Genomic DNA, 72,089 nt, shown 5'->3' with positions numbered 1-72,089 from the left:
CCGTCATTAGATCTTCTCGACATGCTTGTAGTTGAGGTAAATATTCAACGTTAGCTTGCTAGCTACGCTAGTTAGCTAGGTTAGTTGATAGCTCCGCATGTGCTGGCTTGGGGCTAGCTATACTGTTACATTTGTACCAGGGATGTTATATTAAATAGATTCTGAGAGGAGGCAGGTAAGCAAAACAATAAAACTCAACTCATTTTAAAGAGGTGGGTAAACTGAGTTTACCTGGGTTTACTCATCACTACACGCCTGCTTTGTAATGTTGCATTTTAGCTCTACAGATAATGACATCTATCTATTATCGTAAAGACAAGCATATGCCATAAGCACAAATGAGTTAATGTTTGCCCTAAAAATATTCCCCCTGTAGGCTCGCTTGGAAGACAGAGGTCCTTACACCCAAGTCAACCTCCACATCCCTGCTGAGGACCTATTTTGACGGCGCGGGCACAAGGAGGGACTTCAGATTGTCAAAATCGACACCGAGGAACCTCATTGATACCCTTGGTGATGGTCAGGGAGGATGGGGCAAGACCATGGAGGTGCTAATAATACCAATAACAATAATAATAATTAATTGCATTTAGAGTTTTTCTCAGTACTCACCCTTTACAATGGTCTTGTCATTCACACACAGGTGCTAGTCATTACATCAGTCATTAAGCAGACACTTTTGTCCAACATTACCTCAGTCATTTATTTAGCAGACACTTTTGTGTGTCTGCTAAGCGACTTACAAGTAGGGCTAATTGCATTTAATCATTTAAAGGATGAATACCTTAATGGTGGCCATGGTCCTGCTACTGCAGATCATCCCAACCCTGGAGATGGCCTCAGAAAGTGTCTCGCAGCGGCAGCATCAGCACAAGCTGCCTGGGTCCCAGCTCTTGGTGAGCACGACTACCCCCATCCTGCCATAAGTAGTCAGTCAGTCAGTCTATCAGGTTATGAGTGTGCTTTGCCTTGTTCCTTATAGACAGCCTTGAGGCTTTAAACACCAATCAGTTGGTTATAGCCAGCCTTGAGGCATTTGTTTAAATGTATGTTTCATTTAGCACTGTATATAGTAATCAGTTCTTTATTAAGTTTTTTGGGGGGAGACAACAGATCAGCGTTCTCGTCGCGTCTCCTGTCAGTACCTTTTGCAAGGAAAGCTAATGATCTAACCAAATATAAACAAGTCAAAAGTATATTTGAAGACCATTGTGTAATAAAAAATATCCAAGAAATGTTTATGGTTGTGTTTCTTCCATTATACATGTAAAGGTTACTTCTTGATGTATTAACATTTCAACAAAGTGTAACTACACATCAGACACATTGTTTGTCTAGATATGTCTACATGTCATGATCAGTAACTTGGAAGGTCTTAACACTCAACACGTAGAGAGCTTTGGACATGTAACTCCCTTATCAAGTAGTCGTTAGTCAGACACATTTGAAAAACAGTGATGCTTTCATAACCGTCTCTGAATAATTCCAATGAAGCATTGTGAACCAACATGTGTTCCGTCTTTTATGCCTTATTGCAAACTACAATGTCCATAAGGAATGTTCTTTACTCTAATGACTGGTTTTAGGTATAGTGACATTTGTTCTTTGACTGGGAATACATTACAAGGAATGACACACAAACACCAATTTAATTCAAGAAAATACATTGTATAACAAAAACAATAATGGAACAAGATTAAACAGTTTACTTTTTGACTGAGGCTTCTAGAAGCAACATCAGCCGGTCCTCCCTCTCCTTAAACAACCCCCTTTCCTCCCTCCACTCAGCCTTCATCTCTGCCTTCTCTCTCCCCCATTCAACATCAGCCGGTCCTCCCTCTGGAGGACAGCCAACTCTTACCCGTTTACGGGGAAGAGAAACGCCACGCTGAAAGGCTTGGAGTAAGTTAACTAACGTATGCATTGTTGTTCAGAAGCAGATCCAGCGGTCTGTTACTTTGGATATTGATTTATGTAGGACCTACATCTTAGAAGCTGGGCTGCAGGGGAAGACGGAGGCAGCCTGGATAAAGCACACGTGGGAGAACCTTGTAGCCATGTACAAGGTGATTTTGATCTACAGGCTACATGATGATCATTAGCTAAGTAGTTTGGAAGTCCTTCACGGCGGAAGTAGTCTAAGTTTGCTGCGCTCGCTAGCTCTCCCAAAGTGTATTGTTTTATCCAGTTTTTTCCACTTGTATACCATATATCCGCATTTTAATCGCGCACTAACATTGGCGGTATCCAATAATTCGATCTTTGGATCCGACGTTTGGACCTCGAGCCCCAAGTCTAGATTGAACAGCTACGTTGCTGCGGCTAGCCGCGGATAGCCAGCCCTAGCCAGCTCCCGACTGGGATCCCTACTAACACACGCAGGTTGCGCAAACGTTCGACATACGGCCGCTATAGGTGACGATTCGTGTGCACCGCGTGCGGAAATTACGCGGCCATTTACGGAAACGCGAGATCTGCCGTTTAGTAGACGCTACGTAAGAACGACACGTCATTCCGAAGTTGCGGCCGCGTGCAAAGAACGCACGTGATCACGTGGGCAGGAACCTCCGTCATAAACTCACCTGGCTGACACTAGATTAACAGGTATTTATATGACTTGGTCTGCACGTCTTTTTCGCACGGTGCAAATACGGTGCGGCCGCGTGCAAAAAACGTGGGCAGGAACCTCCGTCATAAACTCACCTGGCTGACACTAGATTTACAGGTATTTATATGACTTGGTCTGCACGTCTTTTTCGCACGGTGCCAATATGGTCACTTACTTACTAAACCCTGACCACTGGCTATATTTAGCATTTGCAGTACCACTGGCTATATTTAGCATTTACCAGTACAAAAACGAATTAATGCTATATGGGGATATAGCAGCAAGCATTATGCTACAAACCAATATAAGACTGAACACCATTAACAGTTTAGAACATTTTATTTCACAAAGTACATTACAAATTAAAAGTATACATATTTACAAGGATAAGGTTTACGGTCTGTCACATTACTCCTAGCCAGAAAAGCAAAAAAAAGTATGTACAAGCTCTGGCTAGCTACCCATTATCTGCAAAAGTTCTAAAAACAAAAATTAAACAAAGTGCACATTCTGTGGCAGGCAGACCGGGAACAGACCGTTGTATCCCTCAAAAAAAAAGAGTTAAAATTTACAAAAACTTTTTTACAAAAAAGGCATCCATCCTGGCAGGCTGGAAAGGCAGGTTTAGGGAGACGAGCTGTGCTGGAGGTCAACCACATCTGAATCGAGGGTCTGGGCTGAAGAGGTCATCCTCATCTGAATACTCCATTGTGGTCAGGGCTGGAGCTGCGGTCAGGGGCTGGGCTGGGGAGGTCAGCTGGGCTAAAGCAGATGCCTAAGGACATAATGAAATGGCTGTAAAAGCAAGTCGCATACGTTCAGTGGAAGCGTGCCATGTCACTGGATACGAGAAAATTAACTGCCTGACATCACATACCTTTTTGCATCGAGCAGGGGCATGTTTCAGCATGTCCTGCAGCTGGGCAGACACCTCCGTCACAGTGGTGCTTGGCTTACAGGCCATAACTGCACCTTTTTACCAAAAAGGGAATGGTTTCAATGCACATGGCATGAAGCAAAGACAATGTTTTATTTTGCGAAAATATGAACAATCCCTTACGTAATATGACATTGTAGAGGGTCATATTCTTCAGAGGCTTCTTCCCCCTCTTCCCATGGACGCTGTAGACACACCACACTCTGTGTATGGCAATGGCTGACAGCACCCGCCGGACCACATCTGGCAGATCTTTGGAACTCAGATATCGTGTCTGCAAAACATAAAGACAATCATTTACTTTTACATTTCCTTAACACTTCTCTGCAAAAATAAGGAACAAAGTTCTGCCTTGAAGTTACTCACCATCTTCCTTTGATGATCCTTGTCCTTCAGCTGCTCCTCCAAGACCAGCAGCTCCTCCTCCGTTTTAGCAGGGTGCAGGTCATCCAGTACTGCTCCCCGATAGCTGTCTGCAGACTCGCCGGACAGTCTCTGCTCCAGTCTCTGCTCCAGCCTCATCATTGTCTGTGCCATCTCCCTCAGACTCTGCATGACGCTGGAGAACTGCTGACACATCATCCTCTGGAAGTCTGGATATTAAACACAGATGTGGCTATAAGTAATTGTACGGTCCCATAATGGATATTCAGCTCAAAGTATATCCCTACATGCAGCATGAAGTAGTTCACAAAATTCAGCGTACCAGCATCTGCAGAGCTTGATGGCAACCCTGCTGGAGCTGTTGGTCTCACAGGCGATGGCATCAGAGAACTACCTGAAAACCAGAGGATAAAGGGATGAGCAGGAAACTATGGTGCTGGCGGCGTAGTGATTCTGGCATAAGGGGAAGAATCAACTCGACATGAGACATGTCAAACCCTGACCTGGTCTGGCCGGGGTGCTAATCGCTGATGCATGCTGCTCGTGCCTGGACGTCTGAAGGGCTGAAGGGCCTGGGCTCACAGCGCCTTGGCTCAAAGGACCCGGGCGATGAACATCTACTGCCGAGTAGTGAGATGTGAGATGAGCGAATTAGTGAACTGAGTACATGAGTTAACTGTAAGTGTGCAAATATGCATAGACATTTCACCAACACAAACATGCATGGATACCTGCATTGATAACTGGCAGAGCAGGCCTTCCGGCTCTGGCACCTGGCATAGCTGGTCTGGTCTGAGTTCTGCCGACCGGCTGCCTGGGCACTGGAACATATAGTAGAGGTAAATTAGCTCAGATTAGTCAACTCAAGTAGTACTCTTTTGGGACTGTTGAATGCACTTTATTATATTACCTTCGTCACTGGAGTCATAGCGTGTGTTGCGCTGTCTCTTCCTTGTGTCTTGGGAGTTAATCCATTGATGACTGCTGCTCAAACACCTTCGCCAAGGCACTGGCTACTTCATAATGCTCTGTGTGTTCCTCAGCAGAGACAGAGGTTGTCATGGCTCCTCTTGATGTGCTTGTGGAGGTAGATCTGGGAGGTATAGGAGAATGGGCACTCAGAGCAGGAGAACACCCAAGTCTTGCACAGCAATGAGAGAGACCATTAAAAAGGATTATCTCACCTGTAGTACAAGTTCAAATATAGAGTGATTATACGTCATTGTAAATGAGAGCTTACTCTCAATTGATTCACGAGGTTAAATAAAGATTGAATGAATATGTAGCTAGTGGGGGGTTACAACCACACAACTGTGGAGAGAGAATGAGACACTTGGTTCCCTCCTCTACTGGTGTTCATGGCCATGGCCACACACCTGGAATACTCCAACCCTGATTTAAAGGCATAAAAGTGGGGAACACATTCTTGAGACGGTTCCTAAAACTGGAGGGAAAAAAAACGGGAAAATGATCTTCCCTCTCCTCATCACTCACTTCTGCATGGGGCTGAGCTCTACCCTGTCAGCAGTGGCAATACATGGGATAGCGGCTCAGCACACAGGAGAACTGCACAGAGAGGAAGGAGGAGAGAGAAAACCAACAACAAAAAAGGCAAGAAGGGTTAATAACTGAGCGAATCTTGCAAGTTTGCACTACAGGGAAGCAATTGCTCAATTTCCCTGATATTGTGGCGTCACTGGCGTCAGTGATGCGTCTTATGAATCTCACATGTCTACCGCTAACTCAATATCAATATTCCCATTTGTTTATCCCGTCTATGAAAACGTATGTGCATTTGTACTTACGTGTGCCTGCCTATATTGATGATCAGGTGTTTCTCCACCTAAGGGCTGGCCAGACAGAACCATCAGAGACCATTGGGCTGAGCTGAGGAGAGAGCGACATGTTAGAGTGTATGTGTGCATATGTATATGGTGCTCTTCTGTTAATACTCATGAGGGCATTCAACTGAACAAGACTCACAGAGCCTGTGGTGCTGTCCCAGGACTGCCCCTGGCCACGCCTGTCCCCGTCTTAGCGCCTCTTCCTGCCCCGCTCACCTGCTTCTTGCTCAGTTCAAACAAGAACTGGGAGGTTGGCAACTGAGAGCATGGGAGGGGAGAGAGGGGGAGAGAGAGAGAAAGTGGGTGGGTGACCCTCTCGTTGGCTGACATGCACACTCCACAGGACCACGTGCCAAAAGCCAAGATGGCTGCTATAACAAATCCTGCTAGCTAGCCTAGCTCCGTTGTTGGGGCTTCTAGTATTGTTAACGTTAAAATCGGAAAAATGAATGCCTAAAAACAAACACATACTAACGGTGTCGTGGGTTAATGCGAAATCAATGAGTAAGCTAATTATCGCATTTTATTCCAAGCGATGAAACAGTACGAACGTGCAGGAGCTCGCGCGAGCCCGTAATTAGGAAACAATGGCCCACAACAACACTTCATAAAAGTTATAGTGTACACAACTGAAATATTCTCACGTTGCCAAGCCAACATTATAATTTAAGCTACAATTACACAAAAGCGAACGTTTTAACAATAATTGCGAGAGTAATTTTACGTAGGCTACTTAGCTAGCCATGTACAGAAAAAGGCTAATCACGTTAGCTGGCTAGCTAGTTAGCCAACATTGGAAAGAGAGCATCTGCAGATAGAGAATCATTACAAAAGGGTAGCTTGCACATAACGTTGGTGTTTTATCTGGGACGATACCAAAATACATAGTATGTATGTATACATTGAAATTGAGATACTTACATGATCTGTGTTGTCGCGGGCGTGTTGGTCTTTCTCAATCATTTCTGTTTGAAAACGGAGCGGAAGTTTAGTTCTTCTTCTTCGCTGGGTTTAGTGGCGGATCGCAAACAACTTTAATGTGCATACCGCCACCTACTGGCACAGAGTGTGTAACTTGTTTGTCTAGTTCTTCAATATTGTCACCTAAAGTAGCCCAATGCCTTGCATTCTACGTTCACTGCTCAGCGTTCATTGCTCACATTTAGGTTGCAAAATTAGGAGTTTATTCATAGGCATATTTTTTATAATTATTTTTATTAGGCCTAGACTGCAAATCTTTAGTGTTAATATTTACTGTAAATGAGAAATTACACACAAAACAGACATGCAGGATTTCTCCTCATTATTACAATTCTGTAACTGTATGACTTCAAAATTTATTTTAAAACCTAAGTAATTTACAAATGTTCTGACCCACTGTGACACATTTCCAATAAAGTCAGATTGGGACTGTGATCTAACCACATTGTCACGTTATTTAATTACATCGTAGTTACGGATTTAAGCAGCAGTGGCGGCTACGTTCCCTTACAGTGTACTGGAGGACGGCTATTTTGGTTATTTTGCGACTGAAAAGGCAAGTGTCAGCTAGGTGTCAGCTAGGTCCGCTGCTGGTGACGTCGCAAAATTACCACAATTACACCAATGTGTCCCGTCAGTTTTACGTACTGTGTTAGTAGGGATAGCCCATTAGCCAACAGGGGACAGCCGTCCCCTGCCTTTCCAGTACCAACCCAACACACCGGAGGCCTTGCCTTGCTCCCAGTAGTTCACGTGAGTATTACCAGCACTACTAGGTAAGTAGCCCCCACTCTCCCGGCTAGCACTGCTAGGTAAGCAGCCCCCACCCCCCTGCTAGCACTGCTAAGTAGCCCTACCTCCCCGTTAGCATTACTATGTAAATAGCACTCCCTCTCCCTGCTAGCATCGCAGGTTCATTGCTCTTTTCCAGTTTTATCCACTTGCATACCATACCTCCGTGATCAAAGTCGCGCATAAACATTGGTGGTACCTGAGAGTCTGAGAGTCTGGATCTCGAGGTCTGTTGTCTTTGGTTTTTGTTTGTTTTACAGTTTGCTGAGCGGGATTTACAAGCCAGCAGCTGAGCCTTGCTTTTAGCAAGTAGATTGGGTTGGTTGTCTTCTGGTTTTCGTTTGTCTTACAGCTTGCTGAACATTGTTTTGCTCAAGCCAGCAGCTGAGCCTTGCTTTTAGCAAATAGATTGGCGGTTCTTATCCTCTTATTTTAATTCCGCAATTATTTTAACGATCGGATGCCCTTTTACCGTAAGGGGAAGCTCTATATGCATGTCCTGAGCTAGCTAGAGATAGCTACAGCTAGCCAACAGCCACCGGGCTTTCTCCCTCTTCGGCTCTGGGATTATTACATCTACACGCAAACAGAGGGCTGTTCCTGCAGTTTGAGGCATTTTCTCACCTGCGTGGACCAGTCTTGCAATGGCTCCACACCCTGCCGCCCCAAACTGCTCGGGTTGCCTCCAGCGCAGCCAAATAATCTCAGAGTTGGAAGGTAGGATCTCTACTCTACACTCTATTCACCAAGCCAAACATTTCCTGGACTCACTGGTACCCGACCCAGACGTCGGCGTCCTGCCTCCCACTGCTCCACCGTCGGCGGCGTCCGGGGGTGGGGATGTGGATTTTGGCACTCGGAGCCAGACCCAAGCATTCAAGCTCCACTCCTTGGACCACTGTTAGGAGGAAACGAGGAAGGGAAACCTCCAGGGTCGTCTCCCAACCCTCCGACGACGACACCCTCCAGCTGAGGAATAGCTTTGCTCCGCTGGCCGAGCCTGTATCCAAGAGGTCCAAGGATACTAGCAGCATCAGCTCCTCGGTCCGGCTCCCTGCTGTTGGGGCTCATTTCACACCCTGCTCTACTTAGTACCTTACCAGTCCTCCGCAGCCCATCCACACCTCTCTGGTTGGCGAGCGGCATAACAGCCAGGCTAATCAGCCTGCTCCCCGGCCTGAGCACAGTCCAGTCCACCGAGGGGACCCCCGGCCCCCACCCTCTGCCACTTGGCCTTCAGGTGTGAGGCAGCCAAGGAGGCCCCCTAAGCCCAGTGGGCCCGCCACTGATCCCGCCCCCCCATCCGTGCTCGTCATCGGATCATCCATGGTGCGCCATGTAGTGGTCCCGAAAGCCCGGACCTGCTGCTTCCCAGGAGCTAAGGTCTTGAACATATGACATTTTATCCATTGTTAATGACTCCCTATCTACAGGTGTCTTCCCACCACTACTTAAAACTGCTTTGGTGAGACCCGTACTGAAGAAAAACAACTTAGACACTTCAGTTCTTAGCAATTTTAGACCAATCTCCAACCTTCCCTTTTTGAGTAAAATTCTGGAAAAGATAGTTTTCAAACAGATTAATGATTTCCTAGCTACAAGTTGTACACTTGACCTTTTCCAGTCCGGCTTTCGTGCCCATCATAGCACAGAGACGGCATTAGTCAAAGTTGTAAATGACCTCAGAATTAATGCTGACTCCAAAGAGCTCTCTGTTCTCGTCCTCCTGGACCTGAGTGCAGCCTTTGATACTATAGATCATGCAATCCTCATCGAAAGACTGGAGAAGTGGGTTGGCCTCTCTGGTCCAGTCCTTAATTGTCTTAGGACCTATCTAACCGGTCGCGATTTCTTTGTTGCCCTCGGTGAACATAGCTCAGGAAAGATCCCTATGACCTGTAGGGTGCCCCAAGGATCGATCCTAGGACCTCTACTCTTCAGCCTGTACATGCTGCCCCTTGGCAGTGTTATCAGGAGGCACAATATTAGCTACCATAGCTACGCAGATGATACCCAACTCTATATTTCCGTAACACCCAGTAACTACAGCTTGGTTGACTGCCTTGTCAAGTGTATTACAGATATAAATGTATGGATGTCACATAATTTCCTCCAACTAAACCAGGACAAAACAGAATTACTGATCATTGGAGAAAAAGCTGAAAGAGAGAAACTAGCTGCGCACTTAAAAACTCTGGAAATTGACACCAATTGCCAAGCTCAAAACCTAGGTGTCATACTTGACTCAGATCTTAATTTCGAAAACCACATCAAGAATATTACAAAGACATCCTTTTACCACCTAAGGAACATTGCCAAGATGCAACCCTTTCTCTCTCAGGCTGACACCGAAAGATAAATGCATGCTTTCATCACAAGCAGGCTGGACTACTGCAATACTCTACTATCAGGCCTACCAAAGAAAGCAATCTCTAAGCTACAAATGATACAGAATGCTGCAGCACGAGTCCTCACTAAGACTAGACGAAGGGCACACATCACACCAGCGTTAAAATCACTACACTGGTTACCAGTCAACTCTAGAATAGACTTTAAAATACTATTACTAGTCTATAAATCTCTCTACAGTCACTCACCAGAATATATTTCAGACATGCTTGTTAAGTACATGCCCAACAGACCACTTAGATCCTCAGGCACTGAACTTTTAACAGTTCCAAAAGCCAGGACCAAGAAACACGGAGAGGAAGCTTTTAGTTTCTATGCCCCCAACCTCTGGAACACCCTTCCCGGAGTGCCTAAGAAGGGCCGAAACAACGGAGGTCTTCAAGCGAGACCTCAAGACGTACCTTTTCGACCTAGCCTACAATCACTAGCTAGGACCTTGAGACACAGAAAGGCAGCCTCAAACCTACCTGTGAATCCTCTGTATACATTGGTATTTATCCTGCTATGCAATGTATGTATATCAAGTAGTGTACAGAAGCTGGTTATCCTGAAACAGGCTTGTTCTGTTCTGACTGCTGTGTTGCTTCAATGACTCAGTGTGCTACTAACCGTTTTCTGTCTCCCCTAGTGCCTCTCTCTCTCCCTCCTATCCTCTAACCAGGTCCAGTGTCAGCTGCGGAGCTGTGGATATCGTAGTATTTAGTACACACACACACACACACGTACACACAGACACACATCAGTCCACATCCGGCTTAGGCCTGGACCTGATGCTCTTAGCCTTTCTTGCTCCGAAAATTTAATTTAATGTTATTTATTGTTCTTTAAATGTTCTTAGCCATTAGACAAATATATTCCAGGAGCTTGCCCCAGGTTGCCTGTTTCAATATCTGTGTGGTCTGTATGGCTCTATGTGCTATTAACCCTGTTCTGCCTTCCCTCTGCCTTCCCTCTCCCTAGTGCCTCTCTCTCTCCCTCCTATCTTCTAACCAGGTCCAGTGGATGCCCCACTGTCACCAGCAGACCTCCCGAAGTCCGATAGATACCCATGTCCGTAGAATATTCTCTCTCCTATGATGCTTTTAGCCTCACTCACTTTGAAATGTAATTTAATATTATGTATTGCTTTATAAATGTTCTTAGCCGGTAGACAAACATACTCCTAGAGCTTGCTCGATCGCCTTGTTGAGAGGGGTCAGGGAAGAATTTTTACAGCTCACTTATCTGGCCCCCGGGTGATTACTGTTTTTTTGCTTCCCTCTGGAATATGTAGGGGTGGGTCGTATGCCCACCTCCCTTGTTCTCTGTAAAGCGCATTGTGTTGCCTCTGGGTATGAAATGTGCTATACAAATAAAGCTTTGATTGATTGATTGATTGTGATCCTCGTGCCGTTACTGGCGAACTACCTCTCCAGACTGTTAGCTTCTGTTAGCAAACGTTTGCGGTGAACACAAAGCTAACGGAAAATAGTTCGCTAACGCTTATCTTTCACGCATCCCACTCCTCCCTCATCTGTGACCTCATTGTGTCCCAGGCCACACAGCTGTTTTTTTACTCCCAGCATGTCACACAGGGAATCTCTTATTTAATAACTATGTCCTCATAACAATACATATCAAGACAAGTATGGGATGATTAAAAGGTTTGATATGTTGTAACTTCCGTGAGGTGTTATATAGAACGTGAGGTGTTGTATAGAACGTAAGGTGTTATATAGAACGTGAGGTGTTATATAGAACGTGAGGTATTATATAGAACGTGAGGTGTTATATAGAATGTGGTATTATATACCTGTAGAACGTGAGGTGTTATATAGAACGTGAGGTGTTATATAGAATGTGAGGTGTTATATACCTGTAGAACGTGAGGTGTTATATAGAATGTGGTATTATATACCTGTAGAACGTGAGGTGTTATATAGAACGTGAGGTGTTATATAGAATGTGAGGTGTTATATACCTGTAGAATGTGAGGTGTTATATAGAATGTGGTATTATATACCTGTAGAACATGAGGTGTTATATAGAACGTGAGGTGTTATATAGAATGTGAGGTGTTATATACCTGTAGAACGTGAGGTGTTATATAGAATGTGATTTGTTATATAGAACGTGAGGTGTTATATAGAACGTGAGGTGTTATATAGAATGTGGTGTTATATACCTGTAGAACGTGAGGTGTTATATAGAATGTGATTTGTTATATAGAACGCGATTTGTTATATAGAACGTGAGGTGTTATATAGAACGTGAGGTGTTATATAGAATGTGGTGTTATATAGAATGTGATTTGTTATATAGAACGCATACCTGGGTTGATACTGTGTGAAACCCGTTGGCTTTTGCTTGTGTTTGCTTAGTGTGTCTGGAGGGTCAGGTGGGTGGACAGCCCATAGGTTCCATTGAGCTGGACAAACACAAGTCATTTATATTATTAGGGGCCAGGCAGCGTAGCTGCCGGAACCCTATTGTATTTGCCTATATTATTATTATTCTCCATCTTCCACTGAAGTCTAACTTCCCGTGGACAAAAAATCACCAAAATTTGCACATAGCTCCAGTACTATACCCAAAGTCCTCACCCTGCATTGTAGGTCAATAAACCTCAAGGTGGCGCTACAGCAACAGTCTAAAGTTTAAAACTTTAAAAAATCATAACAAATCAGCCATAGGTGCTATCACTGTAAAACCACCACGGGAATGTAGTCCCAATTGAGACAAAACTGTCATATGCTTTGACCTTGCAGGAATTTTGAAGTCCATCACTCTGATTTCTTCCTAAACTGTAAAACCTATCAAACCTATCTCCTCCCACATTTTTTGTTCAATTGACACCAAAATTGATCTACTGTATCTTCAGACTGTCCTTACCAAACGATCCTCACAGATTTTTGAAATATGAAAAATTGAGCCCACAGCACATCAAAAAGTTTTACTGTTAACAGTTCTGTATACAGTTCCTATTAAATCTCGCCAAATCAATGTCTGATCATCCTCATAAAAAGTGACAACATTGGCCACATATCCAAGATGTAGTATGATTTTTCTCAGAATTTTATCTCAAAAATTGAATTTTTTAAAATATGTTTAATTCTGTCCTCTGAAACCAACACTTCATACAAAGAAAACTGCGTTACCCACAATCCAACGCAAGCTCCACGAATCTGAGACATCGCTGTTGGCAACCCTACCCAACCCCCGCCGAGGATTACAATGACTAAATCGATTGATTGGCTACTGACTGAGCACACAGCTGCTGAAGTCAATGTTCAAATATGAAGAAAAGCAAACAAAACCTGTAAAGATTAATAAACATATCTCATCCCACATTTTTCAATCAATTAACACCAAACTTGCTACACTGGATCTTCAGACTGTAATTCACAAACTCATTGACCAGATTATTGAATTATCAAAATCGAGCTTACAATGCATCAAAAGGTTTTACAAATGTTTTACTATACCATATGAATGTACAAAATGAACATTGGAATGTCAACTTTCTTGTTGTCTTCCTATTCTCTCGCTTATTGCTCCTAAACTTGTCGGAAATTGCCTGGCCCCGCCTCATCGCTGCGTAGCAGCTTTAATTATTATTATTATTTCAAATAGTATTTCGACCCAGATCTGATAAACACACACACACACACACACACACACACACATAATGTCATATGTGTATCTGAGAGCATTTTCAGTAGTATGTGAGACAGGCCCGCATCAAGGCACCCATAGGCCCCGGGGCTATTGCATTTTCCAAGGCCCCCCATCATCATCCCGGTAAAAGTAGGCTACCATCACCACCACTGATGATTTCACGATATTGTAACAAACTCTGCAACTTAACAGGCTAGTTCAAAGCAAATGACGGTGAAAAGGAAATATCATTTCAGAATATTTATTCATTATGCAAAGGAAAATCATGCGTCAGTCACATTAGTGAACAGTGAGTAAAAAACGAAATACAAAAAGTTAGGGCATTTTCAAAGCACAATATTGGCATTCAAGTCATTTATCTACAATATGCCAAAGGAGAAGCAGTCTTTATGGCAATCTTTTTACAGGAGGAGATATTGGTAATGTTTTATTTCATTTACAAAGCAATAGATGGTAATTGGTTATCCAGGTAATATTATATTATTAATTGGTTTTTACATTATCCAAATTTCAAGTCAAGATTTAGCCTACTAATTTAACTTCTAGGCCTACTCCTCAGCGAGGCTTACAGCCCTATAGGCACACTCCACTCTAGTGCACGACTCAATAAGCACCAACATTACATTAGCCTACTCTGAACACAGACATCACTTGCCCCCCCTCCCTCACCAACACAAGTCCTTATAATGAAACAGCTCACAAGCTGACATAGCTAGCCAGTATTGATCATTAAAAACGCATACAAATAAAATAGGCTTATGATGCCTTAGCCTACTTTGATCTGAAGTTTCTTACCTTTAAAAAGGTTTCTTCCTGGCTTTACGCATAGAAAAGTCTTTAATTAGATCGGAAAAGTCCAAGGCTCTAAGAATATCACTTTCCAATGACATCAATGTCAAGTGATTTAGTCTTTGCTGTCCCATTGTAGAACGCAGTCTATTTTTGACCAGACCAAGTTTAGAAAAGGAGCGCTCGCCAGAGGCGTTTGATACAGGAAGAGTTAAATAAATCCTAAGAGCAATATCCGTGTTTGGAAAAACTGATGACAAGTCCATCTTCTTAATGATTTGAAGCAAGGCCCGCGCACATGTATATTCTTTGTTTGATATAAATTCTTGGAACTGTACAATTTCTTCAATAAAGTCATCCTGCAAATCCGCATTATATTTCTTCTGGAGCACTGTTGCAGCTGAGCGAATTTCTTGAGGCGAGAGAATGCTTATTTTATTTAAAAATCCAAATGTTTTATTCAACGATTCATATGATTCATACCTGCGGTCAAGTTCAGCCACCAGTTTGTCAATTATCAATGTAAAAACGTCAACTTTGAACTTTTCTCGGCCGATCATTGCTGTATCTGGTTCAGCTGATTCATCAAATTGTTTTTTACGTCGTCTCTGTCTGTCTGTGTCTGTTTTATATGTGTCGGTGACACTGGGTGACAGCTCTGTTGCAGCGGACTCGAACCTGTCAAACTCATCCCGTAGCCCAGCGATAAAATCCCTGAGAGACCGTACCAATTACACAGCACTAGAAAGGTCAAGTTCAACTTCTTGGAGTTTGGTGCCACGGTGACACGGTGGAGTACAGTGTTCCATAGATTGCATAGGAATGCGATTTCTAGCCTCTCCATCTGTCTGCATAGAGCCAGGGCTTCGTTGCGTGTGGTCACGTTTTGATTTAAATCCTCAGCAATTTTAGTAAGCGAGTTGTGGATGTTGTTATAGTTCAGGCATAAGGCATGGGTAGCCTGGGCATGCGCACACCATCGTGTGTCAGAGAGTGACTTGAGAGTCTGAACTCTTTTGTTGTCGTTTGGTTCAAGGCCCGAAGTGACAGTCTGCCACCGCGATGTAGAGCTCGAACAAAAGTTGAATACACCTTGAATAAATGTGAAACACTCGTCTGTCTGTAGGCAGCAGTTCACACTATTTACGCCAACTAGATTTAACGTATGGGCAGCACAAGGTACCCATTCAGCCAGCGGGTTCACTTGTCTTATTCTCGACTGAACGCCTTTATAAGCTCCTGACATATTGCTGGCATTATCATAGCACTGTCCCCTGCAATTGTCAATATTAATGCCCAGCTCCGCCAGGACAGAGAGCACCGAGTCAGCAATGGATTCGCCCGTGTGACTGTTGATGGGCAAGAACTTCACGAAACGCTCATGAATGGATCCCTCGGGAGAAACATAGCGCAGAATAAGCTGATCCGTGTGGGACACATCTGGAGTAGAATCTACACTAATGGAAAAATATTTTGCTATTTGAATGCTACATATAATTTCTGATAGGACCTTTTCCCCCATTAACTGCACAAACTCGTCACATATAGTTGAGGAAAGATATGAAGGTGTTCCCTTTCCTGCATTCCCATAACGCGCTATGTGCTCTTTCAGAAACGGGTCGAATTGACTGATCAACTCTTAACACCCCAGATAGTTACCGTTATTGAGCGAGCCTTCGTGCTCCGCAACACGCTCTCTCGCATGTTTCCAGTCGTTAAAGCCACAAGTGGCAAACTTTTTACCATTGTCATCCCCAAATAAATAGCAAACAAAGCAAAATGAACACCCTTTGGAAGGAGAATACAGTAGCCAATCCCGTGGCACAGTTTCACCGTTTACAAGTTTGCGTGAGAATAGGCTTTTAGAAAAGCATCGGTTCTGATGTTTGTATATCTGTTCAGACGCTGAAAAGTCAGCCGTTCTGTTCTGGCAAGGGATCGGCCCCTTGCTCAGCCAGTATTCCCTTGCCTCCTCGCCTATTTTCCCCCAGTCTCCTGTGTCTGTGCTCGTGTGCGAGGGTGGATGTGGCTTGTCCGCTGCCGCTGGGGGAGGGACGTTGGGTTCAGCTGATATGGTCCAAGTGCTGGATTCCTCTGTATAACATGACAAAAGCACCACCTTAAATTAAAAATGCCAATTTGCATTTTGCAAATGCTGGTTAGGCCTACATCTGATGATGCTAGAATAGCTGCGCTATGCAGCTGATACTAACACTAAAGTTACCTAGCCTGCTAACGTTAGCTAGCTAACCTGCTGGGGCTGTGGCAACAGGTGTCATCGTCAACTCGTCCTCTGGGGGGCTCCAGTAGAATCATCTTCTGGTGCGGGATTTGATAAAAGCACCACAATTTAGACATGCTAATTTATAGAGCCTTGCCCGGTTGCACAGCCAGCTAGTTAGCTAGCCGAGTGGTGGCTAGCTAGCTGGCGTGCAGCCGGGCTAGGTTAGCTAACGTAGCAGTTAGCTAGCTAACATTACTCGTATTTGAGTATAGCCCTGTTAACATTACAATTCTTGTTCAGAAACTCAAAATAGCTGACGTGCAAAAGGCTGCTCGCTAACTTAGCCTGCTAACGTTAACTTAGCTGACCTGTGGCTGATGTCTCCTCAGGAGCAACGTTATTAACTGCAGCCGACTGATCGGTCGATGTAGTCGCAGCAGGGGTGTCAGGCCCAGCCCCAGCTACTCTGAAATACCCAGTTAATTTGGGTATTTTTTCAAGTAATTGTGTTTCTCTTTCAATTCTTTTTGCAGATTTTTTGCGTTTCGTGGACCCGCTCTCACGTTTATATGCAGACATGGCTGCTATCTCTCAAATCGAAGACGCTCGTAAAATTCCCTCAAGCTGCAGCTCGAACGTTAGTCAAATAAACCAGCTAATCAAATCACTCTTATGCAAATATCCCAGTCGCAGACCCAATCATATCGCGCTTAGCTGAGCTTTGAACTTGAGCTCGCTCGAAACACGGACGTCGTTCGCGCCCCCCGCAGTAAAACAGATTTTTATTTTTTATGAAGCCCTGGACCCAGGGCATTTTTTCCTCCAGGCTCTGGGCCCTTTACACCTCGGGCCCCGGTAAGCCCGTGCATTAAATCGGGCTTGATGTGAGAGCATACTCAGAAGTGCATGTGAGGGTATTTCACGTGTGGGTGAGAGCACTTCACATGTCCGTTTACACTGAAATTACTCTTACATACATGTGAAATACCCTCACATACACTTCTGAATATGCTCTCACATACCTATTGAAAATGCTCTCACATGAAATACTCTCACATACTACTGAAAAAATCCTCCCAATCATCCATTCTATACATCCATGATCCGCACGCGACTATGAACGGAATGCAGCTCGCCACCAAGGCTGTTTTCATGATTAACTAACGTTAGGAACACGGACCGTTTCCAGAAAGATGGACACAGTATTTTTGTGGAGTTCAATCGAAATTCTACCTGCCTGATATACAAAAAGTTGCCGTTCTAAAGGAATATAATGTCGAGAGCTATTCATTACTACACATGGAGAACAGTGTGAGTCGTAGGGAGACAAGAGGAAAAAAACGAGCCACACAGCTGAGAGGGTTAACGCCTCAGCAGTCTTTCAATATAAGTGTCTTGCAAGAAATAGAATAGTAGCCTACAAATGTATTCAAGTGTCTGGCAAGAAATGTAAACAAACTTGAACTTAAATAAATGCAAGTACAGGTCCAGGGCAGGCTTACAGTAGTGATGCATCTTGCAGCTAAAATAGAATAAACTACAAATGTAGGCTATTCAAGATAAAAATCAAAGTAAGGATAAAAGATTTGCACTAACTGTTAAAATATATTAAAATGTATAGAAACCGGTTTGAATTTGTATGATGAAAATGGTAGTTATGGAATAGTCTCACAACATTTAGAGACTGACTTATCCGTCTCTAAATGTTGACATTGAAGTGGCCCTCCTATGAGTTGACGATACCAGCAGTGGCCCCAAGCCAATTTGAGTTTGAGACCCCTGCTCTATACAGTAGATTACCCCTTCAACATTTTAAAAGTACTCAGGTCGATTGACAACAGAATTTTATAAAAACAAATGATAGAAAATGAAGGTGTTAGGACCCAGGCGCACAGCAATGGAGGAGTCGGATGAACAGTTCAAGCCTGGAGGGGTGATTTAATAGAACCAAGGAGGGGAGCCACAAAAGGTTGCCACCAAAATATCAGCTATCACTTCCTCTATCACTTTCAGATCATTCGACCCCCTCCAGTTTTCCACCTCATGTTGTGCCGGTCTTGATTTATTTTCTTCCCTCATCCGGGCCTCCTCCTCCCATCTCTTCTCACACTCTCTCATTTTCTCCTCCAATCTCCTAATTCTCTCACCATCTGTGATCTCATTAGGCTGGGCCACCCTCTTCTCCTTCATCTCTTTCTGTTCCTTCTCATTTCTTTTCTCCATCCTCTTTCTCTCCGTCTCACTTAATCTCTCCATCTCTTTTTGTCCGGCGTCCATGACTGTGTAACTGAGCGTTGTCATCCTCTGTCTCTCTCTTCTATGTCTGCCTTCTCTCAGTCTCTCCTCCCTCTCTCTCTCTGCCACCCCACCTCTCTCTCTTTTTAGCTCTTCCTCACGTCCACTTCCCATCTCTCTTTCCATTTCTTTCTGTCTCTCCCGTCTCTCTTTTTCTTCCATCTTATGCTCAATGTCTCTCTTTCTCTCAGTCTCTTTCAGCTGCTGACTTTCCAACCTCGTTTTCTCCTCTTTTCTGTCCTGTTCTAGCTGTTTAACCTTCTCTCGGAGATGTTCAATTTCCAACCTCGTTTTCTCCTCTTTTCTTTCCTGTTGTAGTTGTTTAACCTTCTCTCGGAGATGTTCAATTTCCAATCTCATTTCCACCATTTTCTTCTCTACCTCCTTTTGTCTCTGGTGGTGAAGGAGACTTACCAGTGTTGGGATGACATGTAGGCCTTTTGCCCAAATCTGAAACAGCACCCCCACAAAAGAGTCAAGTCAGAGCAGTGTTAGTGCCGTTCTCAAGCAATCCCTATGAGAATCCTTTTAACACCTCGGACTGCATTATCCTGCTTATAACATGGCCACTTGCCAAAGACCAAAAAACATGTGCCATTTACTCACATTTTCTACATTAAAATATAAAGAAATGTTATTTATGCTTTGCACACTTTCATTATAGTCCCTCTGCACTAAATCGGTATGGAATTACAAATGGCATATCATATTCCCTAGAGGAACAGCGACGACATCCAATAGTTAACATGGGTTTGGAACCATAAGTTAAATGGAATGGGTCCATTACCTTTTAAACAGCAATGTCTCCCCTGAGTATGATCTATCAACCCAAATAATGAAAACCAAACTAGCTAACTAGCATGTACCTGCTATAGCTAGCTAGCCATGAGCGAAGTGTAGGCCTAGCCTACTGCATATTTGCTGTGCAACATATCATTGTCCGATAGTCAAATCTAATTAGGAACAAACTATCTATGATAGCCTGACACCTCATCAATCAATAACTTTTTTCCACATCGTGGTATAGGCTATCACTGTCAGTCGCTTCAAGGACATTCAGTGCGAGTTGTATTACGAGGACGGGGTGTTATTATAAGGGAAGGGACAAGGTATTAATACCAATATGCACTGCTTTGTCTTGGAAGAACAATCGCCATGAGGCTCTATGTGCATTTCTCCAGCCAATCAGAATCGAGTATTTACCCAGGCCATGGTATAAATTGGAGGTGGGGTCGTCACGGTCCACCTTTACAACCCTCACGTGCCGGACAGCGCCATATCCAGCTTCCTGGGGCACTGGAGGTGCTGTCCAGGGCCCGGTATGTGAGGGGGGCCGGGGGGTTGGGCTTCTGGAACGGGCGGCGGCAGTTCCAGGTCCTCCTTGGGGAGGCGGTGGCAGTGGACGGCGAGGTGGCGAGGGGCAGCGGTGTGCCAGCCGCGGCAGCGGCGGCAGCGCGACGGGGGGAGGATCTCCGTCCCCTGGAGGTCGTGCTGGAGGAGTTGAGGGAGGACATGCGGGTCACGGGGGGCGAGGCGGCGGAGCCGGCGAGAACTGTCGGCGGCCCCGGTGCAGGGCGGGCCATCGGGAGTGGGGGGGAACGACCACGGCCGAGGGCTCGACCGCCTGCAGGAGGCCATGGATGCGGTGCAGGTGGGCCCGGGGGCCCCCACAGCGAGGACCCCTCGCCGCAAGGCGGGGAGTTTGGACGGCGGAGAGGGAGAGGAGGAGTCCCAGGGGGAGGGACACTCGAAGCGGGCGAAGGGCGTGGTGGGGCAGGGTCCGGTGGGGGCCGAGGCCTGGTCGCTCCCGGGCTCCCTGACCCGCACACCGGAGGAGCTGGCCCGGATCGAGGTGGAGAGCATTGCCCCGCCCACGCAGATGGTCCCGAATCCGGTGCCGGCCTCCTGGGGGGACATCATGGACGTGGGTGAGGAGTCGCCCTCGGGGGAGTCAGAGGGGGACTTGTACACGTAGGGTGTGTTTGGGTTGAATGTATGGGTGTGTGTTGAGTTTTTTTGGGCTGGTAACGTCATGATGGGTTCTTTTTCTGTTATTATTGTATGTAATGTCGATCACTGTGGGCACTTTTAATGTACGGGGGTTGAGGGACACGGTGAAGAGGTTGGCGTTTTTTGAGTTTTTGGGGGGTCTGGATTTTACGTTTTGTTTTCTGCAGGTGCATTTAAGGGATGGGGGGGATGTCGGGAGGGAGTGGGTGAAGGGCGGGTCGCTATGGAGTGTTGGGGGGGTGCATTCTTCAGGGGTGGGCATTTTGTTTGGGAGTAGGGAAGTGCGGGTGGAGGTTTTTTTTGTTGTGGTGCAAGGCAGGGTGATGGGGGCGGATGTGAGGGTGGGGTTGGTGAGGGTGAGGGTGATGTGTGTACGGGCCACAGGGGGCGGCGGACAGGAAGGACATGGTCGGTCTGTTGGCGCCTCACTGCGCCACGGACCGGCCGGTCATCATTGGGGGGGATTTCAATGTGGAGTTTGGGGGCACGGGTGATGAGAGTGTAGGGGCTTTAGAGGGTTTTTTTTAGCGGGTCATGGTTTGGTGGATGGGGGCGGGCGCACTACCCCGCGATTGGTCGGTCCCACGTGGCGTAATTCCCGTGGGGTCCAGAAGCGTTTAGACTACGTCTTCTTGTCAAGGTCCTTGGGTCTGGTGTCGGGGCAGGTGCTCCCCGTCTTCTTCTCGGACCATGATGGGGTCCTCATGACGGTCCGGGCGCGGGTGCCGGTCTTTGGCCGCTCCTACTGGCGCCTCAACTTGGGGGTCCTGGGGGAGCAGGATTTCTGCTCCTCACTGGCCCACTTCTACCAGGGCCTGGTGGGCCTTAAGCCCATGTGTGCGGGAGTGGTCGAGTGGTGGGAGATTGCTAAGGTCCGCTTGCGGGACTTTATCCAGGGGCACTGCCGGAGGAGGGCGAGGGCCCTGAGGGGGGAGACCGCATGGCTGCAGCGACAGCTAGAACTGGAGCATTCCTGGGAGAACCATGGAATGCCCCCGACGTGCAGCTGTGCGCCTACCTCAGGGCCCAGTTGCGAACCATCTATGGGCGCCGGGCGCGCGCCTTCCTTCAGGGGGCACGTCGGCAGTTCTTGGGAGTGGAACGAGACGTGCTCAGCCTCCTTCTTCGCCGGGGTCAAGGCGGCGAGGGAGAGGTCAGTGTTCACGGGGGTGAAGGACTCGCGCGGCCGCATAGCAACGGAGCCGGCCCGTATGGTGGAGGCCGCCACCGAGCACTTCCGTGCTTTCTTTAGCGCTAGGGAGGTGGACGAGGGCTATGGTGGGGTCTTCCTGGATCGGTTGACCCGGCGGGCGCCTCCCGATGTGGCTAAGGCCATGGAGGCCCCGTTATCCCTGGGGGAGCTGGAGGGGGCTCTCCGGCGCATGGGCCGGCGGAGGGTGCCGGGCCTCGACGGGCTGCCGGCCGAGTTCTACCTCAGGTTCTGGGGAGTGCTCGGGGACACGACCGACCTGGGCAACTGGCGGACGCTGACCATGGCCAAGGTGCTGGCTGACCGTCTGCGCACGGCACTCCCATACGTCGTGCACGAGGACCAGACCTGTGGTGTGGGCGGTCGGTCTGTGCGCTGGAACCTCCAGCTGATCCGGGATGCCATAGCTTATGTCGAGGACCACGGGCTGCCTCTGATGGTGGCCGGCCTCGACCAGGTAAAGGCATTCGATAGGGTCCACAGGGGTTTTCTGTTCCGGGTGTTAGAGAGGCTAGGAATAGGGCACGTTTTCAAGGGGTGGCTGAGTACTTTGTGGGTGGCGAGGGCCCGCATGCTGGCCCCAGTGGATTGCGGGGGGGCGATGTGCCCCATTTTCCTTTGAGGCTGGATTGTGTGTTTGTGTCTTTTCTTTTGGGAGAGCTGTCCAGACCGGTGCTTCACCCTTCTGGGCACTTCCTGCGTTTTTTCTTTTCGTATCCAGCTAGGCATCTGGTGGAGTAGTCGAACCTGGACTGTCCTTTCGCTGGGTTAGTGTGGGCGAGGGCGGGAGTTTTGCTGGGAACGGCGGATAGCAGGTTTGTTTTGTTGTGGGCACGGGTGGAGCGGGGTGTGAGTGGGGCCGTGAGGGGTGCTAGGGCGAGGGCCGTGGTGTGGCTGGTGGTCAGCCTGATCAAGAAGGGGTTGTGGGAGGGCAGGCAGGAGCTGGTCAGGAGCGGGAGGGATGTGGGGGTTGAGGGGATAGTACGGAGGGTGGAGGGGGAGTTGAGGGAGAGGATCCGGTGGGATCAGAGGAGGTGGGGCCACCATGCCGCCCGCGAGAGGTGGAAGGGGGGGCTCGGATTGCTCTGAGGGAGTTTGGGGTGTTTTTGCTGGGGTTTTGGGGTGTGGGGATTTGGTTATGTGTGTATTGTGTTTGTGATGTTGCTGTGATGTGTTGTGTTTGTGGTGGGTTGTGGCAGGGGCCAATGTCCCCTGTCGGGTATGGACTGTTATAATAAACTTCGTTAAAATAAATAAATAAATCCAATTTAAAAAAAATAAAAAAAGTGCCCTGTTTTAGCATAGCATATTGTTTTTTAGCTAGCTGGTTTTAGCTGTAGGTGCCGGCTGGCCATGCCGGCATGCGGAGGCACCACAGCGTACATTTTAAGTTAAGAGAAAAAGATGGAAAGCTCCTGGAGATGTCCAGATTGGACTTCTCCAGGAGGCTGGTCCAGAAAGCTCTCGGTTTTACGGCAAACAACCTGAATTGTATCTTGGCACTTCCCTTCAGCAAAGGTTTTGACGTTAGCTTTGTTTCTGCCACTGTGCTGAGCAATTTCTGGACAAGATATGAAAATGCTCCCAGCTTGTTGCATTCGATGTGGAAAAACTGACTGACAATGCCTCGAAAGTGGTCATTGTCAGGATGTTCAATGAAACGGTGAATGCAGCAGACATCTGTGTGTGGCTGGGTAGATATTGCACTGTTAAGGGCCAGGCTACCAAAGTGAGAGATGAGGATGGCATCTGGAATTGTGCCTGGAGGGTCCCAATACAAATGTGGCAGGACCCCCAGGGTTTCCAAGGGCTGAAACATCTGCCATCCATGATAGTCCTGGGAGAAAACAGGGGCTACATTCAGTACCAGGGTCAGCCCAAGCTCTGCCGCAAGTGTGGTGAGCTTGGGCACCTGGCTGAAGCTTGCCAGAAAATTGTCTGTGGGACGTGTAGAGAAATTGGACATGCTTTTGAAGAGTGTACCAATGGCAGAAAATGCAATCTCTGTGGAGACAAACCACCTCTTCAGGGATTGTCCAAAATAATTTGCCAACAAGCTGAAGGGGAAAAGAGATGTAGGGCCGGTTTTAAATCTGAATGTTAATGTTGAAAATGTTGAGGAGCAACAAAATGATTGTCAGGAGACAGTTGGAAAGTTAATTGTGAGGCGGGGCTGGGGAATTCAAATCTCCCGCCAAAAGCGGTGGTTGGAGGAGAGGGACCTGGTGAGGCGGGAGAGGGGGAGGGGCCTGTGCTTGCAAACTCCAATGAGAGGGAGGAGATGGAGGAGGGGGAGGTAGCAGCACAGGCAGAGGGCGGAGCTGGACCCAACACCGAGACTGACTCCACCCCCAGCAGCCTGGTCACAGTGGGGGAAGTGCAGTCATCAGGGCCCAGCAGTGAAGCCTCCCTGCCAAATGCCCAGCCCCAGCCGAAAAAGAGGTCTGCGTCAGAATTGTCCTGAGACTCCTGGAGCCTCAGACAAGAAGGGAAAACCTGAATGCTCCTCAGACAACCCATCTGTGGAGGAGACCAGAGTTTTCCCTCCCAATTCACCAAACGAGATCTCTTTTTTACAGCATGCTCTAAAATCAACCCCTAAGCAAGGGACTAAAGCTCGTAACCCTCGCTGCTCTACCAAGATCTTTGAGGCAGAGCTACAGTCACATGACTTGAGTTCATAACTGCTTTGTTTTATTGTTTTAACCCCCTTTAGTCGTTTAAAATGTCTTACCTGTTGTTTTTAACCATTATACTCATGGCCCTCCACATTTCCACCCTCAATGTGAGAAGTGTGAGGTCGGGAGTTAGAGCTACAACAGTTTTATCCTTTCTTAGTGCTTTCAATGCAGATGTGTTTTTAATCCAGGAATGCGGCATACCGTTTTTAACCACCTACAAGTCATGGGAAGACAAATGGCCACACCCGTCCATTTGGAGCGGTTCAAATGAAAACAAAAACGACGGAGTGGCCATTTTAATAAAAAATCCCTCCATATTGGTGAAAGGCAGCACGGTGGTGAGGAACGGGCGGGCGCTTTTAGCACACCTGACCTACATGGGAAAGGATTTTAACTTGCTGAATGTTTATGGTTTTAATGACAAAAACGACAGGTATGACCTTCTAGAGAATCTGCAGTCCCACTTGCTAGGTAGGGCACCTTTAGTTGTAGGAGGAGATTTTAACACTGTTTTATCAAGTAGGGACAGAAAAAATGCAGGGGAAGTTTTTAAAGTAGACAAGACATCTAGGTCGTTGCAGGGTTTAGTTAGGGACTTTAAACTCACTGACTGTTTTAAAACCATGCATCCCAGAGAGGAGGACTTCACCTGGTTCAGTGGTGATGGCACCAGAGCCTCTCGCATTGATTATATTTTTACAAGGGATTGCCCGCCAACTGATGCTAGACTTACCCCTGTCTTCTTCTCCGATCACGCCATGCTCTCCTGCACCCCGTCACTTCCCTCAGGTGTGACTAGAGGAAGAGGTCTGTGGAAGCTGAACTGCTCCCTCTTAGAGGATAGGGAGTTAGTTGGTCAGTACAGGGAGCAGTTCAAACGTTGGCAGACCCTTCAAGACTTTTACGATACACGCGCACAATGGTGGGAAATGGTGAAGGCGAGGACCCAGACCTTCTTTAGAAAGGCAGGTAAGAAAAAAAAAGATAGGGACGACAGACGCATGCTGGGACTGCAGAAACGACTATATCGATATTTTAACTTGCAAAAACAGGGCATTAATTTTACTGAAGAAATAAGGGAAATTAAAGCAGATATGTCGGTTTTAGCGGAAATTAAAAGTAAAGGTGTCATTTTAAGGAGGGGGGAAAGGGATATAGAAGAGGGTGAAAAGTGCACAAGATATTTTTTTAAGAAAATTGTTACTAAGGGTGAGGGTATTTTAAAGTTAAGAAAAAATGATGGTAACATAGCAGATACAACGGAAGACCTAAAAGAAACGATTGAATTATTTTATGAGGACCTTTTTAGAGAAAAACCCATCGAGAATGACGCCGTTTTAGAACTTTTAGAGTTCTTAGGAAAAACTGTGGAGGACAGTGTGCTTTTAACCCAGGATTTTACCCTTTTAGAGTTAGATAAAGGTCTCAGCAGTTTTAAGAAAGGCGGACGGGCTTCCCTTAGATTTTTATTTGACCTTTTGGGACATTTTAGCACCTGACCTACTTGCTGTTTTTATGGACTTTGAAAGACTAGGCCGACTTACCGAGAGCTTTAGAACAGGGATAGTGACCTTATTACATAAGAAGAACGACAGGACCGACTTACGTAATTGGAGACCCATTACCCTTTTAAATTTTGATTGTAAACTTTTTAGCAAGCTTTTATCTGTTCGTTTATCAAAGGTTTTAGAAGCAGTGATCCACCCGGATCAAGCCTGTGCCATCCCGGGGAGGAAGATCACCGACAGCCTCGTACTGATCCGAGACACCATCTGTTACGCGAGAGACAGAAACATCCGGCTAGTAGTCCTAAATTTAGACTTTGAAAAAGCATTTGATCGGATCTCGCACCAGTACCTGTTCAAGGTACTGCAAAAAATGGGCTTTCCAGACACGTTTATAGAGTGGGTGGGTTTGCTGTACCGGGACGTGAACAGCAAATTTCGAGGTTAACGGGCATTATACAAAAGCAGTCAACTTACACTGCAGTGTCCATCAGGGTTGTCCGTTATCTGCCCTCCTCTACGTCATCTGCATCGAATCGCTGGCACAGATCTTGAGAAGGGATAAACGGATCACTGGGATGGCAATCCCTGGGAGTGGGGGATTGACCACCAAATGCAGCATATATATGGATGATTTTAATATTTTATGCACTGACCTTTTATCTGTTGACAGGACGCTGGACTTGACGGACTGGTTCGGACGGGCCTCTGGGTCAAAGCTGAACAGAGCCAAGACCCAAGCCCAATTTTATGGACAATGGACTGTGACCGACGAGACGACAGGACTCCCCTTGACCGTGACCCAGACTGACCTTAAAATACTGGGGATAAAATTTGACAAGGAGGGGGGTGGGGAGGCACAAATGTCAGTGCCATGTCACAAGATGATAGTGGAGAGCTAAAGTAGCTAACTATGCTAGTAAAAAATAGCAACCAGGCTAGCTAGCTAATGGATGGAGGGGAAATGTGGCATTTACAAGACAATCAGCCAAAGCCCTTTTCAACCCCCTGGCCGTTTTCCCGCCCTTTTAGATAATGGTACCAGTTGCCCGGGTAGATGGGGGATGATGATAACAGGTGACGGCTGGGTGGAGAGGGGGAACACAGTTCAATGGGAATGGTCCTGAGGGGAAGACGCCAACGGGAAGAAGTCCTTGAATCGTCGATACAGGCGCGACAGTGGACGGGTGGAGATGGCGAGCGTCCGTTGCTCACCGCACCTCGCTGTCCTTGGTCTTCCCCTGCCCTCTGGCTCACATGCAGAGGATAGCTAGCCACGCTCTCTAGCCAAGCTAGCTCTGGTGTTAAATATTAGCCAACTAGCTCTAGCCGAACTAGCGCTGGCTCCAATGTTACAGTCCCGCAGATACAGCCTGCTAATACTACACATACTGAACTTAATTACATTACCTTTATTCCCTTACAACTGTTCTCACCAGACACAAATCACTCTCTGTTGCACCCACAACCGACCACAACGCTGTCTGCATGCAACCACACCGTTTTCAGGGTACGGTGGCTCTATTAGTTTAAACTACACAACGTAGTCAACACATGCAAAGTTTCTTAAAGGAACACACACAGTATTTTTCTTAAAGGAACACACACAGTATTTCTTCATAAACGAAAACATACAAACTAAACAGGAGCTCAACAATATGAAACGATCTCAGTATAAACAATAGCTCAGTAATAGAAAATAACAAATTGGGGGACCTGGCGGGTAGGGAGTGGACTGAACTAAATATAATAATAATAATATGACTGACTCATATTGAACTGAGTCTAATCTCTAATCTGGGCCTTCAGAACACTCTTGGTTATACGAAAAGAGGTGTTACACAAAATTGTCCTGTTCTTCGTTACCTTGTCTAAAATTAGACAGTTTAATGGCTCAGTTAAACAGATCCTGTATGCCCTTTTTGTGTGACGGTGTGTGAGTTTGTGGATTGACTATCAATCAATCAATCAATCAAAGCTTTATTTGTATAGCGCATTTCATACCCAGAGGCAACACAATGCGCTTTACAGAGAACAAGGGAGGTGGGCATACGACCCACCCCTACATATTCCAGAGGGAAGCAAAAAAAACAGTATCACCGTAAGGTAAAAAGGTTGAAACGACGACTAACATTAATCCAACTATATTTCAAAGTTGAAGGTCGGTCGTGTGCCAGCTGGGTAGGTTGCCGAATGAACAATTATTGAATGGACATCGTGGAGGACCTATTCTCTGGCTCTATCTGTCTGATCCACGGTACATGACTTCAGAAGCCTACTGTAACATTTTGATGTCCGCCTCAGACTAAGCCTGGCCTGCATCGGCTAATCCATCTACGTTTTCTAGCCGTCTGGTGAGTTTTACTCTGCGCTCACATGATGGAGGGTTTTATGTTGTTGTTTTTTTCTCCGTCTTTAGTTGTGACATTACCAGAACATAAACTTTAGGAGCACTATTTTTGTTGGTTTTGTTTTGTGTTTTTTTTTCCTGCTTATGGTAGCGCGATGGATAAGTAACAGGTATGTTCGGGGGGTTTTACCGTTCGTTTGGGGAGCGGTGAGTTGGGGGGAGGGTATTCTGTATGTAGGCTATGTTTTACGTGTGCATGTTTTTCTGCATATTTTGTATCAGTACATGGGTGGAGTTGTTGGCTATATTCTCTCAATGTTGTAGCAGCGGTCGATCTTATATCTATCTTTGATGATCATGGCTAATTTATTGCCAATCAGAGGTAGGCCTAATTGTCACAATATTGTAGTAAACTGTATTAGCTGGAACACCAAAGGTATTAATCACTTTGTCAAACGTAAGAGGGTTCTATCCCATTTAAGAACAACAGATGTCAACATAGCCTTTCTCCAAGAAACCTGGCTTAGGTCCTCCGATCATGGTAGATTGCGTAATGGCTGGGTGGGACAGGTATATCATTCTGATTACCAGTACAAATCTAGGGGGGCTGCTATTCTTATTAATAAGAATACTCCTTTCATTATGCAAAGTGTTTCTACAGACCACCGAGGGAGATCTGTTGTGGTCACAGGCACCCTGTGCAATGTATCTGTTAGGGTTTGAGGCTGGTGGAGGTAGGACCCAAAAGCAGACAGCAGGCAAGCAGCGCAGGTTCAAAATATAGGTTTTAATATCCAAAATAAACACCGGGGGGAAACACGAACTAACATTAACAATGAACCGACAGAGAACAAAGGAAACAGGAGGGCATATATACACAGGGAGAACAATCAAGGAACAACGTACAGGTGTGCAACAAGACATAACGAGACACAGGTGCAGACAATCACCCAGACAAGGACATGGAGGGATTCAAACAAGACACCAACACAAGGACACAGGAACAAGGACACAAGGGAACGGAACAGGGAACAAGGCTGGGACAGGGAATGGGACTGGGCAGAAAACTAGAGGGGGGAACTAGAGGGCCAGGAGAGGAGGGACTGGAGTGACGTGAGACTAGTGAGGGACAGGTGTCTAGTGAGGGGACAGGTGTCTAGAGCTGGGGCTGGGAGGACACAAACCAACATAGAAGACAAGACAACGAACACAAGACCAAACACACAAGGAGGCAGAACAAAACCAAGTGACAATGTGGACAATGTGACCAAAGTGTACAATAGTCTCTGGGGGTAGTGCAGGGGCAGTCACTAGGAGGGGAGGTGCTCAGGGTCCAGGAGGGTCCAGGGGCTCAGGGTGAGGAATCCAGGCTGAGAACAGGTGGTGAGCAGGGCGACCCAGGGGCCCGGGGCAGGGGCGAGGGTCTGGACTGGGAGCAGGGGATGAGCAGGGCGACCCAGGGGCCCGGGGCAGGGGCGAGGGTCTGGACTGGGAGCAGGTGGTGAGCAGGGCGAACCAGGGGTCCGGGGCAGGGGCGAGGGTCTGGACCGGGAGCAGGTGGTGAGCAGGGCGACCCAGGGGCCCGGGGCAGGGGCGAGGGTCTGGACTGGGAGCAGGTGGTGAGCAGGGCGAACCAGGGGTCCGGGGCAGGGGCGAGGGTCTGGACTGGGAGCAGGGGGTGAGCAGAACGACCCAGGGGGCAGGGGCGAGGGTCTGGACCGGGAGCGAGCAGAGTGGACCACGGGTCCGGGGCGAACAGTCCGGGGCAGGGACGAGGGTCCAGACTGGGAGCAGGGGGTGAGCCGGGGCGGACAAACCATAACAGTATCTGTAATATTGGCTAACATTTATGCCCCAAATTGGAATGATTCTCAATTTATGAAGCTGTGTTGTGAATCTTATATAAATTAATCAAATGACCTCGTTAGGGGTCTCTAACCAGAGAGATTAGATTGACTGTGTCTACTCTGCCCCTAATCACACCCTTACCTTAACCTCTAGAGCACACAGCTATTATGATCAGAAAATCATCATCATCATCTCTGCAGAGTTTACCTCACAGAATGACAGCTGAGACTTTAGTCAGTCACTCCTAGAGGGAGAACGCCCTCTAGTGGTCATAGTAGTCATTGCTGATTTGAGCCACCCAGTTCCTGTCATTCTAACAGGGCCGGCAAACCTTGCTTAGTGCAGCTTTGTATTACATGACAGTGTGAAACATATGTGGTTGCTAACTAGAAAGTGAGACATTTGAAAGACTTTGCGGTGAGAAATGTGTACTCTTTCTGAGATATATATTCAGGCCCTGCGACTAGTCTCTCTCTCCTTCCCACTCTCCCTCTCTCTCTCCACCTCTCTCCTTCCCACCCTCTTTCTCTCCCTCCCTCTCTCTCCATCTCTCTCCCCTCACCCACTCATCTCTCTCTCCCTCCCTCTTTCTCTCCATGCCTCTCTCCCTCCCTCTTTCTCCCTCCCTCCCTCCCTCCCTCTCCCTCCTCCAGGTGAGAAGTATGAGCTACACGCAGGGACAGACTCTACCCCCAGGCTGCATTCCGAATCGCATACTACCCTACTATATAGTATGCCAAAACAGGATGTAGTATGTCCCAATACATAGTATGCCACATGCAGTATGGCAAAAATACCAGGATGTCCTACTACATCCGGTGGTATTTTGCAGTATGCAAGCCAGCAGGCTTTTCTGGCTATTCTGACCCACAATCCTGTGCGCAGCGGAAATGTGCGTCACACGTGCGAGTCGTGACAGCTGTAGACGAATGTCGCGTTATGGACAGCGATGGATGGGGGCAAATTTCAAGGCACAATGTTATGACAAGGTAGTATGTCCCAATTGGATGCCTACTGCTTGCAAAGTACGTACTTTCTAAGGGCAGCTGTAGTAGGTACTGGTAGTAAGAAGTAGAAGTATGCGATTCGGAACGCAGCCCCAGTGTAGTGGTGCATGTGTGAGGAGGAACCAAAGAATTGCCCCAAACCCCAAATCATCCAGACCCGACGCCCAGACCTGCCGGTGTCACACTGAACTCTGTCCCCAGCGCCCCGCCAGACCTGCCGGTGTCACACTGAACTCAGCCCCCACTCCCCAGCACCACACGCTTCCTGGCAAAGTGCTTTGGAGGAGAGAATGTGAGAATATGACATCATGACCCCCCCCACACACACACAAACACACACATGCAAAACAACACGCACACAGGCAGGGGGGTGACACCATCCAACCACACCTGTTCATGTGCTTTCACATCACATCATTTTTTCTGTTAGCAACACCACACACACACACACACATACACACACACACATATACACACAGTCCTTTTCTTTTCAGTCTCCATCCATGCCATCCTGAAGTGTACCCTGAACCTTGTTGCCAGGTCAACCAGTCACCAATGAGAGGCAGCGCTGTGCCTCACCTGCCTCTCAGCTCTGCCTCTGATTGGCTGGTGCTTTTGATGGACACGTGTTAGGTCCTCCCTCGTATCACTGGGGTATGACTTCTGCACCGCAGCACCCTCCCACCCTGACTCTGACCAATCCCAGCACCCGCCTACCCTGGCTCTGATCAATCACAGCACTCGCCCACCCTGACTCTGACCAATCACAGCACCCGCCTACCCTGGCTCTGATCAATCACAGCACCCGCCCACCCTGTCTCTGACCAATCACCGCACCCACCCACATCGCCCTCTTCACTCTCGGCGTTCCTCACAGAAGAAAACAGTGCTTCTTGACAGCAAGTCTTCATGTTTAAAACCATGCACCTTCAATATAAAGCATTATGTACAACGATATTGATATATCTGTGGTTTTTCCTCAATGTGAATTGTTGTGTCTTGTTCCTAAATCTCTGTATTAAGAAAAAAGGAGAATATATGTAAAAAAAAGAAGGGGAAAAAAGAAGAAAATATATATATACATATATATTTTTTATTCTATATGTATGATTAAAGGGAGAAGACCAGTGGAGTTGGTCTGTGACTGCATAGTACCATTTCTATAGACGTTCTTGTGTTGTCCTGGTTTTCTATAGACGTGTTGTTGTTGTTGTTGTTGTTGTTGTTGAGAGAACAGTGGGATTTCACATTCAGATTCACATGCCTTTATTGTTACATCCTTTGTACAGGGTCCTCAACCTCGTAGCAGCGACACAATAACAACACAGATATACTGTAATACCGCATAATAAAAACAATGGCTACAGTGGTAATAACGTCACAAGATAATGACAGCAAAGAAGTACCATTCAGTCTTCACTCTGCTGTGAAGAAATACAGAAACATTCATAAAAACTCATAAAAGAAAAAGACAAAATGGATGATGTTCCTGGGAAAGTTACACAAATCTACCACTGTACTATTACAGTTACTGTAGTAACGGGGAGGTCGATGTGGATGACACACACACACGAACACACACATACACCATTCTGTTTTTCTTTCAAGTGTGTAGTGTGTTCATTGTGTTTTGTGTGTGTGTATTGTGTTTCGTGTGTGTAGTGTGGTCTATCTTGTCTTTATCCAGACAACCATCCCAGTTCTGATTGCCCTCCCAGAAACCGTCTGAACCAGCCTGTCGGCCCTCCTCCACACTACTGACCCTCCAAACCCAGTCCCACACATGGCACCAACACTGACCTACGCTTCCGGGGCAGCACACTGGCCCTGAACACACTGATAGTCCAGTCCGACTGGACCAGACCAAAGAGGGGAACATTTGTCTAAACCAGTGGAATATCCCTCTCCACCACACACAGATGCTAAAGCAGTGAACTACTGCCCCCTTCCATAGTTACACACTATGTCAGACTAAGTAAAGGTAGGAGTAGATGGTCATCTAAACTCCATGGACAGCTGACCCTAACCCTACACTATGTCAGACTAAGCTAGGCTACTGAAGATGTCGAAGACGTCATCTAAACCATTTGATATTCCATGGATACCTACGATTAGAAGGTGCTCCTCTAATCTGACCCTCACCCTAACTCTAACCCAACTAGAACCTAACCCTGACTCTAACCCTGACCCTAACTTTAACCCAGCTAGATCCCGATCCTGTCCCTAACCCAGCTAGAACCACCTCACAGGCTGGCTGTTATGATTTTAAGGTCCAAATATTTGTATTTTCTTCTTTATTTTTTGTTAATATGTTTTTTTTTCATCCTGCTGTTGTGTTTGAGGAATAGTATCTTTAATGACATGTAAAACCTGTATGAGACCATCATCCTGTCATTCTACATGTATGACATACCTGCCTACACAAAGGGTACATATCTGTATATATTAATTAATACTATTTTGACTGCATTTTTGTACAGATATTCATGTTAGCCATGTACAAGTAGATAGTTGAACTGATTTTACGGTAATATTAAAAGAGTTTGGTTATAAAGCACTAGCTACTGTCTGGTTCTTGGGTTGTCTGGGTGGATGTTGAGTTGTAGTCAGTGATGTTTATCCTTCAGTAGTAGTATCATTCTGATTATCATCTGGTCCTTGTTTTATAAAGACATTCTACCTTGGCTAGGTCCTTGTGTAGACCTTATATGTAGATGTATTTATTTATTTATTTATTTATTTATTATTAGTAAACATTGTAGTACAAAAACAATTGCATTACAACAACAAGGACTTTAACAACTGTAGTACAATAAGACAAGATATACTTTAATAATCCCTGTGGGGGAAATATGGGGTTTCAGCAGTGGAAAAGTTACAGTAGCAGTGGGAAAGGTACATACATAGATAGATAGTATACATAATAGATCAAATACAATTACAAAGAAAAATTACAAGAGAAATTACAAGAAATGAACAAAATATCTATATACTGTAAACAGTGCCTAGATATTACATAATACATACAGTACGTACACACAAATGCTACATACATACATACATACATACATACATACATACATACATACATACATACATACATACATACTGTATACAGTCTGTATACATACGTATAATAATACTCATATATATACTGTATATATATATATATATATACACACACACACACACACACACATACATACATACATACATACATACATACATACATACATACATACACACATACATACATACATACACACATACATACATACATACATACATACATACATACATACATACATACATACATACATACATACACGTGGTATGTACATACATACACGTGGTATGTACAACGGGTCCAAGAGGCCTCTCCATAGATTGTGACATCATAAAGGGGGAAGCCATGGAATTTAGAATTTGGAGTTGGAATTTGGAATTGGGTTCAATTATGACACCCATGAACATGTTTTTGTTTAACTAAACATTCAGATTAATTTGGTCATTGCGCATGTGAATAGCTTTGGAGAAAGACACAGTTATTGCAGTTTAGTTATTATAGTGAGATTATGTTCAGCAATTTGCTACTCAAGTGTGGGCGCAACACAGTGCACCCGTTGGTGTGGACGACCGGCGCGGTGTTGACAGCAGCTGGGGGCGTCTACATTTACAAGAGGTTCTGGGGATCCTCATCCTCATCTGAGGAAGGTGAGCAGCAAACTAGCCTTCATATGCTAATATGTTTTGTCCAAGGTAACTATGCAGCTCATATGGCCAATCAAATAATGCATAACCCTATGCATTAGAGTTTGCTCTGAATATGTACTACTGTAAAACTTCAATTAATAGCCCGGGCTTTTATTTCCTTCAATCGCTGAACTCAACCGGCCTATATTTGGGACAGCGTCATATGGAACAGGCCTTTAATACCTTTCCCACAAAACTCAGCAAAGATGGGAAATACTCTCAAACTGGTTATTTAAACCAGTATGAATATTAGTCTACCCGTGTAAATATTATCTATCGAATAACATGAATCATTCATTTGATCTGGCGTCAAGACAGCGGATCTACAAGAGAACAACCTCATGCAGGAGACAGAGGAGTAGAGGAAGGCCGAGCAAATACCGGCCTAGAAACGATGAAATACGAAAAAAAGTTATTTCAAGCCTGTTTATTTGTACTAGACTACTTCGTCTGAAAAATATTTTAACAAACCAGCTACCGGTAGATTTCTTTAGCCTGAATCCTGATCATCCTGTGGTAGACCGAGATTTTGTGCCCGCATGCGATGGATCCACTTGCACATTTCAATCTCTAGCTCATCGCTGGCCTGGTTCCTTCCCTCACCTACGCAGTCTGGCCCATACTTTTTTCTCTGTGTTGCCATGGTGGGCAAATGTTTTACTAACGTTACATACACATACAATTAAATAAAAAGATTTGCAGCGTCGCAACCAGATAAACAATAAGGTCTAATGTAGACCCGGCTTCTAATTGAGGCCGGCCTTTATCAAAACGTGTAGCCAGACCTGGCGAATAAAAGGGACAGGTGTCTATTTGGGACTCGGCTTTTAATTGAAGTTTTGCGGTAATTCATTCAGTAGAAGTTGGTACTGTAGACCTCTCTTGGTTTATTGTTGTGGTCAAATATATAAGACCTATCAATTTACCTTGGCTGTTGCCATGGTAGCTAGTTGCCAAACATGATCGCTGATGCTGTCAGCCAATAGAAACACTTCTACCATCCTGACATAAAAATCGACCAATCATAGGGTAGGCCTATGTGGGGGGTAGGGCTTCATGTGGCTGATCTAGGGCGAGTTCAGCCCAGACAAAACGTAGCGAAGCGTTTATTGAAACGGAAACGGTGGTGCGTTGGAACATTTTGCTGATTGGGTAACACAGAGAAAATGTTTTGTTCAACCTGGAAACCGTAGCAAAACGGAGCAAATGGTTTTCAGATTGAACTCACCGCTGATTGTGGAACGGCTCAATGAACTGGATCAGCCTGATCAGCCAATAGTGAAACAATCTTTTTTTCCCATAATACTCATGAAACCAATAACAGGAGGGGCTTATATATTTGGGGTGTGGTCAAGGCCTTTAGCCAACTGCCAAAAGGGTAAAGGCTAGTTCCCATAAACGCCAAGGCCGTTCAGGGTTAAGGTTACTGTAGGGTTAAAGTCAGGGTTAATCTCTCGGCCCGAATCAGATTAATTTGCGTCGCCAGTCTCGCCACTGATTGGGCAGTGTGACAATGACAGTGACAAGGTTAATTGCCAAAACCTACATCCGTTGAGTCAGACTAGGGTTTGACCAGTCGCTGTGTTTATGGGAACTAGCCACTACCCCTACCGAAAGGTCAAAACCTGCTACGGATCATCAGCCAATGGAAAAATAGCTTGACACTGAAAAGAGCAAACCAGAATCTGAACCGATACGCTGCGTTCCGAATCGCATACTTCTACTTTTTACTATTAGTACGTACTACAGCTGCCCCTAGAAAGTACGTACTTTGCACACAGTATGCATCCAATTGGGACATACGACCTTGTCATAACATTGCACTTTCAAATTTGACCGCATCTGTCGCTGTCCATGAAGCGACATTCGTCCACGGCTGGGATTTACTGTATCAAAACGCCTCCAGTGTAACTTGTGACAATGACAGCACATGTGACCATTTCTGCTGAACACAGGATTGTGGGTCAAAATAGCCAGAAAAGTGTGCTGGCTTGCATACTGCAAAATACGACCGGATGTAGTAGGACATCCTGGTATTTTTGCCATACTGCATGTGGCATACTATGTACAGTATTAAGACATACTACATCAGTTTCTGGCATACTATATAGTATGGAAGAACGCAATTCGGAACGCAGGCATTGATTTTCATGTGAACTCCAACTGCAGTAGTTGGTTGGTTTCTGGTTGGTTGAGTAACCAGCTAATTGTCTGTTCTCAAGACCTGAATCATCAGTGTCCAGATGATCTCCCCATCGCTCCTGACGCCCCAACAGCTGAACCATCCCAAGTAAAGTTTCACTTCTCATTGTCTCCCATCAAATCATCAAATAAATGTAGACCTTATAAAGGCATCATTTGGACAGTCTCTGTACTGTGTGTCTTTTGGCAGGATGTTGGCGGCGAGACTGGCCAGCGCCTGCTTCTACCGTGGAAGTACAGTCCAATGCGTTGTGGCCCGGTCACCATCTACAGAGTGAGAGCCCAGAAAGACCCATGAGCATAGTGGCTACATTTATCAATGAACTGAAAACTCTCTAAAGCTCAGGGTTTTTGTTTTGTTGTTGTTTCTTTTAAGGAGGTCAGTCAGGAGAGCGGCCGGCACCTCGCTAACAACACCTGCTGTGGTCCGGTTGTCCCATCCCAGGTCAATGTTACATCCTCTATTATATGTCAAGCATTAACTCAAATCTCTTTGATTGACATGACATGGTTTATCGTAAATACTTCAATGTGTTCCTATTACTGCGTAATTGCTTTTGCAAATTGTTCAAGTTGAAATATGAAATCAAGTGCACTGCTGTGTGAGAGGAACAATAGTTGTAAGGTGTGGGGATGTGTATGTGCTGGTTGTGTGCAGGCCCCTCCAGAGTCAAGGCTGGGAACCCCACAGTCATACTGTAACCGGTTGAAGTCTGAGTTCTCCTTCTGCACTGATTCTGAGGTCAGTGTGAAATTCTGTAATGTCATTCCTACATAATAATTATAGTAGCAATAATAACAACAATAATAATAATTATTATGGTTAATATTAATAATAATAGCAATAATAATTGTTATCATTATTATTATTGGAATAGAATGCCTTTATTGTCATTGTGCCAACAAAATTAAAAAGAGAGAGCCATGAGCTGCTGCGACCGTGCGCGCCACTATAGAACAGTCCATTTTATTAATTTGATTTAGAATCTCAAAGGGCTGAAATGATCTGTGCACCATCAGTATCCTGAATGTTAGAAATCCTTCCATTGAAAAAAAAAAAAAAGAAGTGAGGTTAAAGAAATCTTGAGGATTTACAGTAGAACCCCCCCCCACACACACACACACTAATTTAAAAAAAAAAGTTTTTAATAAGAATGCAGAATTATGACCATCAGACGCCTGACTGCTAATGTTTGGGTTGTGTAGCAATTCTCAGTCACGACTCAATACGTGTGGCTGACCAGTGGACGTATGACCCAACTGTGGCGGAGCGATCTAGAGACTAGAGTCAACCTGCAGGTAACGTGTTGGTTTCTTATTGACTTTATAGTGTGCCCCAGTAACAAATACTCATTTATTTTCCTTTGCTAAAGAGTGTGTGTCTGACCTGAACCTAAAAATTGTAACTTTATGGTTACCTCTCTTGATGCTGAAGGGTGCACCTATCCTTCACTCCGCCACAAACCATGTCATGGGAGTTAAGGTACGTTTCTTCATTTATTTTTAATATATATTTAAAAAAACATTTTTAACAAACGTGAGAGATGAAAATACCTATCATCCTTGTTCGGTCTGCTTATATTTCTTTAGCTAGTGGGAGGCGCTCTAGAGGAGTATATCTCCTACAGCTACAAGCAGAACACCTGCCTCACCCTGTTTGATGGCTTTGGCGTGAGTGGTCGTTAAACCTTCAGCACTAACCAGGTGTTGTTTGTTGACTCACCCCTACATGAATCAGTTACTGACCGGGTGCTTTTGCGTTCTAAAACAGCAGCGAGACGTGACGGTGGAGTTCTCCGGGTTCTACGTGGATCCTAGCAGCCGGGTCCACCCTTCCCACTGGACAGCTGCTCGGACGTTCCACGAATATTCCCAGGAACGTGCCGACGGCCCCGGCTGCGCCCCTAGCCCCGGGAGCGCCGACGGGGAGTCACAGGATGCTCCGTCCACCGAGAAGGAGAAGAAGAAGCGGAGGAAGAGGCAGAAGAAGGATGAGGAGGGGGACAGGGATGCTTCCCGCCTCATGTTAGTCCTGTTAGACTGGCAGTCTGACACTTTATTATGTCGTTTGATACATATACTGTAAAGGTTTTCTTCTAAGGAGCCAGTGAGGAATATCCAGCCATAGCCAGGACAGCGCTGACATGTTTGCTCTTCTGCTCAGGCTACATCTGCAGAAAAAAGGATTCATCCAGGGGTTAAGTGCCAAAATGGCCGCCCTTCGCAAGGCATACGACGTGAGTTCACATTATGTACAAGCGCGACTCTTCCTTTGTATTCTGTCCATGTACATGAGTCTAGATGTGCGATTTGAGCTCACGTTGTTTTTCTGCAGTCCCTCCTGACTCAGGACACCAGCAAAAACTACCTGACTGTGGCAGGGAAGATGGTCCTGTGTGGGCTGGTCACCCTCAACCAGGCGGTCAGTAGACCTAACCAGGCATCTCAGGCTGAGAGCCACAGGGAATGTGAATACATGCCAATTCACAAATCAACTCAATGATTATCTCGTTCTCTGATTGGTCAGGATGCCAGGTTCATCGGTGCTGCATTTGACCGCCTGGTGAGCTACATCGAAGCCCCAGGCCACAAGGCTGGTATAGAGAGGGAGTTGGCCTCTGTCCAAGTAAGTTTCTGTCTACTGTATATGGGACCTTCTGCTCTGATATTGTCTGATTTTCCACTAAGCAGCACATTTCTGCGTTGTTTTGTCTTTTGTTATTTAGGTGTACCACGCCAACTTCCTGGACATTGTTTATGAGTACATCCTCATGGGAAAGATGAGGAACAGTGTCCCCCCACCGGCACAGAGAGTAAGCTGTAATTAGCGTGTTGATGGAAGGTATTTCAAACTTCATTAAGTCTGACTTAGTTAATGTGTTCTTTCCCCAAAAAGGAGGAGCAAGGATTCCTTGACCACCTCTTCCAGGTCCTGGACCACGTTTTTAAACCCCCCACTGGGTGGCAGCCGCGGGCTAAAAGGTTCCTGGAGGTCCTCCAGGTACACACTTCCATTTTCTTTGTCAATTTTGCTTTTGTTAACATCACGCTCTGGATCTTTGTATGGGGTAATAACATGTGTCAATGTGTGTCCCTGCTTTCAGGTCCAGCTGATGAAACTTCTGGAGAAAATGGTAGAGATGGATGAGTCCATATTCAGCCAGCCAGATGAGCTGTCAGCTGTCCTCTTTAGCAGGCTGGAGGAAATTGTTCAGTACCTCTTGGAGGATCTTGAGGGCTGATACATTTTTAAATTTCTGTTTTCATAAAGAAATCTGTTTGGTAACATAGCTACACCATTTTTTTTCTCATGTATTTTGGAATGTGGTTCTCAGAATTTTTTAAACAATCAAAAGTGATCTGCGCTACGATCGTTGTTGGTGCCGAGAATATTGTCGTCGTCATTCGTCAGCAACAATCCGATCGTAGCGCAGAGAATGTGAGCCGGAGAATAGCCAGTCTGCGCGCTGGCCTGTGCGCATGCGTGCTGGAGCAAGTGGGGAAAGGCGTGTAAAGATCATATTACAGAGGCTAAAGACCCCGTATTTGAAAACCGAAACAATGCCTCGCGTTGAGGAATCTCAACTGTCGATTCATCCAATCTGATTGATGAAAACAACCGTTTAGCGGCCGAAAATAGATTTTGAGAAACTGCATTCTCGGTGCCCCGATCACCGTCATTACATGGATATACTGGCTCGCGCTGGATTTTAAATTTCTCCTACAGGCCTCCGAACTACACCAAAGTGATCTCGGTGAGTCAAACTTGTTATAATATGTCGTAAATAAGGTCCAGGTTGTCAAAAACGAGCATTGCCCTTTAAGTTACAACAGGTCGAGAACCCCTGTATTAGTTATTGAGTTATTAATGATGTGTTAAATGCTTGTAAAGATAAACAGATGCACAGTTAGGTGTCAGGTGTCCGTAATCCAACGTTTCTGCTTTCTATTTCCTTTTCCAAACAAATCGGAGGGGTCATATCATGTCACTGCTTCAGCACGACCATTAAACACAAATTATATAGGTCTATTCAAATTAGGATCATGTGTGGGCCACTACAATAAAGCGTAGGCCTAAATGGTTCAAAAAAGCGTGCGCCTCTAGAACGCGCTCGGGCCTATGCGCTAGGGCCTATGGACGAAAAGAACATTACAAATGTTCAATAAACAATATTCCAACAACCCAAATATTCAATTTATAAGCTACATATTCAACCAATCACGCATTTGCACAGCAACTGTGACATAAAGCCAAATTAAATGTAGCCTAGGCTAATAAGCCGAGGAAAATGACTAGGCCTAATTGTAGGCCTATAGACTACTAAAGTTTCAACAGTGCTGAAGCCACAGCTTTCGACGGTTCCTCTAAAAAGGGTGACATCTCGAGGGGACGCTGAAGAATCTGAGGCCATCATCTTGTCCTTTTCTGTTTGTACAGTTCACAGCACAGCAGCTTTGAGGCATAATTAGCTACATGAACCGGAGCTCCTGGCTACTGTGGCGAGTTCGTTTGCCTTTTTACCTAGAGGCCTAGCGCACTCTGCTGTGACGTAGGCGGCGAACCCATCTATATTGAAGTTCAAGTTTGTTTCCATTCCTACCAGACACTTGAATACATGTGTAGGCTACTACTCCATTTCTGGCTAGACACTTATCTTGAAAGACTGAGACGTAGACCTCTCAGCTGTGTGGTTAGGGTTAGGGTTAGGGTCAGCCCTCTCAGCTGTGTGGTTAGGGTTAGGGTCAGCCCTCTCAGCTGTGTGGTTAGGGTTAGGGTCAGCCCTCTCAGCTGTGTGGTTAGGGTTAGGGTCAGCCCTCTCAGCTGTGTGGTTAGGGTTAGGGTTAGGGTCAGCCCTCTCAGCTGTGTGGTTAGGGTTAGGGTCAGCCCTCTCAGCTGTGTGGCTCGTTTTTTCCTCTCGTCTCCCGACACTCTCCATGTTTACTAGCCTAATGAATAGCTCATTATAGTCCTTCAGAACGGCCACTTTGTTCTTGCATATCAGGCAGGTAGCATTTCCATTGAACTACTGCAAGGTCCATCTTTCTTGAAACCGTCTGTGTTCCTAACGTTAGTTAACCATGAAAACAGCCTCTCAGTGACGAGCTGCATTCCGTTCATAGTCGCGTGCGGATTGATTGCACCTGTGACTGCATCGTTCACCTCGCGCGCTGCGCACAATGACAGAATTTCGCCCCACGTTTGAGCGACTTGAATTTCGCATTGGAGGCCTGCCTGCCGGCGCCGTTTACAAGAAATTATTTTGCGGGCCGGATTACATTATATTTCTGACATCATGTCGCGTGCCGGATGGAGTGGTGTGGCGGGCCACGAGTTTGAGACCCCTGCTCTACGGGATGCGACTTTTGTCCCGCCACGGTTTCCTGTCATTTCTCCCTGGCTTGCAGGCATGACTTGCTCGCACGAAACTTGAAAGCTATGCTATCATGTAGCCAGTAGATATGCTAAGAAAATTGCATATGCTTGCAAACTAAAACAAGTGAACACAATTTTACAATCGAAAAATGCTTATGAGACCATTATTTTACTTATATGGGGCAAAAGTGGTTTCCATCGATATCTCTGTCAAATATGTGCAATCGGACACGGTAATATGTGCAGGCATGTATAACCACGGTCAGGGTGCAATGTGGCAATTCGTTTTTTCTTTAGAATGAAAAAACGAAAAAAGTTTTTTTGGCCCATAATTCTGTTGTTTCATTCCAAAAGGAGAAATGAAAACCTACATCCCAGCAAGTACTTAAAACGGCCGTCTTTTCACTGTTGGTCAATTAATTCTCTTCATATTTTGTTTCGGGCCGTGAAATAGAAAGACGAACAGCTGATTCCTTATTTCATTCTGTCGTTCCAAGGTGTCAGGTAGGGAAAATGAAGTCACGTGGTCTGTTAGTCACGTGGTCCAGTCCAGCATCACAGGAAGCGGGGTCATTTAAAAGTCCTTATTGATCTGAAGCTAGCTAACTAGGTAAGGTACATTAATCGAGATTAAATCAGTAGTCGATCGAATTATTGTTATTAAAAGTGGAGAGGGTGTATGATTTTTTTTTTCCGATTACCGTCTAAAACAAGCGAAAGGGCGCTGTGGGTACAGCGTCTGAAGAGAGGATAACGCCAGTGGTGTTCGCTAGTTGCTGGACATGGCCAGGTAACTGATGGGAATCGTCTCCAGGACAGAGTTCGTGGGAAACATTTTGTGAAAAGTAAGTATTCGTTACTCTTGTTATTATTACAATAGACAATCCAGTCTCACCAGGACATCAGTTTTTGGTCGAGACCCCTTTCATGATGTCACGGAACGCCATCAGGCCGAGAGGCGCTTCTCTGAGGCTTATCCGGACATCACAGCCCTTTTTGAGCATTAAATCAACCACCATTTTGGACCCTTCCAAGAGGCTTTAATGCATCTGGTTCATGTTTCCTCGCAAGTACGTGTGTGTGTGTGTGTGTGTGTGGGTGTGTGTGTGTGTGTGTGTGTGCGTGTGCATGTGTGTGTGTATGTGTAACAAGTGCATGCAAATTGTACAGTAACAAATAATGTACAGTAACAAAAGTATTTTAATATCTCTTCTTTAATATCTTACAGTTTGACTAACAAGTGATACCAATGGTGATGCCCCCGCGCCACCCTCTCACTCCACCCAGCCATCACAGATGGGCTTTCGGACACTGGAACTAGTGCCACCCTCTCCCTCCACCCAGCCATCACAGAGGGGCTTTCGGACACTGGAACTAGTGCCACCCTCCTCCTCCCAGTCACCTGCCTCTTTGTTATTGTTGTAAATAGTTATTAAAGTGTGTTATATTTGCTTCAATCGCACGGGCCGTTCTGTGTTGAGTTAGCATGTCGGAAGGACAGCAAGATCTAAGGCGTTATTAAGGTTAACAACTGTCTGATCAAGTGAGTTGGTGTGGCACTAACAGACATATGTGAGCATTAATGTATCTTGACATGTTTGTTTCTTGGTGTAATGTGCAGTGTTACCTTTGTGTAGGACATGTGCTTCATTATACAATTTGATTTGTTTTACCATAAGAGAACCATTTGACCTAAGAGCGAGGGCACAGCTGAAGGAACTACAAGCATCACCACACTTTAAAAGCTTTAATAAGTATTACACACAAAGGGGCAGTTTCTTATATATCAAAATGTGGGGAGGGAGAATCTCTGACAAGGTGATAATTTCAAAATCTGGTTTCTATGCACACATTAAACCAGTTCACCAAATAGAGACTTCAGAGAGACTATCATAAGTCAGGAGTTAGCTACGTAGACATGGTGCTACTTTAGTCATGCCTCCTTCCTCACAGGCAGAGGGAAACTACCAGGACATGCAGTGCAGAGATCTTGTCAGCTTTCTGCTTTATGTATACAAGTTGCGAGAGCGACTGAAATAATGAAAAGATTTACAATCCTTAAACACCTCTTTCTCTTGTACAGAGTGCAGAGTGATATTTTAACTGTTTGTGCTGCCCTGAGCAACTTTCAACCTAAGTTCATTAAATTAATACCGGTTATGCAGATCTGATGATGCAAATGAATGTCTCTTTTCATGTGGTGGGATGATAATGATGACAATTTACATAATAGCTCATTGCAGGCCAAGTTACTGGCTGTTGGCCTTTTGGGTTTGATGTCCATGTATTATGTTTAACCGTTGTATTTGTCAAGCAGAACACACTTAGAACATGTTCTGTAGGAGCCATATTAATATTATTAAATGGTTTTTAGTTTACTTTATTGAATGTATTTATTTGATTATTGATTTTCTTGATTAATGTGATATGATGTAACCCTAGTGACCATTTGTCTGTACTGTGAAGGAATTTACATCCAAACACCTTAAACCTTTGTCCTCTCACTTCTCTTGTAATTCATCACCTCCCCCCAAGTATTCACATAGCTGTGCTAAAATACAAAATGGCTTCCAGAAGGCCATCTGTCTGCTCCAGAATAACCATCCTTTTGTTCCTTTGTCCCTCTTAGAAACTACCGCCTTTTTCTCATGTCACATGTCTTTACTCTTGGCCACGCCTGCCATTCATATGTACAATGCAGTAGCCAATCACATCCTGGAAGCACCGTACCTTTGTTTTGATTGCATATAAGCCACAGCAAACCCATAAACGGCACTTCGCTGATGAAACCACCCTTGTTGCGTTTTCAGGAAGTCCTTGTGCTCGTATTGTTTTTCACAATAAACCAGACTTAACCTTTTGAACGTATCTTGGTAAATCCTTTGACTAGATCAGTTTAAAATACCATCACAGTTGGCGAACGGGGATGAAAGGGAGGACTGCCTGCGTGTTGCTTCGGGATTCCAGTGGATGAACTGGTGACAGACGTGTCGGTCCATTATAGTGGGCTTTGAAAAATCAATCTTCTCTCTTGCGCCAGAGCGCACGCCGAGATTATTTCCTCAGTTCTACCACTGGATTCTTGAAGCACACAGGTACGTTTAAACGAACCCTCTTATGGTTCTGAGTTGTATTTGCCTTGATTTGGTTCAGATTGTGTTGGTCTGGATTGTTGAAAACAGAAACCCCAGCGTGGGTATTTTAATACGTATGAGTTAAGTAACTATCTAAGGAGTTGTGAACAGCAATATATATTTATATCGTATTGTCTTTCGACTTCGTCCTTGTTTCGTTACGAGGGTATAAGCAGTGTTCAGAAAAAGTGTGAGTTTTGGTCTAATACGCCAAAGAGTTGGCACAGAACGTGTTTCCCTTTTGGCCGGTCGCGGGTGAGATTAAAACCGCAGAGCCCGTTGTGAGAGTTTTGCGCAACGGAGGTAGCTACAGGGCGTGATTGAGAGTTTTGCAATCCGCGTTTCTGGTAGAAGCGTTTGTCCCTTTGATCCCGGGTGGTTTGGTAAACCTAACGAGAAGTTAGATTTGACCAAGTGGCTGTACAGTGTTTGGTAGGATCTAGACATCCGGTCTAGCCTTGACCAAGTTGCTGGTGCAGTTCGAGAGTGGCTGTACAGTGTTTGGTAGGATCTAGACATCCGGTCTAGCCTTGACCAAGTGGCTGGTGCAGTTCGAGCATGCTAGTCGTATGTTAGTCGTTGTTCGTCATCTTTGGTCGTTCTTTGTTCGTCATCTTTGGTCGTTCTTTGTTTTGCGTTTCCCGTGTTAGTCTGCTGTCTTCTGTCTTGTATGTGCACGGGGTTGTTCGTCTTATATGTTTACTGTTTGAGCCTCGGCTCTTGCTTTGTATTGTTTGTTAGGCGCGCCATGGATCCAGGTAAAGTATTGTAAGTATTTTTGTACACTTTTTAGACTGTTAAAATTCGTAACTGCTAGATTCCAGTAGGCTAGCTGGTTGTCTAGGAGACGCAGGAAAACAACTCTCCCGGTGATCCGCCATTGAGCCAGAGAACAAAGGACTTCCTGACTGGGTGAGTACTAAGCGGGTTAATGTGTCTTTGTTTCTTTCGAAATTGTATTCTTTCCCGCCGTGAGTTAACTATAAGGTTTCCTTTCATTGCTGTTTTGGGGTTTTAGGCTGCGTCGTGTTTATTAGGGATTTTCGCAGTATAGCCTTTTTTAAACTGAATTCCCCGCGCTGCCAAATACAACATCCGGGTCTTACATGCAACATTTTGGGAGCACCACTAGGTGTCCCTGTAACACCGGCTAGATGTAACAGGAGTCTACTGCTAACTTGCATTTTGTCTAACCCTGAGGAGATTGTCGCGCTGAAGCATTATTCTGCGAGCGTTTGCTGATGAGATTTCGTTATGCGCTAAAGCATTTTCGATTTCTTACATCCCCATCTGAGATTCGGGCTCAGCTAGAGGTGGTTAAGATGTCTAGGTTAAGGGAAAAGCCTGTTAATTCTATAGACTGGTCTGCTTTTGAGATTTGGGAGAGAGTAGCACGAGAGGGGTTTTTAGATCAGGAAGGAAAGATAAGGAGGTTCAGCAGACTGTCTCTCCGCCATTTCTGCAGCAGAATAACTCTGATTTAAAATTAGATCTGTCCCCCTCGACTCGTTGCTCCGTGCTCACACCCAACCAGGCTGTTCTAACCCCTTTTTCGTGCTCCCGCCATTAGCCACGCCCCTTCTCTCATTTCGCCCCTTTCTACGAGGTATAAGGAAGAATTGGCTAGAGCTATATCTGAGGCTAAGTTTAATTTGGAACAACTGCAAATGGCTAGAGATAGTCTGGAGGGACCGCAAATACAAGCGCCTCTGATACGCTGCCCAAACCCTGTTCCTCGCCCTTCACAAATAAATGATGCAGCTGGTTATGCGGCCTGGACTCCAGAGATTACGGTTTATAGACCCTGGGGCTCTGATGAACTGCGTAATATAGCTAAAACCTTGCCCGATCCAACCAAAGACATGAACGAGTTTGAGAATCTTTTTAACAGTTTAGTTCGAATGTATGAGCCTCACGCCGAGGAAATCGCCATGATCATGCGACAAGTACTTGGGTTAAAATGGATCGAAGTAAAAGACCCGTTTGATATAACGTTGCCTTTTTCTCATGTCGATTTTACTGCACAAAACGCTGCGCTGTTGAACAGAATCAAAACTCGATTTCCCTAAAAAGATGGATTGGGACCGTATCACATATTGTAAACAAAATTCCGATGAGCAGTTCGAGAAATTTTGGGAAAGACTGGAATCAGTCTTCGCGTCACACAGTGGCATGGACAAAGCGAACGCCGATTATAAAAAGATTTTGAAACAACAGTTAATGAATAACTCTCTCTCCTCTTTGTCTGACCGAGTGAGGATGATATGCCACACCTGGGAATCAACTTCTCTCGGGGAAGTTGTTGATCATTTCCGGTATTCCGAACGCCTCCGACATCACATTGAACAACGGAATTTGAAAAAAGTCAAGGATGGTGCCGCTAGACTTCAGGCTGCTCAATTGAGACAATTAGACATTCAAAATAAAGGTGCAGGTCTGAAACAAAAAACGGGGACGACGACAAAGGGAGAATAGGCAACGTAGCAGTAGGTCTAAGCATGTTCACAGGTACAGACAGAGTGGGAAAGATGAGGCATGTTTTCATTGTGGTCAATATGGTCACTGGATTGAACAGTGTCACAGTTACCGCAAGCTGAATGAAAAGGAAGAACCTCAGATTTGGGGTCAAGCGCCACCTGCTGGAGTTCCCTTGAACAACCCACAAGGGAGATTTTAACTAGCCAATATAGACCCTTTTTTTTTAAGGTAAATAAACAGGACAAGACATATGTAGCTGAAGACATAAGGTTTGTGCATAATAGTGGGGGGAATAGATAAGGTTTGCCAGTGTCTTAATCTGAATGCAGCATCTCATAACCCAATTACATATTTTTTAAATATCTCATGTTTATAGTTTGAGGCACATTCATCGGGCCTGAGTGGTTTTTCTGAGTGTTTTTTTACAGACAACTGTCGTTCCGGGAGTGATGGGTGAATGCCGAACCAGGAGACGGGCACAGGACCGGAGGTGGAGATGGAGGTTACCGGCCTGTTTCCCTACAGATGGGCGATCTGGGGTTCGTGAGATGCAAGGCCAACGCCATGTCACCGACTCACTGTGAGCGACAGATAAGTATGAAACAGGGAAGAGACCATTTTGTCCGAAGCGGTGCCCAATACTCTGTCCTCAAATGCAGAAGAGGGAGGTTTTAGATATACAAATTTTAGCTATACAAATGAAGCTTTGATGGATTTTTTGATTAGTTAATTGTAAATGAAGCCAGTTCGTTTTAGTGTCATTTTCTTTGCCCCATCTCTATTTTTATCCTGACTTCAGGAAATTTTGTTTTCACCCTTAGGGGGTGTTGTTTTGTTGAGACGAGAATGTGGTTATTTTATTTTATTTTCATAAAATAGCGAGAGAAATTCTAGATCCAAATCCAATTGCCTTGATCATGACTGGGGACTGGGCGTGTTAAAGTCATTCTAACACTGCCCCTGATGTCACTGTAGGCTACTGCAGACTGGCTCTAATGACACTTGAACAGACACCCTGTTTAAGTTTTCCTGCCTGAATAACAACATTTTTCCCCAAAGCAGGAGCTTGCGCTTAACCATGTTTCTGAGAATCTCCAACAGACTTTGAATAACCGTTCCTGACCAAAGAGGGGAACAGGGAGACCAGACCAGAGGACTCTCCTTTTGCTCTTCTGTTTTGTCTCTGTTTGTCTCTCTCATCTGTGGATCCACAGACGGAGCACTTCATCAGCCTGTACTGGGGGAGCGGGAGCGCCGAGGTGGGCCTCCAGCAGCACGACCCGGGCCGGCCCTACGTGGAGCAGTACAGGGATGGACCGGGTTCAGTTCAAGAGCCTGTACGTGCTGCTGGCGCCCTGGCTGTGTGGTGTCCCACCGCACCTTCACCCTGCTGAACCAGGACAGGGACTCCCTCCTCACCTGCCAAGAGCTCGCTGGCTGACCGCTCTATGTGGACCTGCCCAGTGGGGAGACAAGAGACTACCAGGAGCAGATAAGCAGCCTGAGAACAGGCCAGAAAACATGGAAGAGAAGTAGATGTTGCGGGAGGAACCTACCCGTCAAAAAAAAAATGGAACTGTCAGCACATCCTCGGCCAAGTGGGCCATGGGAACATGTAATAATGGATTTTATTGAACTCTCTCCATGCCAGGGATGTCTTCAACAGAGTGAGGACCGCCATTCCTGAGGCTAAGGAGGGGTTCCTGCATCACATCTCTCCTGGGGATTGGGTCCTGGTCCGCGACCACAGACGAAGGAGCTGGAACTCGCCGAGGTGGCTCGGGCCGTACCAGGTTCTACTCACCACGCAGACAGCGATCTGAGAGGACTTCGTGGATCCATGCAAGCCATTGCCGACGGGTCCAAGCAGCAGAGGACGGTCCACCAGGGGATCGCCAACACCAGGAGATCAAGGATGCAGCTGAACCAGAGGGCTCAGAGGCCAAAGCCATGAGCTGCCACAACTGTCCTCTCCTCTGACGAGGAATCGGAGGAAAAATGACCTTGCTGGTCACCTCCTTCTCATGATCGTTATGATGGCAACATGGAGAAACTCCACAGCCATGACCTCACAAGATGCACCACACACGCACACACACCTGCACACACTGCAACTAACATTGAACATAACTGATTCAAACAGCGCGACATTGAAGTTGCGATCTAGAAGAGAAGACGCCTTGCATTCCCCAGTGACATTCTATTGCCCAAAAGAGAAGTGTCACCTAAATGACTGTTGGATATACACTGTGAACAAGAGTGACCTTGACAGTCACCGCCACACTCTCCTCTCCTCTGATGAGCAATCGGAGACTGACCTTGCCGGTCACCTCCTTCTTGTGGTTGTGGTATGACAACGTGGACAATCTCAACAGCAATGACTGCACCTCTAATCGCACACACTGGAACCTACATTAAACATTCAGAGACGCACACATGGAAGCTATGTTCCATAGAACATCACATGCGATTATTCACAACAAGAGTGAATGAACTTTGAAATAATCTGAAAAATATCATATTTGTTTACAAGAGTTACAATGGTTGAAACATGAGTTGATAAATAAGTTTGGGTTTTTCCTCTAAATTGACCAAGAGGTTTTTTGCCCTTCTTACACTGGTAACCATTTATCTTTTTTGCCTTGTTAAATCAAGTTTTTTGGTGAATGGTTGTCCACTCTTAGACTATAAATAGTATATAATCATGTCATCTTTTTTACCTTGTTTCCTGTCAAATTTCTGAAACAAGGGGTTTTGGTGCGTGATTTTGCACGTGGAAGGAAAATAATAAAAAGAAAAAAGAAAAAGAATTTTTTTTTTTTTTTTTTTGCTCCACCTGGTGGAGAGATTATTTCCTTTCCACATGTATAACATAGCTGACTGTTTACACTTTGTTTTTGGATTTTATATTTTATTTTTGTGTACCTGTTCAGGCACAAATGGGGGATTGTGAAGGAATTTACATCCAAACAACTTAAACCTTTGTCCTCTCACTTCTCTTGTAATTCATCACCTCCCCCCAAGTATTCACATAGCTGTGCTAACATACAAAATGGCTTCCAGAAGGCCATCTGTCTGCTCCAGAATAACCATCCTTTTGTTCCTTTGTCCATCTTAGAAACTACCGCCTTTTTCTCATGTCACATGTCTTTACTCTTGGCCACGCCTGCCATTCATATGTACAATGCAGTAGCCAATCACATCCTGGAAGCACCGTACCTTTGTTTTGATTGCATATATTGCATATAAGCCACAGCAAACCCATAAACGGCACTTCGCTGATGAAACCACCCTTGTTGCGTTTTCAGGAAGTCCTTGTGCTCGTATTGTTTTTCACAATAAACCAGACTTAACCTTTTGAACGTATCTTGGTAAATCCTTTGACTAGATCAGTTTAAAATACCATCACAGTACTGTGGCAAGGGTGATATGTAAATAGCTAGGCCTAGTGGGAGGAAGGAGTCTAGGCAGGCCTGGGTAAGGGAACAGTTTTTGAATGACAAAGACATCACCTGGAGACCAATAAGCTAATATTGAAATTATTTTTGTATGTTGGATTTCCATTCTTTCAAGACAACTCACATTGTGGATTTTGGATCAGTAAAATAAAAATAACGCCTTTTTTGCCATTCTACCCGGTGTGCGGCAAAATCCCTGATTGCCTGGACAATGGTTAATATATTTTGAAGCCAAAAAAATTTTCATACTCAACTCATAAATAATAATAAAAATAATACTCCTATAATGTTTTTGCTTTTTAATTTATGTGATGTGTCTGTGGCCTTCATCAGCCTGTTAGTCATTCTAGAACATACGGACACAAAGGTCTCTTATATATGTGCCTTCTGAGGAAGTGTGAAAGAACAGGATAGAACAAGGACAAATGTGATATTTTCAAAACAATTTGCGAGGAACTCTTTAAAAACTTAAAAAATGACTGGTGAGCATGGCTTGGCTGACTCTTGGAAATCATTCAATAAAAGGAGAGCATAAACACTGAAGGCTTATTGAGCTGTTTCATGGTTTAAATCACAGGGCCGTTTTGTTTGCATGTTGCAAATATTGTTAGAACTATGGTCCAGGGAAATGTGGGTCTGTTACATGTGCATATAGCGTTGCATCACCTTCCTCTTCACCACCTGGAATCCCAGCCAACATTGCAAGTATGTGATGGGCCTCCACTCATCTTTTGGGAAAAAAGAAAGAAGTTCAACTACTTACTAGTCAACAATTTACTGCCACAATAAATCACCAATAAAATAAGCCACATACAAGTCTCATTCAAAATGTATGAGATGCACTCCTCATCCTGTGGGACATTAAAGATCAAAATCCCAGGCTTGGTCCAGATGACAAAGTGGCAATCATTGTGTTGTGTGTGTATGTTCCAATAACCAGCATTGGTGTCAATTCAAGTCAAACTTTATTTATATAGCACATTTTATACACAGAGGCCACGCAATGCACTTCACAGAAAGCCATGGGGGGTGGGCATGCGGCCCACCCCGACATATTCCAGAGGGAAGCAAAAAAAAACAGTCATCACCCGGGGGCCAGAAAACTGAGCTGTAAAAATGATTACCTGACCTCTCTCAAGGAGACGATCGAGCAAGCTCCTGGAGCATGTTTTCTAATGGCTATGAACATTTGCAGAACAATACATTAAAACATTTAATTGGCTAAGGAACAATATACAGGGGAATATATTACAATATATTACAATTTACAAAGCAAAAAGGGCTAAATAGTTTATAGGAGAGACATGGTGGATATAGTACACATACACTGGTGTATGTCTGTGTGTGTGTGTGTGTGTGTGAGTGCGTGTGTGTGCATGTGTTTGTGTACTAGGGACCAGGTATAGGCAGGGTTGAGGGTTGGCCACAACTACGAGTAACTTGCCATATGGCAATGTCTGGTCTTTCTGTCCTGACTTTTGGAACTGTTAGCAGTTCAGTACCTAAGTGGTCAGCTGGGGATGTACCTAACCAGCTTGTCTGAAATGTATATAGGTGCACGGCCGTGGAGAGATATATAGACAAGTAAAAGAATTTTGAAGTTGATTCGAGAACTGACCGGTAACCAGTGTAGTGATTTTAACACAGGTGACGTGTGCCCTGGTGTGTCTTCCTTAAACCCTGGCTACCTACCTAGACAGAACATAGGGGCTTTTATTCTGTGGAGCTCTGCTTGAGAGAATTCATTATATTTGTAAGGGTACTTGATCTTGAGCATTGACTCTCCATGGCAGTCACAGCTTATGATTGATTGATTGATTTTTATTTTGGGTAAAACTGAATACATACATCAAAGATGCAAGTATTGCCCAGAGTATGGCACATTAAAGTATTAAGAACACTTATTTTGAATGTGGTCCTTGGTCGTATATAACAATACATCTCTTACCAGCCCCCCGGATACACACCTGTATGGGTTTCTGATAGATAACTTGGACAGGTGTTGAGAAGATTCATCCAGCTTCTAGCAGTTAGTGTTGCGGTTATTGCCTACGGAGGCAAGGATGATATAACCTACCTGTAATGCAGTGCCGGTAAAACAGAGTTTTAAGTTTATAACAAATGTCTTTCTGTAATTGCTCCTATTGCTGATTACACTTGTCCAGGAATTTACATCCAAACACCTTAAACCTTTGTCCTTGTAATTCATCACCTCCCCCCAAGTCCCCTGCAAACCCTAGTTTCAGTCTCCCCTTTGTAATTGTAAAACACCTCAACTCTCCCCCTTTTGTAATTGTAAACACACTCTGCCTAGCTCTTCCTCATCTCTTTGTTTAAGTCAGAAGGGCCACCCCTTCGTCTTCCTCGTCCTGATTCAGACCTTTCACATGTCTTTACTCTTGGCCACGCCTGCCATTCATGTACAATGCAGTAGCCAATCACATCCTGGAAGCACTGTACCTTTGTTTTGATTGCATATAAGCCACAGCAATACCCATGAACGGGACTTCTCTGACTAAAACCACCCTTGCTGTGTTTTGCAGGAAGTCCTTGCGCACGTATTGTTTTTCACAATAAACCAGACTCAACCTTTTGAACGTATCTTGGTAAATCTTTTGACTAGACCAGTTTTAAAATACTATCACAGTTTGGCGAACGGGAATGGGAGCACTGCCTGCGTGTTGCCGGGATTCCAGTGGATGAACTGGTGACAGACGTGTCGGTCCATAGTGGGCGTTGGAAAATCAATTTTCTTTCTTGCGCCAGAGCGCACGGAGAGATTATTTCCTCAGTTCTTCCACTGGATTCTTGAAGCTCACAGGTACGTTTAAACGAACCCTCTTATGGTTCTGAGTTATATTTGCCTTGATTTGGTTCAGTTGTGTTGGTCTGGAGTGTTGAAAACAGAAACCCCAGTGTGGGTATTTAGTAAGTAACTATCCAAGGAGATGTGAACAGCAATAGATATTTTTATCGTATTGTCCTTTGACTTCGTCCTTGTTTCGTTACGAGGGTATAAGCAGTGTTCAGAACAGGCTTCCCTTTTGGCCGGTCGCGGATGAGATTAAAACCGCAGAGCTGTAGCTACGGGAGTGATTGAGAGTTTTTTGCAATCCGCGTTTCTTGGAGAAACGTTTTCCCCTTTGTTCCCGGGTGACTTGGTAAACATAACGAGAAGTTGGCTTTGACCAGGTTGGTAAACCTAACGAAAGTTGGCTTTGACCGGGTTGGTAGACCTAACGAGCGTTACCTTTGACCAAGTGGCTGTACAGTATTTTGGTAGGATCTAGACGTCCAGTTTAGCCTTGACCGGATTATTGGTGCAGCCGGGCATGCTTGTTGTAAACGTGGGCCTTTTGTTTCGTCTTATGTGTCTTATGTGTTCACTGTTTTGAGCCTCGGCTCTTGATTGTATGTTTGTTACGCGCGTCATGGATCCAGGTAAAGTATTGTAAGTATTTTTGTACACTTTTAGACTGTTAAAGTTCGTAACTGCTAGATTCCAGTGTGCTAGCTGGTTGCCTAGGAGACGCAGGAAAACAACTGTCCCGGTGATCGCCATTGAGCCAGAGGAGAACAAAGGACTTCGCTGACTGGGTGAGTACTAAGCGAATTTAATGTGTCTTAATGTGTGTTTCTTTCGAAATTGTATTCTTTCCCGCCGTGAGTTAACCATAAGGTTTCCTTTCATTGCTGATTTGGGGTTTTAGGATGCGTCGTGTTTATTAGGGAGTTTCGCAGTATAGCCTTTATTAAACTGAATTCTCCGCGCACGGCCAAAGACCACATCCGGGTCATACATGCAACATTTTGGTAGCACCACTAGGTGTCCCTGTAACACTAGCTATTAAAATATGCTAGAGGATGTAACAAGATTCTACTGCATTTTTTCTAGCCCTGAGGAGATTTCGTTATGTGCTAAAGTTATTTTCGATTTTCTTACATCCACATCTGACATTTTAGTGTTAAATACTAAGATTCGGGCTCAGCTAGAGGTGGTTGAGATGATTAGGTTAAGGGAAAAGCCTGTTAATTCTATAGACTGGTCTGGTTTTAAGATTTGGGAGAGTAGCACAAGCACTGTTTTTTTTTAGGTCAGGAAGGAAAGATAAGGAGATTCAGCAAACAGTCTCTCCACCATTTCCCCAGCAGAATAACTCTGATTTTAAAATTATATTTTCCCCCCTCGACTTGTTGCGCCATGATCACACCCCCTAACAATGCCCCCGCCATTAGCCACGCCCCTTCTCTCTACGAGTTAAGCGCGCCCCTTTCTACGAGGTATTCGTCCGAACAGGTCAGGAAGGAAGAGCCTCCGATTTGGGGTCGAGCGCCACCTGCTGGAGTTCCCTTGAACAACCCATAAGGGAGATTTAAACTAGCCAAGATAGAGAGATTTCTTTTAAGGTAAATAAATAGGAGAAGACAGATGGCTGAGGACGTAAGGTTTGTGCATGATGGTGGGAGGATCTTTTAGGTATTGGTGGGAACTCAAAAGTCTGACAGGGTTTTGAATGTGTGTTTGATTCAGGAGTTTGTTTCAATAGTCAATGAATGGCCATAAGCTGTTCGTTTTATGCATTCTACTGTATGAATTTCATTCATATAATGATAATGTGTTTTTGAGGAGTTGGCTTTAGGCCTTCTCCTCTGCTATTGAACCCAGTCTGTGTTTTGAGTCTTAATTTTCAGGTGCTATGGACCCTGGGCGGCAGATCTTTGAGGGGCCTGGATCATGCCTTCCTGGGGACTGCTTGGAACCTGCTGTTTGTCTGTTTAACTGTTTGTTTTGTCTCTCTTTCTGATATGTAGCTTAAGACATAAGGTTGGTGCATAATAGTGGGGGGAATAGATAAGGGTTGCCAGTGTCTTAATCTGAATGCAGCATCTCATAACCCAATTATATATTTTTTAAATGAGTATGTTAAATATCTCATGTTTATAGTTTGAGGCACATTCATCGGGCCTGAGTGTTTTTTCTGAGTGTTTTTTTACAGACAACTGTCGTTCCGGGAGTGATGGGTGAATGCCGAACCAGGAGACGGGCACAGGACCGGAGGTGGAGATGAAGGTTACCGGCCTGTTTCCCTACAGATAAGCGATCTGGGGTTCGTGAGATACAAGGCCAACGCCATGTCACCAACTCACTGTGAGCGACAGATAAGTATGAAACAGAGAAGAGACCATTTTGTCCGAAGCAGTGCCCAAATACTCTGTCCTCAAATGCAGAAGAGGGAGGGTTTGGATATACAAATTTTAGCTATACAAATGAAGCTTTGATGGAGTTTTTTTTGATTAGTTAATTGTAAATGAAGCCAGTTCATTTTAGTGTCATTTTCTTTGCCCCATCTCTATTTTTATCCTGACTTCAGGAAATTTTTGCTTTCACCCTTAGGGGGTGTTGTTTTGTTGAGACGAGAATATGGTTATTTTATTTTCATAAAATCGCGAGAGAAATTCTAGAGCCAAATCCAATTGCCTTGATCATGACTGGGGACTGGGCGTGTTGAAGTCATTCTAAACACTGCCCCTGATGTCACTGTAGGGTACTGCAGACTGGCTCTAAATGACACTTGAACAGACAACCTGTTTAAGTTTTCCTGACTGAATAACAACATTTTTTCCCCAAAGCAGGAGCTTGCGCTTAACCATATTTCTGAGAATCTCCAACAGATTTTGAATAACCGTTCCTGACCAAAGAGGGGAACAGGGAGACCAGACCAGAGGACTCTCCTTTTTGCTCTTCTGTTTTGTCTCTGTTTGTCTCTCTCATCTGTGGATCCACAGACGGAGCACTTCATCAGCCTGTACTGGGGGAGCGGGAGCGCCGAGGTGAGCCCTCCAGCAGCACGACCCGGGCCGGCCCTACGTGGAGCAGTACAGGGATGGACCGGGTTCAGTTCAAGAGCCTGTAAGTGCTGCTGGCGCCCTGGCTGTGTGGTGTCCCACCGCACCTTCACCCTGCTGAACCAGGACAGGGACTCCCTCCTCACCCTCCGAGAGCTCGCTACAAAAGCTGCGGCTGTCTCTGCTTCCTCCCCTGTGCTTTCTATACTCTCTGTACCATCCACAGACCCTGACAAGATTCCTCCACTGTCCCTGGCAGACATTTCTGACCTACAAGCATCTGCTCCACCTGCGGAGAAAAAGAAATGGAGGAATAAGTGCACATTCCACCACCAAACTAACCTGTATCTAGGGCCTAATGACAAACCTGTACTACCTCGTTCATGTTTTCATTATGCTTTCAAACTAGCCCACGGGCCAGATCATGTTTCAAAAAACAGGGGTGGCGGAGGATGTTAACAGATGTCTCCAACAGAGTGAGGACCGCCATTTCCTGAGGCTAAGGATGGGTTCCTGCATCACATCTCTCCTGGGGATTGGGTCCTGGTCCACGACCACAGACGAAGGAGCTGAAATCGCCGAGGTGGCTCGGGCCGTACCAGGTTCTACTCACCACGCAGACAGCGATCTGAGAGGACTTCGTGGATCCATGCAAGCCATTGCCGACGGGTCCAAGCAGCAGAGGACGGTCCACCAGGGGATCGCCAAGGATGCAGCTGAACCAGAAAGCTCAGAGGCCAAAGCCATGAGCTGCCACAACTGTCCTCTCCTCTGACGAGGAATCGGAGGAAAAATGACCTTGCTGGTCACCTCCTTCTCATGATCGTTATGATGGCAACATGGAGAAACTCACAAGATGCACCACACACGCACACACACCTGCACACACTGCAACTAACATTGAACATAACTGATTTCAAACAACGCGACATTGAAGTTGCGATCTAGAAGAGAAGACGCCTTGCATTCCCCAAATGACATTCTATTGCCCAAAAAGAGAAGGGTCACCTAAATGACTGTTGGATATACACTGAACAAGAGTGACCTTGACAGCCACCGCCACACTCTCCTCTCCTCTGATGAGAAAATCAGAGACTGACCTTGCCGGTCACCTCCTTCTTGTGTTTGTGGTATGACAACATTGACAATCTCAACAGAAATGACTGCACCTCTGATCGCACACACTGGAACCTACATTAAACATTCAGAGACGCACACATGGAAGCTATGTTCCATAGGACATCACATGCGATTATTCACAAGAGTGAATGAACTTTGAAATAATCTGAAAAATATCATATTTGTTTACAAGAGTTACAATGGTTGAAACATGAGTTGATAAATAAGTTTGGGTTTTTCCTCTAAATTGACCAAGAGGTTTTTTGCCCTTCTTACACTGGTAACCATTTTATCTTTTTTTGCCTTGTTAAATCAAGTTTTTTTTTTGGTGAATGGTTGTCCACTCTTAGACTATAAATAGTATATAATCATGTCATTTTTTTTATCTTGTTTCCTGTCAAATTTCTGAAACAAGGGGTTTTGGTGCTTGATTTTGCACGTGGAAAGAAAATAATAAAAAAAAAGTTTTTTTTTTTTTGCTCCACCTAGTGGAGAGATTATTTCCTTTCCACATGTATAGCATAGCTGACTGTTTACACTGTGTTTGGATTTTATATTTTATTTTTGTGTACCTGTTCAGGCACAAATGGGGGATTGTCCAGGAATTTACATCCAAACACCTTAAACCTTTGTCCTTGTAATTCATCACCTCCCCCCAAGTCCCCTGCAAACCCTAGTTTCAGTCTCCCCTTTGTAATTGTAAAACACCTCAACTCTCCCCCTTTTGTAATTGTAAACACACTCTGCCTAGCTCTTCCTCATCTCTTTGTTTAAGTCAGAAGGGCCACCCCTTCGTCTTCCTCGTCCTGATTCAGACCTTTCACATGTCTTTACTCTTGGCCACGCCTGCCATTCATGTACAATGCAGTAGCCAATCACATCCTGGAAGCACTGTACCTTTGTTTTGATTGCATATAAGCCACAGCAATACCCATGAATGGGACTTCTCTGACTAAAACCACCCTTGCTGTGTTTTGCAGGAAGTCCTTGCGCACGTATTGTTTTTCACAATAAACCAGACTCAACCTTTTGAACGTATCTTGGTAAATCTTTTGACTAGACCAGTTTTAAAATACTATCACACACTGTATAATACTGTTGTTCTCAAGTGTAGTTGCCAAAAGAGGAAATACATTTCTCATAATATACCTCTCTTGTTAAAGGACCTATAAATATCTAAATGTTAAGCACATGCGTGAACAGGTACACAGTCGGTCATTCACCAACATGTCACCAAATCTATAGCACCTTTTAATCATTGGGCTATTGAATGAACTTCCACTCAAAATGTAAAGTACTTGCTTCAGAAATAGGCAATAGCATTTCTATCATTGTGAAAGACATAATGGAGACAATGTGATAGTGTGGGAGTAGAATGACGAGGAGACGTGTGACAAAGTCAGGTCAAGTCGATCTTTACTCACACGTCAAATGAAAACAGTTACAGTTACAGTGCTGCAGAGAGACAGCCACTCGTCACTAGCTAACACAGCACAACTAGCAAACATGCTAAACTCCTGCTCGGGGCAGGACGGGGTGGAACAGAGGCAGAGGGGGAAGGGGCAAGCCGGGGAGAGGTAGACAGGTCCAGGCCCAGGGCAAGCAACTCTGGGGGAAATGGCACTGGAACATACACTGGACCTGTCGGCCAGACAAGAAAAGGAAAAAATTGTTACCCAACCTGTCATTTTTCTACAGGGACTGCAGGGAGTAATGTCCACCAGACACAGAACGAGAGTCTACACAGAATGAGTCTACACTTATGTCCTATTACAGCCCTAACATTATTGTTTTTACCTTGAGCGGTGCTGGGTGTGGTGTCCTGTCTACGTGGTTTATACTCATCATCAGCGGTGGCATCCTAGAAGACAAGATAATGTTAGCCACTGCAAATCTCTAGTTCATGAATAAAGACTTGTTGTGGCTAATAAATGGAAAATGCAAAAAAGCTACAGTGTGCTCACTTGTAAAATCATGGTAGGATTATTGTAGTTGAGTTTGAGTTCCTGTCTCATGTAGAACAACAGCATAGCATGAACAGTGAATCAGGGCCAGGAACACAGCAAACAAAAGTCATGTCATGTCAGACAGGGCAGCCAGACAGAGGGAGGCATCATCCCAGATGCATGTCTCGCTACTGGCCACAGAGAAATGGAAATTAACATCTTCAAATGCTTGTGTGTGCGGTGAACACCAAACCATGGAACACATCATGAGATGTAGCTATGCTCCACATACCGGAGATGACCTGGCCGAACCAAAGGCCGCTGCACTCGCCTGCGCCAACTACTGGAAGGACGTGATGTACAAGATGGCCAGACACGAGGAAGAGGACAGGGCAGCAGCTAGCCCTAGCCTATACTGTATGTAATAGCAGTTCAAATGTAAATGATTTACATGTCCTCCGTCACACTCAACAAGGCCCACAAATAAAATGGACTTACTGGGTATGACCTGGTGATCACTCCACAATGTCAGGTCCTCTCTTTATCCAGTCACTGTACACATCTGAGCCAAGGAGGTTTAGATCTGAGCCTGAAGGAATAATGTTAGAGAAGGCAAAACTGGGTGGTGAGCATCAGCAATCGGCCTCTCTGTAACAGTTACATGCAAAACACTCATGTAATTCACAGGTTAGCAGGCTAGCTAACGTTAGCTAGCACTCTAGAAATAGGAAAAGCTACAGCAGACCACATTGACTTCATATTGTAATAATAACAAGAGTAACGAATACTTACTTTTCACAAAATGTTTCCCACGAACTCTGTCCTGGAGACGATTCCCATCAGTTACCTGGCCATGTCCAGCAACTAGCGAGCACCACTGGCGTTATCCTCTCTTCAGACGCTGTACCCACAGCGCCCTTTCGCTTGTTTTAGACGGTAATCGGAAAAAAAAAATCATACACCCTCTCCACTTTTAATAACAATAATTCGATCGACTACTGATTTAATCTCGATTAATGTACCTTACCTAGTTAGCTAGCTTCAGACCAATAAGGACTTTTAAATGACCCCGCTTCCTGTGATGCTGGACTGGACCACGTGACTAACAGACCACGTGACTTCATTTTCCCTACCTGACACCTTGGAACGACAGAATGAAATAAGGAATCAGCTGTTCGTCTTTCTATTTCACAGCCTGAAACAAAATATGAAGAGAATTAATTGACCAACAGTGAAAAAACGGCCGTTTTAAGTACTTGCTGGGATGTAGGTTTTCATTTCTCCATTTAGTGCAAGTGCAATGGGAAAATATCGACTATTCTAGTAGGCTAGAGTTTGTCCATGTTGCACATTAAAATTCAGGTATTGCTTAGCCTATATTCACATTTAGCTTCCTCAATGGGTCAAGACAATATACAATGTTAACATTTACTCGGTACAATAAATATCACAGCCAAGAATAGAGAGAATAGTGAAAGTTGTGATCAAGATGCATTGGACTTGGCCGGCTTGTGGATTTATAGATCTTTCAAACCTTTATTTATGCTCGAGAGGCACTGAGGTTGCCCTCATTTACAGTGACTACGAGCGATCTTGCACCCAGCCACTGCAAAACTGTCAGCTAGCAGTCTAAAACTGGCAGCTAGCAGCCTAGCCTATTTGCAAAACTGCTGCAAAAGTGTCACCTACCATCCTAGGCTATTTGCATGTCAATGTAGGCTCATTGAGAATTCTGTGAATGGTGGGGGTTGTAGTGAGCCTGCCCACTGACTGTGCAAAACGTTGGGTTAGTGGACGAGTGTGCCTGACAAATGTGAAATTAGCAGAATCGTATTGTCTAACTCAGTAGTGGTGACCGCCCATGACTGTTGCTCTCGATGTAATTTTGTGTGTGGAAAAAAGACAGTGCCAGTTTCCGGTGCAATGTTGTTGTTTTTTTGTTGTTGTTGTTTTAGGCTTAGCCTAGCCTAATGTGGGGCTGAACAGCCAGTCAACCCCGTTGTGATTTCTGATTATTTTCAATCTCACGCACCGTTCCTTCATGTATCACGAGGGTAGCCTACCTACACCGAAACCAATTCAATTGGGTGATAAGTGATATATATTATAGTGATATAAAAACATACATGTTCCAATAAAATGCCACATCAGATGCCACAAAGTAAACATCATCTCATCACTTAGGAGAGTTGGCTGAAATAAAAGGTTGCTCCCTGTCCTTTGACATTCGCTACCAGCAAACAGACAGCTAGGCCTATTTGCATGTCAATGTAAACCAGTGGGGGTTGGGGAGGGCTACAAGGTATGGCTTGGCTAGGGCATGCTGTGGCTGAGGAGATAGATGAGATCATGGAGGACTTCAGCATCCAAGAGAAGGTTGTGGCAGCCACAGTTGACAACGCCTCCAACATGGATGTTGCTATAAAGAAGCTCCACCTTGTCAAATTTGGGTGTATATATATATAAATGAAATAGCATAGAAAAGTTAGTTAAAATAGCCAAATGCATCTATAATCAAAGCCTAAAATACAATTATGTAAAATACATTTTTTAGTAAATTGTTGTTTTTCACTTTACTTTCCCCAAATGTAATACTGGGATGTAATAATACTGTATAATGACTACACACCACATAAACCTTCATGGAATGTCTGGAAATAAAAAGACCAAGGAAACAGGTTCTCTTTCTCCAAACGTATCATTTACTTGTAATTTTTCACTGGAATGAACAAACAAACAATGGACTTGTTACTCCATAAATTAATAAAATCAATAAATAAACCATCTCATGAGTGTATCAAGCTATGAACAAGATATCTGATAGCAAAGCCGGTGGTCTTGAACGCATCTCAGCAGAACCAACTAGGATGGAAACTGGCGTGGATAACGTGGCTGGTGTGTGCTTCTCTTTTCTGAAAAATACAAAACAGAGAAACAACATTAATGATAAATTAGATTTATAAAGCGCTTTTCAATACACCCAAGGACGCTTTACAAGAACAGAGAAGACCAATGAGACAAAACAACAGGCAGGACTAACAACACAGGGTAAGCTAACCGAGTAGGTAAACTGGCCAACTAAGGCCTGGGCCTGGGCACGCGCGCACGCACACACACACACACACACACACACACACACACACACACACACACACACACACACACACACACATACTCTAGTAGAGCACTGGCAAAACAGACATTCACTGGCAAATTAAACATGCATTGTTGGATAGAAAGATGTATATTTTGCAGGACGTAAATCATTAGGCCTACTTTAGATTTGGTTTTGACTGAAACAAGAAGTTGGCGCACTTTGGAGAAGCACAGCCAACGACGCAAACTACATAAGCAAGGCCACGCAAGATGTAGTGCGCACCAATGATGTTTCCATGACGACGGCTGTAAACAGGAGTAGACCGGCTTGAGATGTAAACAAGACGTAAACATGGAGATGTTACAACGCCTGTTGCTCATAGCACTAGTGCTTATTTATGTCTCTTGTCCTCTTATTTCGGTTATTAAAGTTATAATATTTCAGTTATTCAGTCCCTCATCACCTTTGCGCTAGCTCGATAGCTAGCTCGATAGCTAGCTCGCACTCCACTGGAGAGTCAAGTAAACAAACAGTGCGCCCCACAATGCACAGCGCATCTGACTACGGGGTCTTTTTAGGTCAAACATCCGAGAACGGGCAGTTTCACACAACTGGAGCGCCCTAGAAATCGGTTGTGACCCATGGATGTAGGTTGTGAACGCTCCGAAAACACCTCTTCAGGAGGGTCTCGGAGTGGCTGTTTTAGTGCACACTTGTCTGCGATTGTTGTCTTCACACAGGCCCATACAGAGCTCCCTCGGGCCCAAAGCTCGTTTGGTGCGCACAAAACTATATGTGTGAAACCACCCTAAGTTACTCCCTTTACGCACAAATATAATGAGCGTATATTTATTCTTGATAAGTTCATGAGGTAACTTACAGTAGGATTAATCATTTTGTGTGCATAAACAGTGGCTAAGCATAAAACATAAACAAACAGAGCTAGCTAACAAACAGTGCTAACATAAACAGTGCTAGCTAACATAAGCAGTCGGCAACATTACAGTAACGTCAAAATTACGGGTAAGAATGGGCTAACGTTAGCGAAGCTAGCCAAACTTACATCATCGACGAGATCCAAATTGTTGTCACGTCTCCAAATCCCCCAAGCTCCTCTTCTGATGAAGACAGCCTCTAAAACCTCAGCACATCTCCTGTTTTTTGTTTGTTTGCTCATTTGTGACCGCCGCTGGTAATTTGGTCCTCAACTAGGCTTTTTCATTTTTCAGTTTTTTACAGATTATGAAAGTGCAGATTGTAAGCTTTCAAATGAGGTCTCATACATTGAAATCTGAACATATTTGAAGAAGATATGCTTATTTGAATGCTAGTACTGCCAAATCAACTTAGCTGAGAAATCTCCCTCCAAAGTTCTCCAACATTTTCACACCTCTGACTGCCAGGTAATGGGCGTGAACAATGGCCTGGTAACCCCTCCCCCAGCCACTCCCCCACTGGACGATCTGTCATTATCTGTCAGAGTGGCTGTCAACTTGGGGTATTACCTGAGAGTGGCTGCCAAGTGAGGTGCTCTCTCACTGATGACCCCACACTCTTTGAGTCAGTATTAATATTGTGTTGTGAATGCAGTTAAGAACAATATAAGATGAAGTTCAAATTTAACGTTCTTTATTGTCACATACATGATACAAAGTACAAGCATAAGTAGTTAAGTGTACAAAAAAAGGCAACTGTCTAAGTGTTAAAGTGTACAGTCAGTTGTCTGTTTTATAGACAAGGTGCATAGTGTTCATTGTGATCAAGTGTACAACAAAGTAATAACAGTCCCCAGCTCAATACTCAAGGTAATAACAACAGTACTCAGCTCAGTATTCAATATTCTAACAATGCAGTCTGTGCAAGTGTGGGCAAGTCTGTGCAAGAGAACAAGCAACGCTTCAGTTTACAAACAGAAAAAGGCTGTGGCCTTTCTCCTGCAGTGCTGTCCGTCCTGATGATCTGCAGTGAATCTACAAGCGGACAGTCTTGTTCTGAGCTGCTGTGGAGTTTGGCGGGGGACATGTGACGTCTTGTCCCTCATCAGAACAGAACTCTCTGATCTTGTCAAAGAGATACGTCTGTCTGGCCATGTCCAGTCCGGGTGGGGCTTGCACAAGAAGACCTTCTCTGGGGGGCAGGACATCAGGCTTGCGCAGCAGCTGAAACTCGACTGCCGGTGCATCACGGTGTTCTCTGGCCACAACCATGCCAGGTCTCTCAGCATCAAAACTGCAATAGAATAGAAGGAAGAAAGTACATTAAACTATTGCCCACAGTACTGGCACTCCATATAGATAAAATAGTACCAGAATGTGTTGATTAAATAGACTAGCTAATGCATGATAGGATGAACGTATTCTCACCTGTTGTGCAAAATCAAAGCTGTAGTGCATAGTGATCTTCTTGCTGGCTGGTATGAAGGGAGAGCTGCAATTCCTTACAAGCTGGAGCTTGTTTTTGCTCATCCTGTAACCAAAACAAAGAAAAAGGTGTCAGACTACCATACCTCTCATGCTCTCTCATTCTGTTTCTCTCTATAATATAGCTACCTAGCTCGATATTAGCTGCCACGCTGGCTAGTTTAGGAACAAAGGGCTAGCTCAGCTAACTAGCATGTTAGCTAACGTTAGCTAGCTAGCCTTTGTTAGTTTGTTATGCTAGCTAGACTTAGTCACTTGTTTAGAAAGGAGCTACTGCTAAACGACTTACGTTAATGTAATGTAAACAGCACAGATAGTATAAAGATCAGCTTACCCCAAAGCAGAATGCTTGGCGGTGGTGTGAATCTGGTACCTCGTTCGCGTTTGCTTGGTAGCAACTGGCTTTGCTGATACAGTCATCTCTGTATCACAGGATATCAAGAATAAAACTCCGTGTACGAACGAGTCCTGCTCTGCTGGAGTTTTAGCTGCTCTTAAAACTCTTTCCATGTCCTGGATGCCATCCCCGTCTTCTCTTTAGCAAAAGCTGTAGCATCCATGGTTAAACTTGGGACTGAATGTAAACACCGGCGTGTTGGGGAAGGGTGGGGGCGGAGAACCCGGAAGCAATAGCCAATGAAACCAAATCATGCTAATCGATCTACCCGCCCCCAAGCCCAGCTCGAAATCAGCTAAAAACGAGCTTAGTTTGCAGACTAATTAAACGTATTTCGTGACCCTAAAACTGTTGTCTGTTATAGTAAGTAGGTTCTTCACAACTTCAACTTTGGTAATACCCAAAAAAACAAAAAACGAAAAAAAAAGTTTTTTTAGTTATTTTGCCCCCTAGCGCATTTCGGGGTTTGCCGAGTTGCGGACCAAATCACCAGCCGCTGTCACATTTTATCTCCTCTGGTAGCCTAAGTTCATTCAGGTAACGTTAGCCCAGCCGGCTTCAAAACATCCTCCCTAGTTGTTTGCAAACCACATGGCCCAGGTTTATCCAATGGGGGGCTCTGTTGATAGAAAGTGGTGAATAATGTGGATGGTCATTGGTTTATTATGTCTGAGACTGATAGACAGCTGAATCCATGGGGAAAGCTCCAACCAATGGAGATTCAGAGAAGGCGGCGTATGATGCCTTCAGGAACCAATCATAAACGCTGTAAATCTCAAGACACGAAACAGACGTCTTATACACAAAACAAAGGTGTAAAATTTTGTAGATGATTTCTGTGCGTGTTGATATGGCTGAAAAATCTATAAGAACGTACGACGCCACCGCGGGCGCAGACTCCAGAGGGATAAAGCACAGTTCTTTTTACTCACACCAATGCTCCTATATAATTATTATTATATTATACTCCCAGTTATATTATATATTTGCTTTGTCCAGATTGCCAGTTGAACAAAAACGACCCAAGTGCCAAGTGCAACATTGTAACATATTATTCCCTGAACCAATGCAAGCGATCTAGAGGGTTGAATAGCCTGCACCCCTAGTAATTTTGCATTCATTCAATAGCCTACATAAGCATTCACATCCATAAACATAAGGCTGTGTTTTCAAGACATTTACAGCATTTCAAAATTCAACATTTGCATCATAGACTATTGAGTGCTATTCGTTTGAAGACATTTGACCTGTGTTGAGCTGATAGCATACGTTTTGAGATTAAACATAGTTTTATCTAAATGAGCCATTGTGTGAGTGTAACCTTTTGCATTCATTGTTGAAGTCGCATATAGTCTACCACAAAAATATTATTGCTGTGCACATTCTTATATCCATATGTAAGGATGGATTATTCATTCAACCTTGATTCCTATAAAAAAAAAAAATATTGATGAACCTAGGCGACATCTGCTGGGAGAAAGTAGCATTGCAGCCTAAAAGTCAGGTAAAAAAAGATGGCTGACCGGCTTTTAGCCAGAATACACTAAAAAAATGACCAAACTACCTTTTCCTGGTGGGATTTCGAAGTTTCAAAAACACTGACACGTAAAAAACGCACATATCTAGGAAAAGTCATGAAAGCAGGGCGCTGTAACTTGAACGGTTGCAGAGAATTATTTTTTAATGTAGTTGCATGGGTCACCTTGACCCACCCTCAGCTATTCTAGTGTTAAAGAAAAAACGAATTGCCTGTAACCCTAGGTAGGGGGGCTAGGGGGTACTACCACTTGCCCAAGGTGGACCCTCCCTCCACTAGTCTGGGGGTCCACCTTGGGCAAGTGGTAGTACCCCCTAGCCCCCCTACCTAGGGTTACAGGCAAAACCCTGATGAAATTACAACTACAAGGAAGAGAGACCCGGCCCGGAGGAAGCCCGGGGCCCTCGTCTGGAGCCAGGCCAGACGGAGGGCCCGCCTGCGAGCGCCTGGTGGCCGGGCTTACCACGGAGCCCGGCCGGGCCCAGCCCGAAAAAGCAACGTGGAAGTACCATCTCCTCCTCCATCGTCCTGTGGACCCACCACCCGCGGGAGGAATTGTCGGGGTCGGGTGCGCTGCCAACTAGGTGGCGATGAAGGCGGGGGGCACCGACGGACCGGACCCGGGCGGCAAAGACTGGCTCTCGCTGGGGGGGAAGGAGCCGGAGCTTGTGAGGGAGGTGGAGCGATACCAATTACATCTGGTGGGGCTAACCTCCACGCACAGCACCGGAACCAAACTCCTGGATAGGGGTTGGACCCTGTTCTTCTCTGGAGTTGCTCACGGTATGAGGCGTAAGGCAGGTGTAGCTATACAAGCTAGCCCCCAGCTGAGCGCCTCTGTGCTGGATTTCACCCCGGTGGACGAGAGGGTCGCCTCCCTGCGCCTTAGGACTGTGGGGGGGGGGGACTCTGACTGTGGTTTGTGCATATGCACCAAACAGCAGTTCAGAGTACTCGGCCTTCCTGCAGACCCTGAGTGGAGTCCTTTTGGGGGCTCCTGCAGGGGACTCCACTGTCCTACTGGGGGACTTCAATGCACACGTAGGCAATGATGGAGAAACTTGGAGGGGCGTGATTGGGAGGCATGGCCACCACGATCTGACCCTGAGTGGTGTTTTGTTGTTGGACTTCTGTGCTAGTCACGGTTTGTCCATAACAAACACCATGTTCGAACACAAGGATGCCCACAAGTACACCTGGCATCAGAACACCTTAGGCCGAAGGTCGATGATCGATTTCGTTATCGTATCATCTGATCTGAGGCCATGCGTTTTGGACACTCGGGTAAAGAGAGGGGCAGAGCTGTCCACTGATCACCATCTGGTGGTGAGCTGGTTTTGATGGCGGGGGAAGCTTCTGGACAGACCTGGGAAACCCAAGCGTGTAGTGAGGGTGAACTGGGAACGTCTGGAGGAAGAGCCTGTCCGGAGAGATTTCAATTGTCACCTCCGGCGGAGCTTCTCAGGCATCCCTGTGGAGGTTGGGGACATCGAGCATGAGTGGTCGATGTTCAAAGCCTCCATTGCTGAAGCTGCGGTTGGGAGCTGTGGCCTGAGGGCCATAGGTACCTCAAGGGGCGGTAACCCTCGGACACCATGGTGGACAGCGGTGGTCAGGGAAGCCGTCCAATTGAAGAAGGAGGCCTTCCGGGGTATGTTAGCCCGGGAGACCCCAGAAACAGTTGCAGGGTATCGACTGGCCCGGAGGGCTGCGGCTTCGGCCGTGACCAAGGCAAAGCAGTGGGTGTGGGAGGAGTTCGGAGAAACCATGGAGAAGGACTTTCGGTCGGCACCAAAGTGCTTCTGGAAGACCATCAGACACCTCAGGAAGGGAAAGCGGGGGACCATCCAAGCTGTATACAGCAAGGAGGGGACACTGCTGACCTCAACTGAGGAGGTTGTTGAGCGTTGGAAGGAACACTTTGAGGAACTCCTGAACCCGACTAATCCACCCTCTACGATCGACGCAGAGCCGGAAGATGATGGGGGGTCGTCAATTTCCTTGGAGGAGGTCACTGAGGTAGTCAAACAACTCCACAGTGGCAGAGCAGAGCCCCAGGGACTGATGAGATTCGTCCAGAAATGCTGAAGGCGCTGGGTGTAGAGGGGCTGTCTTGGTTGACACGCCTCTGTAACATTGCGTGGAAGTCTGGGTCAGTGCCGAAGGAGTGGCAGACTGGGGTGGTGGTCCCAATATTCAAAAAAGGGGACCAGAGGGTGTGTGCGAATTATAGAGGCATCACATTACTCAGCCTCCCAGGGAAAGTTTACTCCAAGGTGCTGGAAAGGAGGGTCCGGCCGATAGTCGAACCTCAGATCGAAGAGGAACAATGCGGATTTCGTCCTGGTCATGGAACTACCGACCAGCTCTTCACTCTCGCAAGGATCTTGGAGGGGGCTTGGGAGTTTGCCCAACCTGTCTACATGTGTTTTGTGGACTTGGAGAAGGCTTACGACCGGGTCCCTCGAGAGGTCTTGTGGAGGGTTATGCGGGAGTATGGGGTGAGGGGGTCCCTACTTAGGGTCATCCAATCCCTGTACACCCACTCGGCAGTAAGTCGTCTTCCTTTCCGGTGGGGGTTGGCCTCCGCCAGGGCTGCGCTTTGTCACCAATCCTGTGTGTGATTTTCATGGACAGGATATCGAGGCGTAGCCGTGGGGAGGTGGGTTTGCAGTTCGGTGAGCTGGGGATCATGTCGCTGCTTTTTGCAGATGATGTGGTCCTGATGGCATCAGCTGCCTGCGACCTCCAGCACTCTCTGGATAGGTTCGCAACTGAGTGTGAAGCGACTGGGATGAGACTTCTAAATCTGAGGCCATGGTTCTCATCAGGAAACCGGTGGCCTGTCCGCTCCGAGTAGGAAATGAGTCCTTACCCCAAGTGAAGGAGTTCAAGTATCTGGGGGTCTTGTTCACGAGTGAGGGAACCATGGAGAGGGAGTTTGGCCGGAGAATCGGAGCAGCTGGTGCGGTTCTGCAGTCGCTTTACCGCACTGTTGTGACGAAAAGAGAGCTGAGCCAAAAGGCAAATCTCTCGATCTACCGGTCTATCTTCGTCCCCACCCTCACCTATGGTCATGAAGGATGGGTCATGACCGAAAGAACGAGATCACGGATACAAGCGGCCAAAATGAGTTTTCTCCGGAGGGTGGCTGGGGTCTCCCTGAGAGATCGGGTGAGAAGTTTAGTCATCCGGGAGAGACTCGGAGTAGAGCCGCTGCTCCTTTGCGTCGAAAGGAGCAAGTTGAGGTGGTTCGGGCATCTAGTGAGGATGCCTCCTGGGCGCCTCCCTAGGGAGGTGTTCCAGGCGTGTCCAGCTGGGAGGAGGCCGCGGGGTAGACCCAGGACTAGGTGGCGGGACTACATCTCCGCACTGGCCTGTGAGCGGCTAAAGATTCCCCAGGCAGAGCTGGTTGATGCTGCTTGGGAAAGTACGGTGGCCGACGCGTGTAAATCACAACGGCAAATCCAGAACACAACGGCAAGTCCAAAAAACACAACCGCAAAGTTCAAACACAACAACAAAGTTAAAAAACACAACAGCAAGTCAGGAAAAACAACTGCAAGTCGGAAACACAAATGCAATACAGAATACACAACAGCAAGAGAGAAAACACAATCGCAAATTGGAAACCACGATTGCAACTCCCAAAAACACAACGACAATAACCAGAAATCACATTATAAATGTGTCAACCGGAAAGGGATTTACTACTTGTTGAATCTGATTGGGCAGCTATAGTGTCAATAACAGTGGGACGTGCGTGAAACGAATACTCAAATTAATTTGAAATGAT

General features: G+C 45.4%; 1 protein-coding gene across 1 annotated transcript; it reads right to left on the bottom strand.

The window, feature by feature from the left end:
- Positions 1–20,177: 20,177 nt before the first annotated feature.
- Positions 20,178–27,094, bottom strand: LOC311327433 (uncharacterized protein; the record flags this gene model as incomplete). Its single annotated transcript, XM_084460470.1, has 3 exons — positions 26,983–27,094; positions 26,804–26,876; positions 20,178–20,825 (listed from the first exon to the last, which is right to left on the bottom strand). The coding sequence occupies exon 3, from the start codon at positions 20,781–20,783 to the stop codon at positions 20,178–20,180; it is 606 nt and encodes a 201-aa protein (XP_084316596.1). The 5' UTR covers positions 20,784–20,825; positions 26,804–26,876; positions 26,983–27,094.
- Between the last annotated feature and the right edge of the window lie 44,995 nt (positions 27,095–72,089).

Source organism: Borostomias antarcticus (genome assembly GCF_949987555.1).
Source record: "Borostomias antarcticus genome assembly, chromosome: 32".
In the NCBI taxonomy this organism is placed as follows: domain Eukaryota; kingdom Metazoa; phylum Chordata; class Actinopteri; order Stomiiformes; family Stomiidae; genus Borostomias; species Borostomias antarcticus.
Note: the sequence above shows the minus strand (reverse complement) of the source record. Positions and strands in the feature narration are given on the sequence as shown.